This window comes from Crinia signifera, chromosome 9 (assembly GCF_055691185.1).
Source record: "Crinia signifera chromosome 9, ASM5569118v1, whole genome shotgun sequence".
Lineage (NCBI taxonomy): Eukaryota > Metazoa > Chordata > Amphibia > Anura > Myobatrachidae > Crinia > Crinia signifera.
In genome coordinates, this window is record NC_139225.1 from 22,984,288 (window position 1) to 23,056,376 (window position 72,089).

Genomic DNA, 72,089 nt, shown 5'->3' on the forward strand with positions numbered 1-72,089 from the left:
GTATTTTGGCCTATTCCATGTGGAAAATATGAAGTTTGGCTCATTCTGTGTGGTAAAATGTGAATTTGTGGCTCTAACTGTGTGGCATATTGTGTATTTTGGCTCATTCCATGTGGCCAAATATGAATTTTGGCTCATTCTGTGTTGTAAAATGTGAATTTGTGGCTCATATTGTGTGGCATATTGTGTATTTTGGCCCATTTCATGTAGCAAAATATGAATTTTGGCTCATTCCGTGTGGTAAAATGTGAATTTTTGGTTCATTCTGTGTGGTAAAATGTGAATTTGTGGCTCACTTAATGTGGTAAAATGTGAATTTGTGATTCATACTGTGTGGCGTATTGTGTATTTTGGACATTTGGTAAAATATGAATTTTTGGCTCATTCTGTGTGGTAAAATGTGAATTTTTGGCTCACTTCGTGTGGTAAAATGTGAATTTGTGATTCATACTGTATGGCATATTGTGTATTTTGGCCCATTCCATGTGGAAAATATGAATTTTGGCTCATTCTGTGTGGTAAAATGTGAATTTGTGGCTCTAACTGTGTGGCATATTGTGTATTTTGGCCCATTCCATGTGGTAAAATATGAATTTTTGGCTCATTCTGTTTGGTAAAATGGGAATTTTTGGCTCACTTCGTGTGGTAAAACGTGAATTTGTTATTCATACTGTCTGGCATATTGTGTATTTTGGCCCATTCCATCTGGAAAATATGAATATTGGCTCATTCCGTTTGGTAAAATGTGAATTTATGGCTCATTCTATGTGGCAAAATATGAATTTTCGGCACATTCCGTGTGGCATAATGCAAATTTTGGCTTATACTGTGTGGCATAATGTGAATTTTGTCTTATTCCGTGTGCCATAATGTGTAAGGGGCATATTGCACTGGTAGGGGAATATTTTGCACCGGGGGAGATGCCGGTAGACCACCGGTAAGTAAGTGTACAAAAAGTAGATCCCGAGTTACAAAAGTCCGGCCAACCCTGCTGTATTGGATGTATAGGGCCCATGCTGTATAGGATGTATAGGGCCCATGATGTATAGGATGTATAGGGCCCATGCTGAATAGGATGTATAGGGCACACAAACTGTATAGTATGTATAGGGCATATGCTGTATAGGATTTATAGGGCACATGCTGTATAGGAGTATAAGGCACATGCTTTATAGGAGGTATAGGGCCCATGCTGAATAGGATGTATAGGGCACATATAGGCTGTATACAATGTATAGGGCACATGCTGTATAGGATGTATAGGGCCCATGCTGAATAGGATGTATATGGCACATACTGTATAGGATGTATAGGGCACATACTGTATAGGTTGTATAAGGCACAAGCTGTAAGGGATGTAAACGGCAGGACAGGAAACCCAGCTGATGCACCAGTGTGGGACTGCTCTAAGCTTGTATGGAACTGTTGCATTTCAGTTCCTTAAGATCCGGTAATTCTTAGCCTCTGTCTTATTCAGGACTTTCTTTATGCACTTTAAACTGTGTTTTGTATATTGCATTGTGGATACCTTTTTATTGTCAATTTTATGAGATGTTTTATTTAATGAAAATATTGTGAAAAAAAATTACTAAATTAAAATGTATAGGATGTATAGGGTGCATGCTGTATAGGATGTATAGGGCACATGCTGTATAGGATGTATAGGGTGCATGCTGTATAGGATGTATAGGGCACATGCTGTATAGGATGTATATGGCACATATAGGATGTATAGGGCACATATAGGATGTACAGGGCACATGCTCTATAGGTTGTACAGGGCACATGCTGTATAGGATGTATAGGGCACATACTGTAGAGGTTGTATAGGGCCCATGCTGTATAGGAGGTAAGAGGTTGGTGACAATTAATAATTGACACCTAGAAAGCGCAGCTGTACTCCAACTATAATAATTCTGCAACACTTATTAGTGCGCTATATTTGCATATTTTATTTTAAAAATGAGCAATTTCATAATCATAACAATGCATAAAAATAGACAAACAAAACATACAACATATAACATAAAATAAAATTTGAGGCAATCATATGAGGCAATGTTATAGTGTCTCTAATGAGGCTTATATGGCTTAGATTCTGATTCTGAATGTCTCTTTGAAAATGAGGCAATATAGGTATAATTACCAGACCCCGTTTAAAAGTATATGGGTCTCCTCTGGATCTTTGTAACAACCCATTCCTTTTTCTGAGCCCGCTACCTCCCTCTGATGAGGGGGAGCGCTCCAGGTGCTGAGTGTCCAAATGCTTTTGAATGCTTGTTAGCACAGATTCAGGGACATCTCCTTGGTGTAGTAACTGGTGACCGGATTATATGGGGCTCCACATGTGGCAAAATATGATTTTTTTTTCTCATTCCGTGTGGTAAAATGTGAATTCTTGTCTTATTCTGCGTGGCTTATTGTGTATTTTGGCTCATTCCATGTGGTAAAGTCTGAATTTTGGCTCATTCGGTGTGGTAAAGTGTGAATTTTTGGCTCATACTGTGTGGCATATTGTGTATTTTGGCTCATTCCATGTGCCAAATATGAATTGTGGCTCATTCTGTGTGTTAAAATGTGAATTTGTGGCTCATACTGTGTGGCATATTGTGAATTTTGGCCTATTCCATGTGGTAAAATGTGAATTTTTGGCTCATTCCGAGTGTTAAAGTGTGAATTTGTGGTTCATATTGTGTGGCATATTGTGTATTTTGGCCCATTTCATGTGGCAAAATATGAATTTTGGCTCATTCAGTGTGGTAAAATGTGAATTTGTGGCTCATATTGGGCCTTATTCTGGTTGGAGCGGCCAAACGTGCGTACGCTCCAAAACAACGTACGCTATCCGTACGCGCCCGTTGGGGTTAAGTCCACCCACAACTCAGCCGCATACGTACGGCCAGAAATAACGGCAAAGGGGAGTGGCGTACAATTGAGCGTACGCCAACGTACACGGACGGGCCAGCCCTTACACTCCGACAACTGGCGTACAACTGAGCGTACGCCACCGTTTACGGACGTCTCTCGTCCGTCTTCCCGCCGACTTCTTGCGGAAATCTGAGCGTACGCCAGCTTGCATGGACGGGTCCCTATTGTTTTCAATAGAAAACTCCGCTTATGTCACCGCTCGTGAGAGTGAGCGTACGTCCGTGTACGCTGGCATACCCTTCACATATATGGACCTGCAAATCTTGCCTTTCAACTATAATTATGAAAATTAATTAATTGATTGAATTAATTAATGGGCAAAATAGTGCCCATGGGCTTAAAACATTGCTGAAACATCCTTTGTAGGTGTTAGATGTGGTTTATGTTACTGTATCATAAATACAAAACCTATGTTTGTATTAGAGTGAACACGTTGACACATGTCGACTTGTGTAGATTGAGTGTGCTACTGTGTAAAGTCTATGAAAGCACGTAGTAAATGTGTATAACTGTTTAACAAATACCTACCTTAGCATATATAAGCAGGTCTTAAAAAGATTCTTACCTTAAATTAAACAAACCTTTAAATGTAGAGAAGTATAGAAAGATAAGCTTCCAATGTGTTTGAGTGCTGTGTGTGGCTTGCAGGTAGTGAAATCATGGTTTGGACTTAATAGACTGCAGCATTGGTTATTACATTCAGGTGTATGTGTTTGGTAGTAAGCAGCGTAAATTAGCAAACCCAGGCGCACGCTGGCATGCGGTATCTGTAGGGGTGGTTTGAGATGGCGGTTGGCGGCCGCCTGTTTTGTGTCCGAAATGAACGGTGCTGTAGTCGATCGTGCGGTAGTAGCACCGCTCATTTTTGGTGCACACCCCCGTGTACGCCCATATTTACGCCCATTTTCCCTCATTATTTCGGCCGCTCCCCTCATCACGCCCCTATGCCGCCCCCAATGCCAGTACACTCGCGTATAGGTTTTTTCGCACGTAGAGACCCGTCCGTAAGCGTTGTGGAGTGTTCGCGCCTGCGCATTAGCGAATGTACGCATGCGCAGATCATTAAAAATCCCGGGACGTCCGCGTACGGCCCGGCCGCTCCAACCAGAATAAGGCCCATTGTGTGGCATATTGTGTATTTTGGCCCATTCCATGTAGTAAAATATGAATTTTTGACTTATTCTGTGTGGTAAAATGTGAATTTTTGGCTCACTTCGTGTGGTAAAATGTGAATTTGTGATTCATACTGTGTGCCATATTGTGTATTTTGGCCCATTCCATGTGGAAAATATGAATTTTGGCTCATTCTGTGTGGTAAAATGTAAATTTATGGCTCATTCTATGTGGCAAAATATGATTTTTCAGCACATTTCGTGTGGCATCATACTAATTTTGTCTTAAACTGTCTGGCATATTGTGTATTTTGGCCTATTCCATGTGGTAAAATGTGAATTTTTGGCTCATACCGAGTGTTAAAATGTGAATTTGTGGTTCATATTGTGTGGCATATTGTGTATTTCGGCCCATTTCATGTGGCAAAATATGAATATTGGCTCATTCAGTGTGATAAAATGTGAATTTTTGGCTCATTCTGTGTGGTAAAATGTGAATTTGTGGCTCTAACTGTGTGACATATTGTGTATTTTGGGCCATTCCACGTGGTAAAATATGAATTTTTGTCTTATTCTGTGTGGTAAAATGTGAATTTTTGGCTCACTTTGTGATTCATACTGTGTGGCATATTGTGTATTTGGGCCCATTCCATGTGGAAAATATGAATTTTGACTCATTCTGTGTGGTAAAATGTGAATTTGTGGCTTTAACTGTGTGGCATATTGTGTATTTTGGCCTATTCCATGTGGTAAAATATGAATTTTTGGCTCATTCTGTGTGGTAAAATGTGAATTTTTGGCTCACTTCGTGTGGTAAAATGTGAATTTGTTATTCATACTGTGTTGCATATTGTGTATTTTGGCCCATTCCATCTGGAAAATATGAATTTTGGCTCATTCTGTGTGGTAAAATGTGAATTTTTGGCTCATTCCGTTTGGTAAAATGTGAATTTATGGCTCATTCTATGTGGCAAAATATGAATTTTCGGCACATTCCGTGTGGCATAATGCAAATTTTGGCTTATACTGTGTGGCATAATGTGAATTTTGTCTTATTCAGTGTGCCATAATGTGTAAGGGGTATATTGCACCGGGAGGGGAATATTTTGCAACGGGGGAGATGCCGGTAGATCACCAGTAAGTAAGTGTACAAAAAGTAGATCCCGGGTTACAAAAGTCCGGGCAACCCTGCTGTATAGGATGTATAGGGCCCATGCTGTATAGGATGTATAGGGCCTATGCTGTATAGGATGTATAGGGCACATACTGTAGAGGTTGTATAGGGCCCATGCTGCATAGGAGGTAAGAGGTTGGTGACAATTTATAATTGACACCTAAAAAGCGCAGCTGTACTCCAACTATAATAATTCTGCAACACTTATTATAGTGTGTACACACGGTCCGATTTCCTTTCCGATGTTGACGATATAGTCAACATCGGATCAACATCGGATCGGAATCGGATGCAGATCGCAAGGGTTTTAACCCTTGCGGTCCCGATCCGATCCCGATGCGCGTTCACGTATCGGAAGCCAGAAAGTCTTGGCTGCCTTGTCTATATAGTGCAGATCTGCACTATATAGTCAAGATTGGATGCAAATCGGATGTGCCTTAAGATCCTATCCACGATCCTATCTGATCAGATCGTGGATAGGATCTTAAGGCACATCTGACCGTGTGTACACACCATTAGTGCGCTATATTTGCATATTTTATTTTAAAAATGAGCAATTTTATAATCATAACAATGCATAAAAATAGACAAACCAAACATACAACATATAACATCAAAAAAAATTTGAGGCAATCATATGAGGCAATGTTATAGTGTCTTTAATGAGGCTTATATGGCTTAGATTCTGATTCTGAATGTCTCTTTGAAAATGAGGCAATATAGGTATAATTACCAGACCCAGTTTAAAAGTATATGGGTCTCCTCTGGATCTTCGTAACAACACAGTTCATTTTTCTGAGCCCACTACCTCCCTCTACTGAGGGGGAGCGCTCCAGGTGCTGAGTGTCCAAATGCTTTTGAATGCTTGGTAGCACAGATTCAGGGACATCTCCTTGGTGTAATAACTGGTGACCGGATTATATGGGGCTCCACATGTGGCAAAATATGATTTTTATCCCATTCCGTGTGGTAAAATGTGAATTTTTGGCTTATTCTGCGTGGCTTATTGTATATTTTGGCTCATTCCATGTGGCAAAGTCTGAATTTTGGCTCATTCGGTGTTGTAAAATGTGAATTTTTGGCTCATACTGTGTGGCATATTGTGTATTTTGGCTCATTCTATGTGCCAAATATGAATTTTGGCTCATTCTGTGTGGTAAAATGTGAATTTGTGGCTCATATTGTGTGGCATATTGTGTATTTTGGCCCATTCCATGTGGTAAAATATGAATTTTTGGCTCATTCTGTATGGTAAAATGTGAATTTTTGGCTCACTTCGTGTGGTAAAATGTGAATTTGTGATTTATACTGTGTGGCATATTGTGTATTTTGGCCATTTCCATGTGGAAAATATGAATTTTGGCTCATTCTGTGTAGTAAAATGTGAATTTGTGGCTCATTCTGTGTGGTAAAATGTGAATTTGTGGCTCATATTGTTTGGCATATTGCGTATTTTGGCCCATTTCATGTAGCAAAATATGAATTTTGGCTCATTCCGTGTGGTAAAATGTGAATTTTTGGCTCATTCTGTGTGGTAAAATGTGAATTTGTGGCTCTAACTGTGTGGCATATTGTGTTTTTTGGCCCATTCCATGTGGTAAAATATGAATTTTTGGCTCATTCTGTGTGGTAAATGTGAATTTGTGATTCATACTGTGTGGCATATTGTGTATTTTGGCCCATTCCATGTGGAAAATATGAATTTTGGCTCATTCTGTGTGGTAAAATGTGAATTTGTGGCTCTACCTGTGTGGCATATTGTGTATTTTGGCACATTCCATGTGGTAAAATATGAATTTTTGGCTCATTCTGTGTGGTAAAATGTGAATTTTTGGCTCACTTCGTGCGGTAACATACCCTCCAACATATGAAGGGTAGAAATCGGTACAAATTCGGAAAGGGGGCGTGGCCACTGGAAAATGACGCCCCCTTTCCTATACATTGAGCAGACAAGCTCAATGTATCCCCTGTCACACACATTACCTGTAATTATAGGGTTATCCCTGCGTTCTAGAGTTGCCCCATGGCACAAGTGCGATAAATAAGACAGCAGGAATACTAGCAGCTGCGATATAACCACCGTCACCGTGCGCACAGCTCTCTCCTATCAGCGCGCACCGCCAGGCTCCAGCAGCAGAACAGCTCACAGCGGACTCACTCTGCTCCAACAGGCAAAATTGAGGACAGAATCCGCGCGCTCAGCTGTGATAAAATCACCGGAAGCTGGCCTCTGGCCTTGTGGGATATGTAGTCTTCGGCGCTAATGCACACCCTGTGTTAGAGTGCCGGAAGTGGCGGGCATTATGGGATATGTAGTTTCCGGTGCCCGCTTTCGGCATCTGGCAGTGGCAGTGCCAGCATCTCTCATGCCTGCCAGCTACCGCTAGTTGTTTCAGTAGCTGCAGCGTCTTCTCTTCTTTATTTAGCCGGTACAGACCGTGAAAAAACGGTACTGTACCGGCTAAATTGGTACAGTTGGAGGGTATGTGGTAAAATGTGAATTTGTGATTCATACTGTGTGGCATATTGTGTATTTTGGCCCATTCCATGTGGAAAATATGAATCCAGGCTTTCCGGCTTCTTAGCGGCTATCTATGTGACTCGAGATTCAGACGCAGTTGCGTCTGAATCTCGCGTACAGTTTAGAAGCCCCGGCATCGCTGTGCCGGGGTGTCCACTTTAACATACCCCCGTTGTCAGCGGTGCCCAGGCGCTGCCTATTTCACTGTGGAACTACAAGTGCCACAGTGACATTGACCTGTCAGCGCCTGGGCAGCGCTGCTGCTGCTGGCCGGCCGCTATGCTGTTTACGTACAGCTAGAGCGGCACAAGCTCAGTCACACAGAGCTAGCGCGCACAGTGAAACAGAGCCTCTGGCAGGCTGCCAAGTTTCTGTTACAGACTGTGCGCGCAGTGGCGCCGTGAAACTACAGAAGTACCCAAAATTTCCCCCTTTCAGTCTTAAAATTACAACACATAATGTCCCCCTGTCCGGCTCTCTGCGACCCCCCCAACTCACGTGCTCCCGGCTCCCTCCACCTGCAACTCCGCAGGTGGCACCTACCGGCTCACATGCGAAAATGCAGGATTGCAGCTTGTGCGACTGCCTCCTTGCCTTGCTTCTCTACTGGTGCCAGGCCGTTCTGTATCATCATGGCGCGCCACTTCTTCAACATCCTCTTGTGCTGCTGAAGTTGCTGCTGTGGGGGCAGTTAGTGGTACCCATAGGCGTGCGCACGGGGGGTGCCCCCCGCACGAACGCAGCACTGTCCTCCCCTGCCAGCAGCAGTGTGGAGCTGCCCGGCGGCTGCCTGTCGCCGGAAGCAGTTTCCGGCGCCAGGACCTGTATCTATGCGCTCCGGCCCCACAGCCAGCGGCTCCTTAAGCAGGGAGACGGGGTCACCTGCGGCAGCGCTCCTCACTACGAGTCCTCCTCCCCGCTTACTAACCAGGAGCACCATCTGACACAGGGGTCACCTGCAGGCTGCAGCAACGCTCCCTCCTCATCAGCCAAGTTCCTTCCCACGGCGCCCCCTCCCCTCATCTGCCTGGCAGCAGCAGCTTTGTCCCCAGCCCACACACTGCTGCAGTGGCAGCTAGCTCTCGCCTTCCTCCACAGGCTCCAGGCTGCTCTGTCATTTATACATGACACTGCATATATACTGTAGCACAATGGGGCATTAAATGTGTATGTAACTACAGGGGGCATTAAGTATGTGGCACTACAGGGCAGTATGATGTGTGGCACTATGGGGGCAGTATGTATGTGGCACTATTGGGGCATTGTGTGTGGCACTACAGGGGCATTATGCATGTGGCACTATGCGGGGCATAATGTATGTAGAACTAAGGGGGGCATTATAAGTGGGTAACGAGCATACGAGTGTGTGGCATACTGTGTAATGGGCATTGCTGTGTGTGGAATAATGTGTAATGAGCATTACAGCATATGGTATAATGTGTAATAGGCAATTCGGTGTGGGCGTAATATGTCATTGGCATTATGGTGTGGGATGTAATAGGTAATTGGCATAACAGTGTGTGGCTTAATATGTAATTGGTATTATGGTACCTTTATGTGGCCTAATATGTAATTGGCATTATGGTGTGAAGCAAAATTGGCATAACAGTGTGAGTCGTAACATGTAATGGACATCACAGTGTGGGGTGCAACGTGTAATGGGTATTACAATGTGTGGTATAATGTGTAAGGCATATGGTATACTATGTAATCGCTGTGTGATGTGCAATAGGTATTATGGTGTAAATTTTTGGCGCATGCCTTTGGCGCGCACTGTCGCTATTGTCAAGTCCTGGCATAATGTGTAATGGCATTATGGTGTGTGGCATTATATGTAATGGCCATTACAGTGTGCGGAATTATGTGTAATGGTCATTATACTTTACATTTTTGCAGCACTCCTTAGGTGCACACTGTCCCTGTTTATAGTATATGAGGGGGGGGGGGATGATTCACTCTTAAGTGCATATACATAAATAAGTCACCTATTTATTTTGCATTTATGCCCATTAGGTCGTGATGGACACGCCCAGTAGGCGGCGATGGACACGCCCCTCCAATGGTGCACCCCCTAAAAAAATGGGCTGCGCACGCCTATGGTGGTACCTGTGATTGTCCTGCAGTTTGCTCATCCATCCTCCTCCTCTGCAGTAACCTAGGTTACTGCCAGGACTATTTGTTCGCCCTCGGAGGATGAAGACATATGTGCATATTTTTACCCTGTGTGCAGGTGTATGCTTCCATAGCAAATGGATCTCGGCAAATGTTCACATTTTTAATTGGTAAAACGTTGAGCAACACAAACATGTGAAGTACATAAGCCAGCTGGGCACAAGTGGATGAGCACATTAAAATATATATTTAACAACCATATGCTTGCAAACGTACCTGAAGCATGTTTCAAAAAAACATTCTAAGATAGAAACAGATTGAAAATTTTTTAGTTAAGGGCCATTTTGTGATTTCAGACGGTGAAGTCGGCAAAATGTTTTTTTTTTGTATTTTTTGGGTGATTACTTTTTATTTAATGTACAGTATAGTCTTCTTTATGGAATGTGAAGGAATGGTAATATCCGAGTGTTTACATGCATACCAACTGAAGCTGTATCGGTCAGGATTACTTTGTTTCAGAAATTATAATTTGAGGATACATTTAAAGCAGCCATCAATATAACTTTCATTTCTCCACATCTGCAATGTGTGTGTAATCACACGTGGCGGCTATTGTGGATGTATTGAACATTAGCAAGGCAAGCTAATGGTCTCTCCCCCTCCAGCCGCTGCCTCCCATCGCCACCACCGCCGCTGCCGGTGCTGAGAGAGGGGAGTGAGAGGAAGGAGAGACGCAGAATGCGCTCCCCGCCCCTCCCCTCCATAGGGAATCTGCTGTAGCTGGGGGCGCGGACCTGTACAGACCACGCCCCCCACCACTTACATATGCGCGCATGCGCAGTTGGATTGGGGGGGGTAATTTGTTATGGCGGTATGGGGCACCGGCACACTATGGTTTAGTGGTACGCCATACTACCCTGTACCGCCTCACTTGCAGCACTGGCTGTAAGGGGGCAGACATTTTGTGAGGGAGATTTTTCATATTAGCAGCAGGACAGGAGCCGAGCCAGGAGGAGCGCCGTGACCACAGAGATCTGTGTGTCCCGTTTACAGAGTGGCAACAGGGGTAAGGCAGGGGGGGCGCACCAAAATTCCCGGCGGGGGGGGGGGGGGGGGGGCGCTATGTTTGAAATTACGCCACTGATTGTCACATGCCATGTAGTGATACATCTGAGAAAACAGGGAGCAGAAGATACACCCTGCCCAGGTTTAACCCGACACAGCTGCTGCATGGGTGCGTTGTCATTTATTTACATGTATGTAGCATGTTTGCAGCGCGTCAGTTGCAGACGTGTGTCTGCGTAAGGTGCACTGCCAGCCACAGGCGCCAATACGGTGGGTGCTCAATATTTGTACCCCTATTTATTTATTTACTAGGTGATTCATCGCGCCCTACGGGCGCTCTTCACACCGTCGTAAGGGTCTGTGCCCCCTTAATTTGTGAACATTTGTATATGAGAAATATGGTTAGAATTGTATGTAAGATGGCCTGTATTGCAACTTGAGTTATAGGTGAAATGTGTTAAATAGAGAGCATATGATGTGGAAGGGGGTGTGTATTGTTTTGTTTAATTAAAAAGCGGTTACAGATTAAGATGTACATTGATAGTGTGGATGGTACAGAGACATTTGTGGGTGTGGGGGGGGGGGCTGTGTGTGCATGTTGTTTAGGTGTGTGTGTGCAATAGTATAGTAGGGTGTTTCTGAGTCAGCGGCTCCCCACTGGCGGAGGTCACGACACAGGAAAACAGGAGGCTGGGTAGTGATAGGGGTGTGTGGGCATAAGGGTGACTAAAGAGGAGTGTGGGAGATACTGTGCAGCTTCTGCCAGTGGGTGAGGGTCCAGCGTGGCAGTACAGGAGTACAGGATGGTGGCCCTTAGTCAGTGTCTCCTCCTACTGGGTGGGAGTTCGGGTGCATGAGAGCAGGAGGCTGGGCTATGAGGCATGATAGGGGCATGTGGGCAAAACAGCGTCAGCGACTCCCCAGTGGTGGAAGTTACGGTTCAGGAGAGCAGGAAGCTGGGTAGTGATAGGGGTGTGTGAGTATACGGGGGACTAAAGAGGGGCTTAGGGGTGCCGTGAATTGCGGGAGGGGCGCGGGGGGTGCCGTGAATCAAGGGAGGGAGGGGGCGCAGGTGTCGGCGAATCGCGGGAGAGGGCGGGGGTCCGCAAAGCGTGGGAGGGGGCGTGAATTGCGCGATGGGGGGTTGCAAATCGCGGGAGGGGGGGTGCGCGGGGGGTCCGTGAATTGCGGGAGGGGGGGGGCACGGGGCGCGATGAATCACCTAGTTGGTTATATATTCTTGTAGAAGGATGGTAGGATGTTGCTGTCATTCAGAATGCATTTACATAAACAGTAATAGTAGCAGTAAAAGATCTGACTTAAAACACCTACAGTAAAACAGAACAGGTGTTATATATTATACAAAGAATTGGTTGATGATGTGTAGGTTGACGTGCACATAGTTCATAGTTGTCACTGGAAAAAAATTGCTACACGAAAAAATCAACACAGAAAGTTCAACACATGTAAATGTTGACATAAGTGTGGCACTTCATCGGTGTCCATGTCGACACATGAGAATGAATATGAAAACATTGAAAAAAAAGAAAAATAAATCTTCAAAAACTCATGTCAACCTTTTTCATTGTCGACCATAGCCGTGCATGTGCCATTTAATCACTGAAGGAGGGGTCGTGGGTGGATGCCGTGAATTGCGGGAGGGGAGGGTCGCGGGGGGTGTGGTTGCCGCGAATCGTGGGAGGGGGGGGCGCGGGGGGTTGCAGTGAATCGCAGGAGGGTGGGTCGTGGGGGCGGGGGGTTGCCGCAATGACAGGAGGGGGGTCAGGGGTGGGGAATCGCGGTTGGGGGGGGGCACCGTGAACCTCGCGAGGGGGGGCCCAGGGGGTTGGCACGAATCACGGGAGGGGGGGTCGCGGGTTGCCGCGAATCGCAGGAGGGGGGGTGTGTCACGGGGTGGGGCCGCGAATCGCGGGAGTCACGAATCGCGGGAGTCACCGTGGGTGCCGCGAATTGCGGGGGGTGTGCTGCAAATCGCGGGAGGGGGGTTGCGGGGGGTGCCACGAATCGCCACAAGAAAGGTCAACACATGTAATTGTTGACATAAGTGTCGACACATGAGAATGAATATGAAAACATTGAAAAAGTGAAAAATAAATCTTGTCAACCTTTTTCATTGTCGACCATAGCCATGTCAGTGTTTTGCATGTGCCATTTAATCGTGGGGATGCCGTGAATTGCGGGAGGGGGGGTCACAGGGGGGGTGTGGGTGCTGCGAATCATGGGAGGGGGGGCGCGGGGTGTTGCAGTGAATCGCGGGAGGGTGGGTCGCCGGGGTGGGTGGTTGCCGCAATGACAGGAGGGGGGTCAGGGGTGGGGAATCACGGTTGGGGGGGTCGTGGGGGGCACCGTGAACCTCGCGAGGGGGGGCCCATGGAGTTGGCGCGAATTGCGGGAGGGGGGGTCGCGGGGTGCCACGAATCGCAGGAGGGGGGGTGTGTCACGGGGTGGGGCCGCGAATTGCGTGAGTCACCGGGGGTGCCGCGAATTGCGGGGGGTGTGCTGCAAATCGCGGGAGGGGGGTTGCGTGGGGTGCCGCGAATCGCCACAAGAAAAAATCAACACAGAAAGGTCAACACATGTAAATGTTGACATAAGTGTGGCACTTCATTGGTGTCCATGTCGACACATGAGAATGATTATGAAAACATTGAAAAAGTGAAAAATAAATCTTGTCAACCATAGCCATGTCAGTGTTTTGCATGTGCCATTTAATCGTGGTGATGCCGTGAATGTGGGGGGGGGGGGGGGGGGGGAGGGAGGGACTTTCTTCTTAATTTATGGATTACCATCACCTGTGCTTAAACACCTTTCTTATCAATTACCCTGTTTAAAACAGGTGATGACAATCCTAAATTAAGATGGAAGTCCACAAACAGAGCATTCTGTCCCTCCTGGAGAGGGTCATGTTGGGAGGTATGTGGGGCGCTCACCTGGTGTGTCTGGTGAGTAGCTGTGTCTTTGCTGGGTAACATGGGGAGGCAGAGGGTGTATGGCACTGTGCATACCTTCCAACATGACCTATGCCAGGAGGGACACAATGCTCTGCCGTTGGACTTTCTTCCTAATGTATGATTACCTCCATCTGTGTTGAACAGGTTAATTGATAGGAAAGGTGCTTCAACACAGGTGATGGCAATCATACATTAAAAGGAAAGTGCAGGAGCAGAGCATTGTGTCCCTCCTATGACTGTGGGCTCACTGGGCTGGTTCTCTGTCATGTGAGTCAGAGGCTCCACCCAGCGTTACAGCTTCAGACACACTTTGAGTGACAGATGTAGCAAAATATAAAAGAGATGCCATTCATTAGTGATTGGGCCGATTCAGATCTGATCGCATGGCTGAATATTTGCACAGCGGGCATTTATTGATACACAGCAAGCATGCACTAATCCATCCTGCGATGGCCTCCTGAGCGGTGGCTTATAACTGTTCGCTGCCTACTGCAAATTCACAGCTGTCCGATCAGGATTGAATCTAGGGTTACCACCTAGTCCCTTTAATTCCGGACACATATTAATTACACAGGTTCTGTGGCTGGCTGACTTCAAGACTCCACTTCACCTGATTTTAAACTGCCACAGAACCTGTGTAATTAACATGTGTCCGGAATTAAAGGGACTAGGTGGTAACCCTAATTGAATCCCCATGTGCTTGTGAGATTACAGCTGAAGTCACCATCAAAGCCTGGAAGAAACATGGGTACTCTTTACCTAGAAGGGCGCCCATCGTGGTGATCGCGGGCATCGCGGGCAGTACATTAACGGCCGCGACGCGATGCCCGCGATCACCGCGATTTCCCATAGGGTTCAATGTTAAATTTTGTGCGCGATTTTCCATTCAATGCTTCAATGGCCGCGATTTGGCCATAGGAATCAATGTTAAATGGGCTACAGAGCCCAAATAGGCACAATTAACCCTTAAATGTCCCCCCAAATTTGTAACGCCACCCCACGATCCACGCCAACCCAAAGCGTGGCGAGCGCAGCGAGCCCGCGAGGGGCGGCGGTACGTGTCCTCCGACCTTTTCATGCCCTACTATCCACTAGGGCGTGGAGTGAGAATAGAATAGTGTGGCGAGCGCAGCGAGCCACCGAGCCCGAAGCGTGGCGAGCGGACGCGGATACCTTCACAGTTATACGCGTCCCCTCGCGGGCTTCACAGGTGTCCGTGGCCACGCGGACACCTGTGAAGTCCGCGAAGGGACGCGTTTACCTGTGAAGGTATCCGCGTCCCCTCGCGGGGCTCGCTGCGCTCACCACGCTACGGGCTCGGTGGCTCGCTGCGCTCGCCACACTATTTTATTCTCAACTCCACGCCGACGTGGATAGTAGGGCATGAAAAGGTCGGAGGACGCATACCGCCGCCCCTCGCAGGCTCGCTACGCTTCGGGTTGACGTGGATCGTGGGGTGGCGTTAAAAATTTGGGGGGATATTTAAGGGTTAATTGTGCCTATTTGGGCTCTGTAGCCCATTTAACATTGATTCCTATGGTAAAATCGCGGGCATTGAGGCATTTCACATTAAAATCGCGGTCAATCATCCTTTTTAACATTGTTCCCTATGGGAAAATCGCGGTCATCGCGGGCAGCCGATTTTTATGTACCCGCGATTTACCCGAGATTTTTTACCCCCGACGCCCGCGATTCCAATCGCTGGCGCCCTTCTAGGTAAAGAGTACCGAAACATGTCCTAAGGCGCCATCTGGTGGACATTGAGAAGTACTGTAGGAGTAAGATAGAAAAAAATGTTTGTAGAAATTAAACTGCTTTAAATAACAGAAAAACCTTATCTAATGATATATATTGGCATTCCACAGGTTCTATGTGCGCAAATGGGTTCAGTATGATTTACCTACAGTCAAAATACCAACACGACCGAAATGCCGACACGGCCAAAATGTGGACAGGTCCAAAAAAAACTTGACGTTATTTTATTTTAAATGTTGGTGTCTGTTGACATAGGTTGACATGGACACCGTATAAGTGTGCCGCTGCGCTCGCCATGCTGCGAGCACGGTGCCTCGCTGTGTTTGGCACACTATTACAGTCTAACTGCCCGTGAAGTAAGAACAACTGGGTTTCAAAGAAAAGAACATGGAAACCTCATGTCAACATTTTGACCTGTTGACATTTTATAAGCTGCCATTTTGACCATGTCGGGTTTTTTGTCCGTCGCTCTTTTAAATGGGTACACCGACTGCATCCCGTAAAAATACGGTTTTAAAGGAACTTTTTACAAAGAGAAAAACAATCAAAGCAAGATGATTTGGGGTATATTACAGCATTATATTAATGTTTTTGTAACATTTCTATTACAGGAGCTAGCCACTAAAAAGACCTCGGGATAGATTTAAAAAAAGCTTCAAATTTTTTTTAGACCCTTTAATAAATCAACCCAACGTTCGGTATAAAAGTTCTATCTGGTACTCAATCTCACAAAGCCCTTCTGCTCCGGATTGCTTTATGATTTTTGGGAACCGCAACAAACCTTCTTCTCTTGAGGAAGCCTGGGACGCCGTAGTCATTGTCCCACAAATATTCCGGAGAAAGAATTTTCGTCGGCTTGTGATAAAGAAAATATTTGTTCAAATAGCTCTCGTCGTGCCAAACGGCTTCGATCCCATTGTTCTTGTCCACCATCATGGCTTGATGGCAGAAGTTGCTTAACTTGTAGATCTCTTCTACAATACCCCCGAAAACCCCCCCTGCATAATAAAAGTCTCCCTCATTGCCCGAAATGTAGGCCGCCGACGCTGGTCTGCGCTCATAGGTGAAGCTCCGACGGGATTTGTGGAACAGACCAGGATGCAACGTCCCAAACAGGTCACTTAAGATCTCCACCCCAACGTCATCGCTGAACCTCATGTCCACGTCCACACACACCAAATAGTCCACCTCATTGACGAATCGTTGACGGGAATAATTGCGGATCATCTCCATTCGCCTCATGGAGACCTCCTGCCACCGTCGGTAGCTGGGAACTTCCAGGACGACCATCTGTCTCCCCTCGCTGATGGTGATGTTGGGAATGTCCCCGATGCGGTCAGTAAACACGTAATAGTTAACTCTGTGTCCCTTCATGAAAAACTTTTCTGCAGTTTCGATGAAAGTTGGGATGAAGACAGTATACCTGAAAAACACATCATTATCGGTTTAAAATACTTTAGATCAGTATAAAAACTGTAGCACATGCCCAGTGGTAGCGGCTTCTTCTACCAACTGTGTGTGGAGTCCTCAATCAGTGCACTGGACTAGAGAGCAACTACCAGGAAGAAGAGACCGGAGCCTTACAATGAGGTGGGAGAACATGTGCTTAGAAAGTGCAGTACTGGTTCTATTATGTTATATTATATTATGGTATCTTTTTCCTGGACACTTATTTATATTATGTAAATGTTTGTTACAGCCTATACTATGGTAGTACGGATGGTGTAATGGTAAGCATTACTGCCTCACAGCACTGAGGTCATAGGTTCAATATATATGTATTATCACGGCGCCCGATTTTACTACGTACGCAAATGTAGTGAAATCGCATTGCATCGCATGCCATTATTGTATGGCATGCGATGCGATTTTACCCGTTATATAATGGCATTTAATGTACTATACCATTAAATGACATATAGGGGGAAATTTACTAATATGAAAAACCTAGTTTTTTGTATTAGTATTTTCCCTACGACTGCATAAGACTGTTTCAGTCGTATGCAAAGTCGTGTTCCGGAGGGGAATGTACAAAGCAGTCAGATACGACTGCTTTGTAACCCTCTGATGGTGTAACCATTCGTATTAGCTGGCCATATATACGGCCGCTAATACGAATTAGTAGAGGCAGTCTGCACGGATCAGTCAGATCCGTGCCGGCTGCAAGGTGTAAAAAAAATAGAAAATTAAATAAATAATAAAAAAAAAAACCAGCGTGGGGTCCCCTCCACAGCTGTAACCAGCACCAGGCTGAAAGAGCCGAGGCCGGTAATTAAAAATCAAGGAACCCGACAAATAAGGGTTCCCCGATTTTTAACAACCAGCCCCAGGCTCCAGGTCCGGGGCTTGTTCCCAAAATACGGGGACAAAATGACTAGGGGTCCCCCGTATTTTAAGAACCAGCCCCAGGCCAAACCAGCCAGCAGGGTAATGCCACAGCCGGGGGGAGACTTTTTATATAAGTCCCCCCGGCCAAAGCATTAACCCTCTAACCAGTCAGCCTGGCCAGGGGCCCTGGGGGAGTGGGGACCCCCCCAATAAAGGGGTCCCCCCTCCAGGACTTACCTAACCAGGCTGAAGCCTGGTGCTGTCCTCGATGCCCCTTGTCCTGGTTCCGGATCATGTCATTCTTCACCATGTCGATCTTCATGTCGGCGTCAGGTCCGGGTCCGAAGAAATCCATGGTGGACCTGTGGAAGGAAATCCAACTCACCCAGGTCCTCCATGGAAGTTGCCGGCAGCTTAAAAAAGAAGCAAGAAGATGGAAGAAGAAGGAAGAAGCCCTGGACTACGTCGGACCAAGCCAGAAGAACTTCCATGGAGGACCTGGGTGAGTTGCATTTCCTTCCACAGGTCCACCATGGATTTCTTCGGACCCGGACCTGACGCCGACATGAAGATTGACATGGTGAAGAATGACAACATGATCTGGAACCAGGACAAGGCACGGATCAAGACTCTGGGACCTACCTACAGGATCAAGATAGGTAAGTATCAGTGTGTGTGTATAATCTATGTATTAAACTTTTATTTTTCAGGTGTCAGTGTGTATTTATTTAACTATTTTTTTTACTGTGGAACTACAAGACCCAGCGGGCCCTTTAATGCCCAGCAGGCTGGGACTTGTGGTTCTCCAAGTCCCAGCTTGCAGGGGAGGCTTGCTGGGACTCATAGTTCCACAGTTTAAAAAAATAGTTTATTCATCTTTTTTTTTACACCAAGATCAGATCGATGCCCACCGCCCAGGGGCATCGAGGACAGCACCAGGCTTCAGCCTGGTCAGGTAAGTCCTGGAGGGGGGGGACCCCTTTATTGGGGGGTCCCCACTCCCCCAGGGTCCCTGGCCAGGCTGACTGGTCAGAGGGTTAATGCTTTGGCCGGGGGGACTTGTATAAAAAGTCTCCCCCCGGCTGTGGCATTACCCTGCTGGCTGGTTTGGCCTGGGGCTGGTTCTTAAAATACGGGGGACCCCTAGTCATTTTGTCCCCTGTATTTTGGGAACCAGCCCCAGACCTGGAGCCTGGGGCTGGTTGTTAAAAATCGGGGAACCCCTATTTGTTGGGTTCCCTGATTTTTAATTACCGGCCCCGGGTCTTTCAGCCTGGTGCTGGTTACAGCTGTGGGGGGGACCCCACGCCGCTTTTTTAATTTATTTAATTTTCTTTTTACACTAAAGCCTCCACGGATCTGACTGATCCGTGCAGGCTTAAGCCAAATACGACAGGACAATCAAGGTGTATTATGTTACATGTATTACGCGTCCGCTCGCCGCGCTTCAGGCTTGCTGCGCTCGCCACACTATATAAAATCAACTCCATGCCGACGTGGATAGTGGGGGTATGAAAAGGTCGGGCGGACGCGTTCCGCCGCCCCTCGTGGGGCTCGCTGTGCTCGCCACGCTTCGGGATCACGTGGATAGTGGGGACTAAATAAATGACAGTATTATAGTTCCAATCAGAACCGATATCGCATCGCATGCCATACAATAATGGTAATGCGATGCGATTTTTTTTTCGCACCCTATTTCTTTAATGTATTCGCTGACACAGAGCAGTAAATACATTACATAGGAAAATCGCTTTGCATCGCATGACATACAATGATGGAATACAATGCGATTTCACTACCCTGAATAGCCCACTACGCAAATGTCATAGTGGGCGCCGTGATAATACACAAGTACCAGAGTTTGTATATTCTCCCCGTACTTGCGTGGGTTTCCTCTGGGTACTCCAGTTTCCTCCCACAATCCAAAAATATACTGGTAGGTTAATTGGCTCCCAACACATTAACCCTAGAATGTCTGTGTGTGCGTGTACATGTGGTAGGGACAGTGGCGTAGCCACCGTGTGGCAGCCCCCGCCACTGCTTGGAGGAGCAAGCACTGCGGGGGGCGCCGGGTTCGATGTAGTACAGGTGCTGTCAGTGTGAGAAGTGTAGAGGTGGCCGGCGGCAAGATCAGCAAGGTGCAGAGAGGGACCTTGTTGATCTTGCTGCCGGCCGCCTCTGCACTTCTCACACTGACAGGCAGCAGCACCAGCAGCAGGAAGCAGGGGCGAAACCCTTCCCTCCCGGAGGACCTCACTGTCGCGTAGAGAAGACGCCGGAACCGTTGCCAGGGATACGCAACGGGCTGGACATGGAGCCGCTGGTCCAGGCTTGGAGCTACTTTCGCCGCAGGAAGTCGCTGGATCTTGGAGAAGGAGCCCTGTGACCAGGTACTATGGCAGCTGTGTGCCATGGCCAGGGGGTGTGATGGGGTGGAGGGCTGTGTGCCGTGGCCGGGGGTGTGATGGGGTGGAGGGGGGGCGCCACAGATTTTTTGGCTTGGGGGCACAAAATTTGAAGTTACGCCCCTGGGTAGGGAATATAGATTGTAAGCTCCACTGGGGCAGGGACTGATGCGAATGGTCAAATATTCTCTGTAAAGCGCTGCGGAATATGTATGCGCAATATAAGAAACTGTTAATAAATAAATAAATATACTATAAGCCATCTATAGCGTTAGATATTCCATACAGTATCCAGTGTATAGAAAGATCAATGGGCCTTATTCTGGTTGGTGCGGCCGGGCCAGATTAATGATCTGCGCATGCGTACCATCTCCAATGCGCAGCCGCGAACACTCCACAACGCTTACGGACGGGTCTCTACGTGCGAAAAAACCTGTACGCGAGAGTACGGGCATTGGGGGCGGCATAGGGGCGTGATGAGGGGAGCGGCCGAAATAATGAGGGAAAATGGGCGTAAATATGGGCATACACGGGGGTGTGCACCAAAAATGAACGGTGCTACTACCGCACGATCGGCTAAAGCACCGTTCATTTCGGACACAAAACAGGCGGCCGCCAACCGCCACCTCAGACCACCCCTACAGATACCGCATGCCAGCGTGCGCCTGGGTTTGCTAATTAACGCTGATTACTACTCAAACACATACACCTGAATGTAATAAGCAATGCTGCAGTCTATTAAGTCCAAACCATGATTTCACTACCTGCAAGCCACACACAGCACTCAAACACATTGGAAGCTTATCTTTCTATACTTCTCGACATTTAAAGGTTTGTTTAATTTAAGGTAAGAATCTTTTTAAGACCTGCTTATATATGCTAAGGTAGGTATTTGTTAAACAGTTATACACATTCACTACGTGCTTTCATAGACTTTACACAGTAGCACACTCAATCTACACAAGTCGACATGTGTCAACGTGTTCACTCTAATACAAACATAGGTTTTGTATTTATGATACAATAACATAAACCACATCTAACACCTACAAAGGATGTTTCAGCAATGTTTTAAGCCCATGCCCACTATTTTTCACATTAATTAATTCAATCAATTAATTAATTTTCTTAATTATAGTTGAAAGGCAAGATTTGCAGGTCCATACATGTGAAGGGTATGCCAGCGTACACGGACGTACGCTCACTCTCACGAGCGGTGACATAAGCTGAGTTTTCCATTGAAAACAATAGCGACCCGTCCGTGCAAGCTGGCGTACGCTCAGATAGCCGCAAGAAGTCGGTGGGAAGACGGACGAGAGACGTCCGTAAACTGGGGCGTACGCTCTGTTGTACGCCAGTTGTCGGAGTCTAAGGGCTGATCCGTCCATGTACGTTGGCGTACGCTCAATTGTACGGCACTCCCCAACGTTGTTTCTGGCCGTACGTATGCGGCTGATTTGTGGGTGGACTTAACCTCAACGGCCGTGTACGGAGAGCGTACGCTAATATGGAACGTACGCACGTTTGGCCGCACCGATCAGAATAACCTCCAATGTCCAGGATTGTTATTGGGTTCGTCTACCACTCCCCCAGACTCTCGCACTTGCTCCAATGTCCTGTAGAGTGGGAGATTGTGGATCACATTTGGAAACCCCCCTTTTAGAAATCCTACATTTGCCTTCACACCCATAATCCACCACCTGCGACACAGGGGTAGCTGTATGCTCCCTCACCCAACGCAATTTGCACGGGCAAACCTTTTAGTGGCAAAGGCAGTAAGGCCAATGCGGACGTCTCGCTGGTGGAACTGCGCGTTCAGTATCTCCAGGTTATAGGTGCCGTTCCACACAATCGGCGCAAACCAAGGAGTCAGCATCAAGACGTCAAGTCTCCTGGAAGGAAGAGAGACAGATATTGGTCAGCTTCTTAATGCATATGGACAGAAGTGTGATACTATACTGGGTGAATCCACACTTACGGAGGATGGAGCGCATCCGGCTTCTCATACAACATACTGCGGAGGGGGAATAACAAATATTAGGCAATAATATTAAAAAGGTTCTTCAATAAACCTAAAGCAGGAACTACATGCAGAGAGCAGACAGGCCCGGAAACAGGCATACATTTACCAAAGCTTCTAAAAATTAAAAGAAGTGTTGTTGCCCATAGCAACCAAATGCGATTTTGTCTATCATTTTCTAGGACGCAATAGAGAAATGACAGACTCTGGGGACGTGGTGCACTTATACGGTGTCTATATCAATATTTGTCGACATAGACACTAAAAACCATGAAAAACTCATGTCAACATTTTGCATGTCGACCTTTCCCACAACGACATATTGCTTGTATCAACCTTTCAACCCTGTCGACCTAAGCCATATTAACCTTTTCCATGTGTTGATCTATGGCCTGTCGACCAAAAGTGGTTAACTAATTGACTGTTGACCGTATGACCCATACTCCCACCAGATACACATGAGGCTTTAGCTGGAGGTCGGCAAAGTCTCCTGAGAGGCAATATGTCAGTAAATTACCTCAGAAATATTACTCGCTAGCCATGTCTGACCAGCCTCCATGGATTAAAGAACGTCAGATGATACCAGCATGCACCAATTGCACAGACATTGATGTCTAGGTTGACATGCATAAAGTCGTCATTGACAATAAGTCGACACAAGTAAAACGTTGACGCATGAAAAAAAATTTGGTGTCACTGTCAACACCTGAGCACAAGGACTCCTATTTAGTGTACCGCTTCACTCGCCAGGCACCCCAAGGTGCCTCTTTCCGCTATCTCTGTACTAAGCAAACTTTACTGTTCCCTAGCAGAGTCCATGAAAAAGAAAAAAAAAAAGAAAAAAACTTGTGTCGCCATTTTCATGTGTAGACATTTTACATGTTGACCATTTTCTTGTGTTGACCTATTGGCTGTGTTTGGGTTGCCCTGCGAAAGGGGGCCATTATTTTAAGGTAAAGCGAAGAGAAAAGGGGATGTTTTTTTGGGCACCGAAGTACAGACAGCAAGTTAAAATGCTAAATATCCCAAAGTGATGATCTACAGCCCCCTCTGGTGGGAAGTTTTACCTTTGCAAGGCGACGTCTTTAACTAAGTCCAGCCTCGAGGAGTTAATGGTGACTTGATGTATGCTGCCCCTGTGTGGAGAGAGCAGGCATTACTCGTCACTGTTTTCAGTAGGACTCTCTATTTTCACTATGATTCTAGATCAGTGGTTCTCAAACTTGGTCCTCAGGACCCCACACAGTTCATGTTTTCCAGGTCACGTGACAGGTGCACTCATTGCTGACTGACACATTTTAAAAAATACACAGGTGGAGCTAATTAGGTCACTTGAATCTGTGAGGAGACCTGCAAAACATGCACTTTTGACCGACTTTGAGAACCTGTGTTCTAGATTCATGAAGGTCTCTGTCTCCTCCCCCGCCCCCCCCCCGCAGGTGCGCACACAAAACCCCGGATTGTATAACCTGTACTGACTGCAGCCCATAGAAGCCGGCTAGGGCTGTGCGATAAGGCAGGGAGTGGCTTCCTACAGGTAGCCGGCCCTCTTCTTATTGTAGCCCAGCCTGTCAGTCTCAGATGGTGTGAACACCTCCAGATGGGACTGCCTTGTGTGTCTGTGACCGACAGGTAGGACTTCCAATAGGAAGTCACTGACAGACACAATGTAGCTGGTGTAGTCACGGAGGAGTTCAAGAGCGACACAATAGTGTGCAAATTAGTGACATGACTTCAATACACATAGGGGGTTATTCTGATTCACTCGGAAAGGCATAATCGCTCTCTAATGGACAAAATCATATGCACTGCAGGTGGGGCTGATGTAACATGTATAGATTGAGTTAGATTTGGGTGGGGGTGTACTTCAAACTGATATCTATATTGCAGTGTAAAAATAAAGCAGGCAGTATTTACCTTGCACAGAAACACCGAAATCTAACTCTCTGCACATGTTACATCTGCCCCCCTGCAGTGCATATATGGTTTTTGTCCATTAGAGAGTGATTGTGAATCAGAATAACCCCCATAGTGCTCATTCTAGCCCCCTGCATCTTTCAAAACCCTTGCAGTTTCTCCTCCCTGCCTGGGATGTTGCTCTCTGCTGTGTGGCTTCTAGCACAGTGTGGTCTGTATTTCAGCACTGATCTACAGACCAGACCTGTGATACAAGCACCATTGCAGAGAGCGACACCCCAGGCAGGGAAGGGGACCTGCACAGGTTATGGGATAGGTAGGGTGTTCGAATGAACACTAGTAATCAGCCTTACATACATACATACATACATAGAACATGTAGAAGGATACTACTCACTGTGGTTCACAGGCCAGCGTCATCTGGGAATGCCATACGCCACTTCTCATACTGTACCTGAAATGGCCAATCACGCAAGTCAGTCCTTTTCCTATTAATTATCTATAACTTCACAGTTACTGTTTACATAATTACAAAGGCTATGGGCAGGGCCGATGCAAGGCACTGGAGTGCCAGGCGAGTCGGGGGTGGGGGAGGGGGGTACCTGTTGCGCCGTCTTCAGAGCGGGCAGGGGGGTCCATGCTGGAGTCTGACAGGAGCCTGCAGTGGTGTCCTTGCCGCGCGGGTACCTGCGACGCTGTGTATAAAGCCCGGCGGATAGCGCTAGTTATTTCTCATTCACTGCAGGGACCCCCCACCACCGCCAGCTTTATACACAGCACCGCAGGTACCCGAGCGGCAAGGACACCACTGCAGGCTCCTGTCAGAAGCCGGCATGGAACCCCCGGCCCGCTCCCCAGACGGTGCAGCAGGTACCCCCTTTGCACGGGGGGCGAGGGGCGAACTGCCTCCCTCCAGTGGTCGGCAAATGCCTAGACCTGCCTAGTGGTGGCGCCGGCCCTGGCTATGGGTCATAGGGTCGACACTATGAAGGCTGAGGTCGACACAGGAAATAGGTCGACAGGCCTAAGGATAACAGGGTCAGAAGGTCAAAACAAACATTAGGTCGACAGTCAAAAGGTCGACATGAGGTTTTTCATGGTTTTTTTGTCCCAAATTCATCGTAAGTCAATGTACGGCGTATCAATGTACCGCTGCGCTCGCCATGCTTCGGAACACTATTATATTCTCCCTCCATGTTCTAATGGATGGTAGGGTATGAAATACCGCCTGTTTTGGAAAAAAAGACGGGAAAAACTCATGTCGACCTTTTCACTGTTGACATTCCCATTGTCGACCTAAAGCTTGTGTCAGAATTCCAACCCTGTTGATCTTAGCCGTGTCGACCTATTTCATGTGACAACCTAAGCCCTGTTGACCTTTAGTGGTCAACCTAATGTATGTCGACATAGTGACCGTATCCCACTACAAAGGCCTTTATCCACCTGCCTGGCATTACCGTATGTGATGCAACCGCAGCCGGCAGTCCGTTACCTGGCATGGTCGCATCGCATACGGCCAGCAATTCCCTCTGTATGGAGTGCAGAACGGACCTCCTCCTGCTGTAGGGATCGCCTGGCGGTAAGGCGTCAGTCTCCCACTGCCGACATCACACCTGAATTCCAACCCCAGAATGTCTTGAGAGCAGAGGTTAAAGTGTGGGGGGGGGATGGGGTGGAACCAGGGGAGGAACTAGAACTTTGTGGGCCCCATAGCAAAATCTCGAAAGGGGCCCCCATTGTCGCTACAATGCCACTTTAAATATGGTATTGCCTACCGCATCCAAGCCCCGGAATGTAGTGCATTCCGGACTCGGCTGCATTTTAACTTTCGAGCATCTTGCTCGTTAGGAGAGAAATAGCAATAAAAATGTTAGGTAGAGAGAGGGTGACACTGTCAGAGGGAGAGAGGAAAGAAAGAGGCGAAGCATAGGGAAAAAGGGGGAGGGAGAGATATAGGGGATAAAGAGATAGACAAGGGGCAGAGAGATAAAGGGGATCATTTAAGAAGGATCGCGTATACAATGCAATCTGGGCAAAATATTACCGTCCCTGTTATGCGCTCAGCCAGGTGATATGTGCAGCGCTGTCAGTGTTGATACCCTGCTCACCACACTCCACACACCACACCCAGCGGCAGTGCGGTAAGTAGCCCATAGGCTACAATGGTCTGCCACATCTCAAAATTGCGGATGTGCAGGACCCGATGTGATGCTGCTGGATATTGATACATCACCCCCCCCCCCTAGAAACTTATGGGGAATGTGGGTGCCGGCAGGGCAGGAGGGATCGCAGCAGGGATTGGAGATTCCTGCTGCGGTCCCTCCATGATACCTTTGGGCATACCTCCCAACAGTCCCTATTTTAGCGGGACAGTCCCGATTATTAGGGCCTGTCCCGCTGTCCCGCTGTTGGGAGTCCCCCCTGTCGGCTGCTAAGCAGCGGGGAATAAACGCTGTGCGCATTCGCACAGCGTCTATTCCCGCAGCCAGGGGGCTGGGGGCATGGCTAGAGGCTCACAGAGCCTCTGGGTCATGCCCCCATAGCGGCAAAACGGGGCGTGGCCTCGTGTGAGAGCCGCGAGTATAGGCCACGCCCCTAAATTGGGAGGTATGCCTTTGGGGGTACTTAATATTTGGGGCTAACCAGCAATGTAGCTGCAAATATTAATTGATAAACAGGCCCCAAAGAGATCTGACTGAGATAGATGGGAGGTGAGAGTTTTGAGAGAAAGAGATGGGGCAGGGGAAAGCTAGTGGGATGGCACAGGGTGACACTGGAGAGGTTGCACCTCTGTGAGCAATACATAGAGAATTAGGGTAGGGTTTAATATTTACAGGGGCTTCTGAGAACATTTAAAGGTGTGACGGCCAGTGTGTGTGTGTGTGTGTGTCCCCGGTGCTGTGTATTGGGTGAACTCTCCATGGTCTGCAAGCCCTCCTCCTCACCAGCTGCTGGGTCTCCTCTGTAGCGAGCCGCCGGGTCACCGCTGGAGCGGCTGTGGGATCCCCACTGGAAAGGCTGCCGTGTCACCGCTGGAGCGGCTGTGGGATCCCCACTGTAAAGGCTGCCGTGTCACTGCTGGAGCGGCCGTGGGATCCCCACTGGAGCAGACGCTGGGTCACTGCTGGATCGGCCGAGGGATCCCTGCTGGAGCGGATGCTGGGTCTCCCCTTCGCTGGATGCAGGGTTTCTTTTGGAGCAGCCCCCGGGACTCCCCTTCGCTGGACACAGGGTCTTATCTGGAGCTGTCACTGGGTCTCCTCCTAGCCGGACGCAGGGTCTCCTGTTACCCGGCTCTGGCAGTGGCTGGGCTCCTCATTTTGGCGCTGTTAGCGCTGGTAGCTCCCACCACTGCTGAAGGGGCACAACAAGAGAGTGCAGGGGATTGCTTTGGGACCCCCAATCCTCCGGGCCCCATAGAAGCTGCACCTCCTGCACCCTCTATAGCAGGGGTGTCAAACTCAAATTCAACGGGGGCCGCATCAGCAGTTTGGTCACCCTCAAAGGTCCGGTTGTATCTGTAGGTCCCCCTGTATAATTATAATGCCATGACACCACAGGCTGCTCCCCCTGTATAATATAAAATGAATGCCATGTCACCACAGGCTGCTCCCCCTGTATAATAATAATGCCATGACACCACAGACTGCTCTCCCTGTATAATATAATAAAAGTAATGCCATGACACATAAATGATTATACAGGAGGAGCAGCCTGTGGTGTCATGGCATTATTATTATTATTATTATTATTATTATTATTATTATACACGGGGGCACCTCAGGAAGCAGCAGATATATATATTTTTTTTATTGTGAGTGTGATCCTCATCCTCACTTACTGTTTCTCCGTCTGTCCTGCAGCTGCTGCGGCTTCCTGTTTTTCTTCACTGCTTGCTGCGGCCACACTGTCCCCGACTCCCGGTCCAGCTTCCCTGCCTGCTCCTACTTCTCTACAGACGCATGGGCGGGCGGCGTCATCGTCAGGACGTCCCCACCCAGTGTCTGTCACTGCCGGGCATCAGAGGGAACAGGCGGCCGGGCCCTCCTCCACGTAGCCGTGGAGGCCGGCGGCCATGTTTCTGTAGCCGCATACATATGTTCATACAGGAACATGGCCGCCGACAGTGGAGGAACAGGTAAGGCGGCCGCGGTGAGGTGGGTGAGAGGAGGTGGCCTAGGCAGGAGCTGGGACACACTGCCCTGCGTGCTATCTCCTCGCGTGGTCCACATGACGAGGTCTGGCGGGCCGGATTTGGCCCGCGGGCCTTGTGTTTGACACCCGTGCTCTATAGTTACACCACTGGGTGGAACTGAGTTTCCCTACCTTTTATGGCTAAGTGGAACTAGTTCAACCTCCACCTTTGCCTTGCACAGTAATTCTAACATAGAAGCATTATAGTTTGCAGGTGGATGCCAAAAACCCAAACACTTGCCCTGGATCTGCAAAATAGGAGGACGGGAAGGGGAGGAATTTGGTGGTCGAGGAAAATGGGTTCCACCGCCTCTCCAGGACCACTTTAAGCCCTGCTTGCGAGCAGCAATTTTGGGCACATGCGCCGGAATTAATATGCTGATAAGTGTACAGAGATCCTCTGCAGCAGGAAGGCTGACTATTGATCACCCTAAAATCGAGTCTGCCTCCCGGGCCCCAGGGAAGGTGGGCAATTCTCCCACTTGCTGCCCAGAGCCCCCACACCCCCCTTCCCCGCTGAGGATTCAATTACCGGAATTCATGGGTCCGGAGAGGGGGTTGGGCTAAAATTATGTGCATAGCACCATGTAAGCCCTGCCCCTCTCCACGGGCTCACGTATCACAATGTTTTGTGGTATGAGGTGGGGCCTAGTGATGTCAGCCTAGTCCCCGCCCCCGACGTGTTGCTTCTCCGTGCTTCTCCCGGAGAGGCGACCATAAAAGCAGGCAAGTATGACTAAACAGTAGGTGCAGAGAGAGTTCTGTGCAGGGTAAATACTAACTGCTTCTTACACTGCAATTTAGATTTCAGTTTGAAGTGAACCCACCCTAGGGATGGCCATCGGTGCAGTCGCCATCGAGGGTTGTCATCAATGGTGATTCTGCACCCAGCCATCGATAGTCATAAACTATGTGATGGATAACCATCGATCGTTTTAGCTATTGATGATTATCCATTATTGTTGACTGAATGGCCTGAGGACCAATCAAAATGTTGGGGCTTCCAGGTGTTGGGGGGCGGAGCTATGCCACATTGTAAAAAAGAAACAGGAAACATCGGTCCTCCTTTGCCATCGATGTAGGGAAAAAATCTGGTTCTTCCACATCGATGGCAAAGTATTCAACATCGACCATAAACCATCTATCAGTTCAAATCATCGATGGTCGATGGCCATCCTTACACCCCACCCAAATCGAACCCTTCTGCACATGTTACATCTGCCCCACCTGTAGTGCAGCATGGTTTTGTCCATTTGCCAAAAATGCAGCCTTGCAAACAGGCCCTGAGTTCTTACCATAGTGCTGTGGTCTTGGCTAACTATAAATATATATATATATAGACACACAGTATATATAACTGCGGTGTAATCACCCACCATTACTCACCCCAAGAAGGAGATCAGTATTAGTATCGCAGCATAGTTCAGGAGACAACAATACTTCTTCCCGCAGCCCTTATCATCTGGAAGAACAAAATATTAGCACAATTGGCTCCAGCAAGTTACTAAGGGGTCTATTTATCATGACATATTTGTGGGATTCTCACAGAAAACTGCCTCTTATGGTGGGGGTGGAGGGGGGGGGGTGTAGTGGTGCTGTAGCTCGATACATTAAATCCCACCCCACCCCCCATGTTCTATGGAGGGATCGCCAGGTGACGTAAAAGGGGAAAAACTTATTCATGAATAATTATATTTGGGAGCATGGCAAGTTGTGATTGTGTCATTGTGGCCATGCCCCCCCCCCCCCCCCCCCCACCGCACAGTGGCGGTACTACAGGCATTGCACAGTGGGGGCGGGTCTACCATGACACATTTTGGACCGGATTTTCGGGAGATCTCCAGCCATTCCGGGAGGGTAAGCAAGTATGGGTAATGCCATCTCCAAACACGTTGAGACAGAGAGCGTACCATATTGGCCATGTTGACGCTCAGTGCCGGTGCAGAAAGCTTTGATAAGGCTGCGATTGGATTGCACCAGCAGCCGGGGACGCATTGGGGTTATTGCTCAATAGAGAACTAATCCAACTATAAGCATACCAAGGTGAATATATTTGATTAAGTATTCTCTTGCTTGTCAGCACTTTGAATGCGATACATGCAGTGACTTGTTTTTAGTTAACATGGGCGGTACTTGTGTACTAGCACGGCGCCCATCGCATCGCAGACCATAAGGCATACAATGGTATGCGATGCAATGCGATGTTATGCGATGGCAGGCGATGTTATACAATTTTAAATTGTATACCATCGCATTGTATGGCATATACAATGGTATGCGATTTAAAATTGTATAAGCACCCTAATGGGTTTTTCAATGTTAAAAGTGCCCCCTATAAGATAATTAACCGTGATGGGTGCTTACTATGTTAAAAGCACCCCCAACGGCACCCCCACTATCAACGGCAACCCGAAGCGTGGCGAGTGCAACGGTACGCGTCCTCCGACCTTTTCATACCCCCGCCACACTATATAAAATCAACTCCACACCGACGTGGATAGTGAGGGTATGAAAAGGTCGGAGGACGCGTACCGCTGCGCTCGCCACGCTTCGGGTTGGCGTTCATAGTGGGGGTGGCACGGGGGTGCATTTAACATTGTAAGCCCCCATTAGGGTGCTTATACAATTAAAAATCGTATAGGGGGCTTATACAATTTAAAATCGCATCGGTGTGCATCGGGTGTATGGCATGCGATGTGATGCGATTATATGTCGTACGACTTAATATCGTGGGCGCCGTGATAATACACAAGTACCACATGGGCACGCATACAAATGCCCATACACACCAGGAGATATTGGTCCCAATATCACTCAGAAAGGGTTTTCTGAGCGATATTGTGGTGTGTACACTCCCTGTTGATAACAATGCGCACTCCTGAACGTCTTTAATGCCCCCTCCCTCCCCCAAGCATGTCCAGACGAGGAACGTCCATGTTAACGACAGCCATGCTGCAGCGCCAAGTCTGTGCACTTGCCAATGCCTTCTCCCCACGCCAGGTCCACGCCGCCGCCAATATCAGCCGCATGGGACATCGACAAGTGTGTCTGGTCCTCAACAACTATCATCCCAATTAACACAGCTACAGATGTTTTTCAAAACAATCGAATAAATTATTAATTGCATGAATTGAAACACTAACAACTGACATTTCCATCAAATGTATAATTAAACCAAGGACGATATTAATAGAGAAATGTATTTGCATAGACAAATCTATTTAGAATTATATAAGATATTTTATAATAGGATGTTTTAAATGTAATGTATGTTTTCTAATTATTATTGGCCAATATTGTGTTCATTTTGGATCATTCCAATATTATTCCAAACAGCGCTGCTGCATTGTGTGTATACTGTATTGTCTGGTTTAGTGTAAAGGGTCTGGTATCCCCTTTTGGATTCAGCTGCCGTTTGGAATAATTAGACTGATCAGCCGTATATATTGTTTGAAACCATTTTAGATGAAGAAGACCAGGCATGTCCAAACTGTGGCAATGCAGCTGTTGTGAAACTACACATCCCAGCATGCCTTGCCATAGTTTTAACATTCCCCAATACCAAAACTGTGGCAAGGCATGATGGGACTTCACAACAGCTAATGGGTCACAGTTTGGACATGCCTGAAGTAGACAAAGCAAAATCTGCATTACTTATCCAAGAGTCAACAATCAAAATGTCGACATAAGCAAAATGTCGGCAAGTTTTTCATGATTTTTTGTTTTTAACTGACTTGTTCATACTTTACCATCCCTGTGGGCATAAAGGGACAATATAAGTGTGCGAAGCGAGGCACTAATGTGTGTCCATGTCGAGATAGACACCAAGAGTAGAAAAACTAACGTTGACCTTTTTCCAAGTCGACATTTTGACTGTCACCCTAATGTGCCACACCCACCATGCATGTATCATCCTAAACAGATCTCCACTGCGGATTAATCTGCAGCATACTTCTACAATATATGATGTACATGAATTATTGTCAGAAGATACCACAAATGACAGATTACTTCTCCCACCGTTACAGGATACTACACACGTGACCCAGCTTCGTCTATACCTGCCTATTACTGGCCACCCGGTACCCAGCGTACTTACATATTTCCAGGAACATATTACCAGGAATGGAAGAGTGCTGTGGTCCTGCTGCTGACAGAGTTCCAGGTGTGGTACAGGCTGGCTCCTCCCCCCTGCTCACCTGGGACTGGGAGCAGGTGGCGGCTAATCTGCGGAGAGCAGCTTCAGCCTCAGGAAAGGTGCATCAACAATACAGGGCGAAATCTATAGAATATTCCTATTGTTCGGATAATTCTAGAACCAGTGGATCCTATTCTTAAATTACTGTTGTTTCAGGGGATTTCCTGAACATAATGGATGGCAGATACTTCGTAACATTACTGGACATTATTCACAATTTCTTAAATATATATATTCTTGTAGGTAGATTTTCAATTGATTGTAATTGGGAGAAACACCCTCATAATATAACCAATATACAGCTCTGGGGAAGGGTCTGAAATTACGTGAAAACCGTATTTTTTTTTTTTTTTTGCATTGTCCTTATGTTACACTTGTATAGCACCAACATATATCTCAGCCTAGTACAGCGGTTCCCAACCCTGGTCCTCAAGTACCCCCCAACAGTGCACATTTTCCAGGTCTCCACACAGACTCACAAGGGAAGTAATTAGCTCCACCTGTGGGTCTTTAAAATTGTGTCTGAGTAATGAGTGCATCTGCCGGGGGGACCTGGGAAACCTGCACTGTTGGGGGGGGGGGGGGGGGGGGGTACTTGAGGACCAGGGTTGGGAACCACAGGCCTAGTACATTGAGACATGAAACATAAGGACCACCCTGCCCCAGAGTAGTAAGGTGGGGTGCAGGACCTGAGAGCAAAGATGAGGGGTTTACACAGCTGCTGCCCCAGTGGCTTCCTTCTCCAGTTTGTGGGGTGCCTGGAGAAATCAGGGTGTTCCTTAGGACGTGTAGTAGTGCCTATCTGTCTGCTCCCCTCATCATGACATCACAGGGAGCAGAAGTGCCCCCCACAGGGCAAGTAACCTTCAAATCTAGAACTCTTGATACATAGGAGAGATCAATAAAGATAGGAAAATGCATTCATAGATACAGGCTTTGTACTAACTCTTGGACCCCTATGGGCGCAGGGCTAGTTTCTGGCCCTGGACAGTGGGCGATCATGAGCACTGGGCTAATTCCGGACTCTGGGCAGTGTGTGATCATGGGAAATGGGCTAGTTTCTGGCTCTGGGCCGCAGATGATAATGGGCACTGGGATAGTTATTGGCTCTGGGTAGCAGGTGATCATATGCACTGGGCTAGTTATTGGCTCTGGGCAGCAGGTGATCATGGGCACTTTGCTAGGTGCCAGATGGGAGTACAGTTCTAATTTTTGGATCAGTACAGTTGACTTATGGCCAGCTAGGTAGCAAGTCATCAATGTGATGCGGGGTATACCCGCCAGGTGCAGGCTTGATAAAGCTGGGGATTGTTTTCCAATTGTGGGGGCACTAACATTTAAGGTCACACTTTTGCAAAAATGTGGAAGATTCTACTCAGTTCCTAGAACCTCGGTATAATATAGAAATGGTGACAGGATATAAGGTTTGGTGCTTCCACTAGGCACCTCAACACGGTTCCACCTGGAAATAACCCAGGTTTGAGATGCAGTGTGAAAGGGGTATGAATGTTAAAGTTCTCTCCTGCAGTTCCCAACTTGTAGCATGATTGACATACTGGAGGCGGAGTCGGAGTACGTTTTGGCTGATGGACACAATGGTGATTTGATGCTGGGGTTCTTTGTGGGTCTGCGTTACTTTCAGACGGCATCTATTCTCCCTGGATGCTTTGTGAAGCATTAGTGTATTCACTACGGTATTGCACAAACCCTTCTCTGCGGCTGTGTAGTACCATACAACTATGAATCGGAACCATCATACACTAGACAGTAGCCGACTCTCGTGTAAACTGCACTTTCTGAATGATTCCACAACATTGTCAATGATAGTGTAAGCAGCAGTGTTACATCCGCCCCCTCTGCGGCACAGCATGGTTTTACCAAGGCGTAAAGTTACTTACTTTGTTTTGCGCGTACATTAATGCTGTGAATGACTGTTAGGAAGTTAACCACACATTACAAAAGGAAACAACAGCACCAACGTGCTGTAATTAACAGCGCTATTATTGGAAATGTTGGGCAATCGATCCAGACGATGGTTTAAAAAAAAATATAAAAAAAAGTGAGCACAGTTAATGAGAGCTGATACCGGATTGGGTGATGTTGCATAGACTTGCGGTATTTGTATGAAGTGTAGAGAGACTGCTGTATACCTACTTTATCAATTTGTCTGACTGTATTACATATACAGAGACGGAGATTTCAGAATATTAGTGTCTGCTAAGTCTACTCAACATTTCTCTAACATATACGGTTGTCAACAGAGGAGTCTATATTATATCATATCTATATATAACAGTTACAGATCTTGGTCACAGTCTTTCATATAAATACTAAATGTCCACCATAAAGTTATCTCCTGGAACATCCCCTCTTCTACATCCATGAACTTGGTGCTCGCCGTGTATATATGGTACAGTTGGTACAGTTCATTTCATATTGGCTTTGGCCAGGTCCTCCGGCATGACTCGACCTCTCTTCCGCGCCCGGTTCTTCTTCTTCTCCAGCTTGTTCACTTTCTTCTTTTTGATGTTACGATCATTAGTAATGACTGCACCTGTGCGCCAGCTGGGTGGTCTGGATAATGTCACCATTAGTAATGGCTTCACCTGTGCGCCAGCTAGGTGGTCTGGATAATGTCACCATTAGTAATGGCTTCACCTGTGCGCCAGCTAGGTGGTCTGGGAAATGTGATAGTAAGTAATGACTGCACCTGTGCACCAGCTTTGTGGTCTGGGGAATGTGACTGTTCGCAATAACTGCACCTGTGCTCCAGCTAAGTGGTCTGGGGAATGTGACCGTTCGCAATGACTGCACCTGTGCACCAGCTAAGTGGTCTGGGGAATGTGACCGTTAGTAATGACTGAACCTGTGAGTTAATAATGACTGCACCTGTGCACCAGCTAGGTAGTCTGGGGAATGTGACCGTTAGCAAGGACTGCACCTGTGCACCAGCTAGGTTGTCTGTGAAATATGATAGTAATGACTGCACCTGTGCACCAGCTAGGTTGTCTGGGGAACATGATAGTAATGACTGCACCTGTGCACCAGCTAGGTTGTCTGGGAAATGTGACCATTAGTAATACCTGCACTTGTGCACCAGCTAGGTTGTCTGGGAAATGTGACCGCTAATAATGACTGCACCTGTGCACAAGCTAGGTGGTCTGGGAAATGTTACCATTAGCAATGACTGCACCTGTGCACAAGCTAGGTGGTCTGGAAAATGTGACCATTAGTAATGACTGCACCTGTGCACCAGGTAGCTCTGGAAAATTTGACCATTAGTAATGACTGCACCTGTGCACCAGGTAGGTGGTCTGGGAAATGTGACCATTAGTAAGGACTGCACCTGTGCACCAGGTAGGTGGTCTGGGAAATGTGACCATTAGTAATGACTGCACCTGTGTGCCAGCTAGTTGGTCTGGATAATGTCACCATTAGTAATGGCTTCACATGTGCACCAGCTAGGTGGTCTGGTCAATTTGACCATTAGTAATGACTGCACCTGTGCACAAGCTAGGTTGTCTGGGGAATGTGACCGTTAGCAATGACTGCAACTGTGCACCAGTTAGGTGGTCTGGGGAATGTGACCGCCAATAATGACTGCACCTGTGCTCCAGCTAGGTGATCTGGGAAATGTGAGTTAGTAATGACTGCACCTGTGCACCAGCTAGGTGGTCTGGGGAATGCGACCGTTAGCAATGACTGCACCTGTGCTAGGTGGTCTGTGGAATTTGACTGTTAGCAATGACTGCACCTGTGCACCAGCTAGGTGGTCTTGTGAATGTGACCGCAAATAATGACTGCACCTGTGCACAAGCTAGGTGATCTGGGATATGTGACCATTAGCAATGACTGCACCAGCTAGGTGGTCTGGAAAATGTGACCATTAGTAATGACTGAACCTGTGCACCAGGTAGCTCTGGAAAATGTGACCATTAGTAATGACTGCACCTGTGCGCCAGCTAGGTGGTCTGGGAAATGTCACCATTAGTAATGACTGCACCTGTGCAAAAGCTAGATTGTCTGGGGAATGTGACCATTAGCAATGACTGCACCTTTGAGTAAGTATTGACTGCACCTGTGCACCAGCTAGGTGGTCTGGGGAATGAGACCATTAGCAAGGAGTGCACCTGTGCACCAGCTAGGTGTTCTGGGGAATATAATAGTAATGACTGCACCTGTGCACCAGCTAGGTGTTCTTGGGAATATGATAGTAATGACTGCACCTGTGCACCAGCTAGGTTGTCTGGGAAATGTGACCATTAGTAATGCCGGTTCTTATGTATTATCTGGGCTCCCATGTTAAATGCACCCCATTTTTTCATACCCCTACTATCCAATTACGCATGGAGTTGATATTATATAGTGTGGCGAGCGCAGCGAGGCGAGCGGACGTGGTCTCATAAGAAAAACGGGAGCCCAGATATTACATAAGTACCGTAATGCCTGCACCTGTGCACCAGTTAGGTTGTCTGGGGAATGTGACCGGTAATAATGACTGCACCTGTGCACAAGCTAGGTGGTCTGGGAAATGTTACCATTAGCAATGACTGCACCTGTGCACCAGCTAGGTGGTCTGGAAAATGTGACCATTAGTAATGACTGCACCTGTGCGCCAGCTAGGTGGTCTGGATAATGTCACCATTAGTAATGGCTACACCTGTGCACCAGCTAGGTGGTCTGGGAAATGTGATAGGACACTGGGTTTTTATTTGTCAGGAAAAGGGATCCGACAAAAAAAGAAAGAAAAACGCTTTTTGGGCGCACTCTTTTATAATGATTATATTAGATAATTAATACATAACTTTTATTTTAGACTTACTTTAAAATAGGGTGGCACGGGGGATTAATTGGAAATATAGAAGGTATTAAAATGTAGTGTGATCCTTGTACTGGTGTAGTTCAAGGAAAATTCGCAGATTGGTCACACCTTTAGTATGTCATTTAAGCACTGTTTTTATCAGAGGTACAGTTACCAATGATAGTAGGCAGTGAAATGATTAGGTTCTCATCTCATATGTAATAATTAATGCTTAATAGCATAAGATAGTATACCTAAATGATAGTATGAGGAGAGAAAGAGTTACACAGCCTCAAAACAAAGTAATTCTATTTATAATAAACACTCACTCCGGCAGTCATTGTTGCAGGTATTTTATTTGATATTTGATACGGCGGCCCTTACCCCTAATCTCGATGTTGCCACACCGGGGCTTCCCCGGGAGTCTCCCACCTGGGTACTGACCTGGCCCTCCACTGCTTGGCTTCCAAGTTCGGAGAGGGTTTGGGCAGACCAGTGGGGTATGGTGGCAGATCTTTAGGGTTCAGTATCCAATCAAATGTAGCCTGTAGGGCTGCAAGAGGGGATCACTTCACCATGCGCAACAAGTGATTCTTGGCAAGATAGATGTTTATATATGGGTAATTATCGGTTTGGGGGATTGAAGATCCCTAGGTAGTCAGGCTATCAGCCACTATGGATATTGGATTTTCTCCTAAATAAATTAATTAGGTGGAGAAGGTGGGGCAAAAAAAGTGGGAGGAGAAAATTGTTTTTTGGGCACAGAAATAGATGGTCACAAACGTTAGTTGTCTGCTAGTAGCAAAATTTTTTTTGAAATTCCTTGCAGTCAATTTTTAGATATACGATTTTATGCAGTAGTTGCTCCACTTAGGGATTTATTCTTTGCCACACACCATGCGATTTAAGAAACGATAATTGCACTGATTTGGGTGAAATTCCTACACTATACAGTAACAGGTTAAAACGTCAGATTGCCAAAAATGATCAAATACTTAGTTGCAGAGTTGTAAGTAAAGCCTAGATATTTTGTTGCATTTGAGTAACAAATGGGGCATGCACACAATGCTTGATCAATGAGTGAGACGTAAACCCTGTTGCTATAGGCAGTGGGGGAGCGTCTCTCCAATCTGTTACCTGCCACACACCATGCGATTTGAGAAAAAATATATTGCACTGTTTTAAGGTGAAATTGATACACAATACAATAGTAGGTTAAAGAGTCAGATTGCCCAAAGTGATAAACCACCTAGTTGCACTGTTGTAGCTAAAGCCTGGATATCTTGTTGCATTTATGTAGCAGATAGGGCATGTACGCAGTGACTTGATCAACGAGTGAGACGTGTACCCCGTTGCCGTTGGCAGTGGGGGAGCGTCTCTCTAACCTGTTGCCGCTGCCTGGGTTAGCGGCTGGTGTGGAGGGAGTTCCGTAATGATGTTGGAGCGCAGAGATGTGACCCGCTGACCGCTGGGTGACGGAGCCGGGGATGGACGTCAGGCTGGCTGCGTTGCTGTGCCGGGTCTCGCTGGTGAGGGTACGGCAGCGTGTGGTAACCGGAGGCTGCCGCTGGTAAACTTGCGTGGTGGCCGGAGGAGTTTGGAGGCTGGAACTGACAGTTGGACACGTGTTTCGCCTAACGGGCTTCTTCCTGCAGTGCCATTTTGGATAAGGGCAGATGCCCTTGCTTTTATTCTCTCTTAGGTTGATGGACAGCCATTTGGACCTATCAGGTACTAGTATGGCTATTGGAATCAATTGAAGCTGTTTGTATCCCTTCTTTAGGGTTAGACATCATTGGTATTGGAAAGATTTGAACAGAGTTCATTGGAAATGGGGATATTTTTTCGGACATTATAATTGGAAACAGAGAACTATGTTTACCTAAATAGGTACAATTTATATAGATGTGGAAAGCAAAGGAAAAACGTGTTCATGCATTTTAGTATACGTTGCGGTTGCCGCAGGCATAGCGGGTCGGTTCGGAGGTAAAGATTGTTGCGCTGGCACGCTAATAGCGTTGAATAGTGGGTGGGTCAGAGCATGAGGATTGTAGCACTGAGGTTGATACCTTAGAAGGGGGGGTGTATAAAATTGTGATGTGTCGGCTGTTTTATGTGCCCGGGGGGGTTTTTAATTTTGTTGTGCCGGTGATGTGGGAGTTAATTCCCTCAGGTTTGTTATGAGGGGAGAGGAAAAGAAAAAATTGAGGGGTCAGGTTTAGGTGAGTGAAAATGATACGTGAAAGTGACTGCAATTATCACACTGTGCAACGGTGTTGGTGGCATAGGAAAATAGGGACCCCTGAATGTGCAGGATACAACAGTGATTAATTGAATGTGGTGGTTAGCAAAAATAAATATTGCTACAAAAATGGTGGTGAGTGGTAGCGCATATTGCTTGATATTAATGTATTTAGGGCTGGTGAGGATGAATCGAGGAGAGTGGGGTGTCTAAGTGATAGTAAGTAATGACTGTATCTGTGCACCAGCTAGGTTGTCTGGAAAATGTGACCATTAGTAATGACTGCACCTGTGCACCAGCTAGGTTGTCTGGGTAATGTGACCGTTAGCAATGACTGCACCTGTGAGTTAGTAATGACTGCACCTGTGCACCAGCTGGGTAGTCTGGGGAATGTGACTGCTAATAATGACTGCACCTATGCACAAGCTAGGTGATCTGGGAAATGTGAGTTAGTAATGACTGCACCTGTGCACCAGCTAGGTGGTCTGGGGAATGTGACCGTTCACAATGACTGCACCTGTGCAGCAGCTAAGTGGTCTGGGGAATGTGACCGTTAGCAATGACTGAACCTGTGAGTTAATAATGACTGCACCTGTGCACCAGAGAGGTAGTCTGGGGAATGTGACTGTTAGCAAGGACTGCACCTGTGCACCAGCTAGGTTGTCTGTGATATATGATAGTAATGACTGCACCTGTGCACCAGCTAGGTTGTCTGGGGAACATGATAGTAATGACTGCACCTGTGCACCAGCTAGGTTCTCTGGGAAATGTGACCATTAGTAATGCCTGCACCTGTGCACCAGCTAGGTTGTCTGGGGAATGTGACAGCTAATAATGACTGCACCTGTGCACAAGCTAGGTGGTCTGGGAAATGTTACCATTAGCAATGACTGCACCTGTGCACCAGCTAGGTGGTCTGGAAAATGTGACCATTAGTAATAACTGCACCTGTGCACCAGGTAGCTCTGGAAAATTTAACCATCAGTAATGACTGCACCTGTGCACCAGGTAGGTGGTCTGGGAAATGTGACCATTAGTAATGACTGCACCTGTGCGCCAGCTTGGTGGTCTGGATAATGTCACCATTAGTAATGGCTTCACATGTGCGCCAGCTAGGTGGTCTGGGAAATTTGACCATTAGTAAGGACTGCACCTGTGCACCAGCTAGGTTGTCTGGGGAATGTGACCGTTAGCAATGACTGCAACTGTGCACCAGTTAGGTGGTCTTGGGAATGTGACCGCAAATAATGACTGCACCTGTGCACAAGCTAGGTGGTCTGGAAAATGTCACCATTAGCAATGACTGCACCTGTGCACCAGCTAGGTGGTCTGGAAAATGTGACCATTAGTAATGACTGCACCTGTGCGCCAGCTAGGTGGTCTGGGAAATGTCACCATTAGTAATAGCTGCACCTGTGCACCAGCTAGGTTGTCTGGGGAATATGATAGTAATGACTGCACCTGTGCACTAGCTAGGTTGTCTGGGGAATGTGACCGTTAGCAAGGAGTGCACCTGTGCATCAGCTAGGTTGTCTGTGAAATATGATAGTAATGACTGCACCTGTGCACCAGCTAGGTTGTCTGGGGAATATGATAGTAATGGCTTCACCTGTGCGCCAGCTAGGTGGTCTGGGAAATGTGATAGTAAGTAATGACTGCATCTGTGCACCAGCTAGGTTGTCTGGGTTATGTGACCGTTAGCAATGACTGCACCTGCGAGTTAGTAATGACTGCACCTGTGCACCAGCTGGGTGGTCTGGGGAATGTGACCGTTAGCAATGACTGCAACTGTGCACCAGCTAGGTGGTCTGGGGAATGTGACCGCTAATAATGACTTCACCTGTGCACAAGCTAGGTGATCTGGGAAATGTGAGTTAGTAATGACTGCACCTGTGCACCAGCTAGGTGGTCTGGGGAATGTGACCGTTCGCAATGACTGCACTTGTGCACCAGCTAAGTGGTCTGGGGAATGTGACCGTTAGCAATGACTGAACCTGTGCGTTAATAATGACTGCACCTGTGCACCAGCTAGGTGGTCTGGGGAATGTGACCGTTCGCAATGACTGCACTTGTGCACCAGCTAAGTGGTCTGGGGAATGTGACCGTTAGCAATGACTGAACCTGTGCGTTAATAATGACTGCACCTGTGCACCAGCTAGGTTCTCTGGGAAATGTGACCATTAGTAATGCCTGCACCTGTGCACCAGCTAGGTTGTCTGGGGAATGTGACAGCTAATAATGACTGCACCTGTGCACAAGCTAGGTGGTCTGGGAAATGTTACCATTAGCAATGACTGCACCTGTGCACCAGCTAGGTGGTCTGGAAAATGTGACCATTAGTAATAACTGCACCTGTGCACCAGGTAGCTCTGGAAAATGTGACCATTAGTAAGGACTGCACCTGTGCACCAGGTAGGTGGTCTGGGAAATGTGACCATTAGTAAGGACTGCACCTGTGCGCCAGCTAGGTGGTCTGGATAATGTCACCATTAGTAATGGCTTCACATGTGCGCCAGCTAGGTGGTCTGGTCAATTTGACCATTAGTAATGACTGCAACTGTGCACCAGCTAGGTTGTCTGGGGAATGTGACCGTTAGCAATGACTGCAACTGTGCACCAGTTAGGTGGTCTTGGGAATGTGACCGCAAATAATGACTGCACCTGTGCACAAGCTAGGTGGTCTGGAAAATGTCACCATTAGCAATGACTGCACCTGTGCACCAGCTAGGTGGTCTGGAAAATGTGACCATTAGTAATGACTGCACCTGTGCGCCAGCTAGGTGGTCTGGGAAATGTCACCATTAGTAATGGCTGCACCTGTGCACCAGCTAGGTTGTCTGGGGAATATGATAGTAATGACTGCACCTGTGCACTAGCTAGGTTGTCTGGGGAATGTGACCGTTAGCAAGGAGTGCACCTGTGCATCAGCTAGGTTGTCTGTGAAATATGATAGTAATGACTGCACCTGTGCACCAGCTAGGTTGTCTGGGGAATATGATAGTAATGGCTTCACCTGTGCGCCAGCTAGGTGGTCTGGGAAATGTGATAGTAAGTAATGACTGCATCTGTGCACCAGCTAGGTTGTCTGGGTTATGTGACCGTTAGCAATGACTGCACCTGCGAGTTAGTAATGACTGCACCTGTGCACCAGCTGGGTGGTCTGGGGAATGTGACCGTTAGCAATGACTGCAACTGTGCACCAGCTAGATGGTCTGTGGAATGTTACCGCTAATAATGACTTCACCTGTGCACAAGCAAGGTGATCTGGGAAATGTGAGTTAGTAATGACTGCACCTGTGCACCAGCTAGGTGGTCTGGGGAATGTGACCGTTCGCAATGACTGCACTTGTGCACCAGCTAAGTGGTCTGGGGAATGTGACCGTTAGCAATGACTGAACCTGTGCGTTAATAATGACTGCACCTGTGCACCAGCTAGGTAGTCTGGGGAATGTGACTGTTAGCAAGGACTGCACCTGTGCACCAGCTAGGTTGTCTGGGGAACATGATAGTAATGACTGCACCTGTGCACCAGCTAGGTTGTCTGGGAAATGTGACCATTAGTAATACCTGCACTTGTGCACCAGCTAGGTTGTCTGGGAAATGTGACCGCTAATAATGACTGCACCTGTGCACAAGCTAGGTGGTCTGGGAAATGTTACCATTAGCAATGACTGCACCTGTGCACCAGCTAGGTGGTCTGAAAAATGTGACCATTAGTAATGACTGACCTGTGCGCCAGCTGGGTGGTCTGGATAATGTCACCATAAGTAATGGCTTTACCTGTGTTGCCAGCTAGGTGGACTGGGAAATGTGATAGTAAGTAATGACTGCATCTGTGCACCAGCTAGGTTGTCTGGAAAATGTGACCATTAGTAATGACTGCACCTATGCACCAGCTAGGTTGTCTGGGTAATGTGACCGTTAGCAATGACTGCACCTGTGAGTTAGTAATGACTGCACCTGTGCACCAGCTGGGTGGTCTGGGGAATGTGACCGTTAGCAATGACTGCAACTGTGCACCAGCTAGTTGGTCTGGGGAATGTGACCGCTAATAATGACTGCACCTGTGCACAAGCTAGGTGATCTGGGAAATGTGAGTTAGTAATGACTGCACCTGTGCACCAGCTAGGTGGTCTGGGGAATGTGACCGTTCGCAATGGCTGCACCTGTGCACCAGCTAAGTGGTCTGGGGAATGTGACCGTTAGCAATGACTGAACCTGTGAGTTAATAATGACTGCACCTGTGCACCAGCTAGGTAGTCTGGGGAATGTGACTGTTAGCAAGGACTGCAACTGTGCACCATTTAGGTGGTCTGTGGAATGTGACCGCCAATAATGACTGCACCTGTGCACAAGCTAGGTAATCTGGGAAATGTGAGTTATTAATGACTGCACCTGTGCACCAGCTAGGTGGTCTGGGGAATGTGACCGTAAGCAATGACTGCACCTGTGCACCAGCTAGGTGGTCTGGGGAATGTGACCGTTAGCAATGACTGCACCTGTGCACCAGCTAGGTTGTCTGGGGAATTTGACCGTTAGCAATGACTGCAACTGTGCACCAGTTAGGTGGTCTGGGGAATGTGACCGCCAATAATCACTGCACCTGTGCACAAGCTAGGTAATCTGGGAAATGTGAGTTAGTAATGACTGCACCTGTGCACCAGCTAGGTGGTCTGGGGAATGTGACCGTTACAATGTCTGCACCCGTGCACCAGCTAGGTGGTCTGGGGAATGTGACCATTAGTAATAACTGCACCTGTGCACCAGGTACCTCTGGAAAATGTGACCATTAGTAATGACTGCACCTGTGCACCAGGTAGGTGGTCTGGGAAATGTGACCATTAGTAATGACTGCACCTGTGCGCCAGCTAGGAGTTCTGGATAATGTCACCATTAGTAATGGCTTCACATGTGCGCCAGCTAGGTGGTCTGGTCAATTTGACCATTAGTAATGACTGCAACTGTGCACCAGCTAGGTTGTCTGGGGAATGTGACCATTAGCAATGACTGCAACTGTGCACCAGTTAGATGGTCTGGGGAATGTGATCACCAATAATGACTGCACCTGTGCACAAGCTAGGTAATCTGGGAAATGTGAGTTAGTAATGACTGCACCTGTGCACCAGCTAGGTGGTCTGGGGAATGTGACCGTTAGCAATGACTGCACCTGTGCACCAGCTAGGTGGTCTGGGGAATGTGACCGTTAGCAATGACTGCACCTGTGCACCAGCTAGGTGGTCTGGGGAATGTGACCGTTAGCAATGACTGCACCTGTGCACCAGCTAGGTGGTCTTGGGAATGTGACCGCAAATAATGACTGCAGCTGTGCACAAGCTAGGTGGTCTGGGATATGTGACCATTAGCAATGACTGCACCTGTGCACCAGCTAGGTGGTCTGGAAAATGTGACCATTAGTAATGACTGCACCTGTGCGCCAGCTAGGTGGTCTGGGAAATGTCACCATTAGTAATGGCTGCACCTGTGCGCCAGCTAGGTGGTCTGGGAAATGTCACCATTAGTAATGGCTGCACCTGTGCACCAGCTAGGTTGTCTGTTGAATATGATAGTAATGACTGCACCTGTGCACTAGCTAGGTTGTCTGGGAAATGTAACCATTAGTAATGACTGCACCTGTGCACAAGCTAGGTTGTCTGGGGAATATGAACATTAGTAATGACTGCACCTTTGAGTAAGTAATGACTGCAACTGTGCACCAGCTAGGTGGTCTGGGGAATGTGACCGTTAGCAAGGTGTGCACCTGTGCACCAGCTAGGTTGTCTGTGAAATATGATAGTAATGACTGCACCTGTGCACCAGCTAGGTTGTCTGGGGAATATGATAGTAATGACTGCACCTGTGCACCAGCTAGGTTGTCTGGGAAATGTGACTATTAGTAATGCCTGCACCTGTGCACCAGTTAGGTTGTCTGGGGAATGTGACCGCTAATAATGACTGCACCTGTGCACAAGCTAGGTGGTCTGGGAAATGTTACCATCAGCAATGACTGCACCTGTGCACCAGCTAGGTGGTCTGGAAAATGTGACCATTAAGGTGCATACACACGGGGGAATATATATTGTTCAGCCATATATTGCTTGCAAATTATGGCTAAACAATATATTGCTCAGTGTCTCCTTTTCATCAGCGACCAGAGATGGTCACTGATGAAAAGGAACCTCTGCTGGGGGAGCCGCAGAGGTAATTAGCTGGTCGCAGGAGCAAGCTCCTGCGACCAGCGATTACAGTGGGGCAGAAAACGGGAGCGCGCACCCGGCGATTTATCGCTGGGGCACACTTCCATCACTGGCAATATGGTCGCCTGCGACCATATTCCCAGCGATTATAGCCCATATCGCCCCCGTGTGTACACAGCACTAGTAATGACTGCACCTGTGCGCCAGCTGGGTGGTCTGGATAATGTCACCATTAGTGATGGCTTCACCTGTGCGCCAGCTAGGTTATCTGGGATATGTGATAGTAAGTAATGACTGCATCTGTGCACCAGCTAGGTTGTCTGGAAAATGTGCCCATTAGTAAGGACTGCACCTGTGCACCAGCTAGGTTGTATAGGTAATGTGACCGTTAGCAATGACTGCACCTGTGAGTTAGTAATGACTGCACCTGTGCACCAGCTGGGTGGTCTGGGGAATGTGACCGTTAGCAATGACTGCAACTGTGCACCAGCTAGGTGTTCTGGGGAATGTGACCGCTAATAATGACTGCACCTGTGCACAAGCTAGGTGATCTGGGAAATGTGAGTTAGTAATGACTGCACCTGTGCACCAGCTAGGTGGTCTGGGGAATGTGACCGTTAGCAATGACTGAACCTGTGAGTTAATAATGACTGCACCTGTGCACCAGCTGGGTAGTCAGGGGAATGTGACCGTTAGCAAGGACTGCACCTGTGCACCAGCTAGGTCTTCTGTGAAATATGATAGTAATGACTGCACCTGTGCACCAGTTAGGTTGTCTGGGGAATATGATAGTATGACTGCACCTGTGCACTAGCTAGGTTGTCAGGGAAATGTGACCATTAATAATGACTGCACCTGTGCACCAGCTAGGTTGTCTGGGGAATGTGACCGTTAGCAATGACTGCACCTTTGAGTTAGTAATGACTGCACCTGTGCACCAGCTAGGTGGTCTGGGGAATGTGACCGTTAGCAAGGACTGCACCTGTGCAATAGCTAGGTTGTCTGTGAAATATGGTAGTAATGACTGCACCTGTGCACCAGCTAGGTTATCTTGGGAATATGATAGTAATGACTGCACCTGTGCACTAGCTAGGTTGTCTGGGAAATGTGACCATTAGTAATGACTGCACCTTTGAGTAAGTAATGACTGCAACTGTGCACCAGCTAGGTGGTCTGGGGAATGTGACCGTTAGCAAGGAGTGCACCTGTGCACCAGCTAGGTTGTCTGTGAAATATGATAGTAATGACTACACCTGTGCACAAGCTAGGTGTTCTGGGGAATATGATAGTAATGACTGCACCTGTGCACCAGCTAGGTTGTCTGGAAAATGTGACCATTAGTAATGCCTGCACCTGTGCACCAGTTAGGTTGTCTGGGGAATGTGACCGCTAATAATGACTGCACCTGTGCACAAGCTAGGTGGTCTGAGAAATGTTACCATTAGCAATGACTGCACCTGTGCACCAGCTAGGTGGTCTGGAAAATGTGACCATTAGTAATGACTGCACCTGTGCGCCAGCTAGGAGGTCTGGATAATGTCACCATTAGTAATGGCTTCACCTGTGCGCCAGCTAGGTGGTCTGGGAAATGTGATAGTAAGTAATGACAGCATCTGTGCACCAGCTAGGTTGTCTGGAAAATGTGACCATTAGTAATGACTGCACCTGTGCACCATCTAGGTTGTCTGGGTAATGTGACCGTTAGCAATGACTGTACCTGTGAGTTAGTAATGACTGCACCTATGCACCAGCTAGGTGGTCTGGGGAATGTGACTGCTAATAATGACTGCACCTGTGCACAAGCTAGGTGATCTGGGAAATGTGAGTTAGTAATGACTGCACCTGTGCACGAGCTTTGTGGTCTGGGGAATGTGAACGTTCGCAATGACTGCACCTGTGCACCAGCTAAGTGGTCTGGGGAATGTGACCGTTAGCAATGACTGAACCTGTGAGTTAATAATGACTGCACCTGTGCACCAGCTAGGTAGTCTGGGGAATGTGACCCTTAGCAAGGAGTGCAAATGTGCACCAGTTAGGTGGTCTGGGGAATGTGACCGCCAATAATGACTGCACCTGTGCACAAGCTAGGTAATCTGGGAATTGTGAGTTATTAATGACTGCACCTGTGCACCAGCTAGGTGGTCTGGGGAATGTGACCGTTAGCAATGACTGCACCTGTGCACCAGCTAGGTGGTCTGGGGAATTTGACCGTTAGCAATGACTGCAACTGTGCACCAGTTAGGTGGTCTGGGGAATGTGACCGCCAATAATCACTGCACCTGTGCACAAGCTAGGTATTCTGGGAAATGTGAGTTAGTAATGACTGCACCTGTGCACCAGCTAGGTGGTCTGGGGAATGTGACCGTTACAATGACTGCACCCGTGCACCAGCTAGGTGGTCTGGGGAATGTGACCATTAGCAATGACTGCACCTGTGCACCAGCTAGGTGGTCTGGGGAATGTGACCGTTAGCAATGACTGCACCTGTGCACCAGCTAGGTGGTCTTGGGAATGTGACCGCAAATAATGAAAGCACCTGTGCACAAGCTAGGTTGTCTGGGGAATATGATAGTAATGACTGCACCTGTGCACTAGCTAGGTTGTCTGGGAAATGTGACCATTAGTAATGACTGCACCTGTGCACAAGCAAGGTTGTCTGGGGAATGTGACCATTAGCAATGACTGCACCTTTGAGTAAGTAATGACTGCACCTGTGCACCAGCTAGGTGGTCTGGGGAATGTGACAGTTAGCAAGGAGTGCACCTGTGCACCAGCTAGGTTGTCTGTGAAATATGATAGTAATGACTGCACCTGTGCACCAGCTAGGTTGTCTGGGGAATATGATAGTAATGACTGCACCTGTGCACCAGCTAGGTTGTTTGGGAAATGTGACCATTAGTAATGCTTGCACCTGTGCACCAGTTAGGTTGTCTGGGTAATGTGACCGTTAGCAATGACTGAACCTGTGAGTTAAAAATGACTGCACCTGTGCACTAGCTAGGTGGTCTGGGGAATGTGACAGTTAGCAAGGAGTGCACCTGTGCACCAGCTAGGTTGTCTGTGAAATATGATAGTAATGACTGCACCTGTGCACCAGCTAGGTTGTCTGGGGAATATGATAGTAATGACTGCACCTGTGCACCAGCTAGGTTGTCTGGGAAATGTGACCATTAGTAATGCTTGCACCTGTGCACCAGTTAGGTTGTCTAGGGAATGTGACCTCTAATAATGACTGCACCTGTGCACAAGCTAGGTGGTCTGGGAAATGTTACCATTAGCAATGACTGCACCTGTGCACCAGCTAGGTGGTCTGGAAAATGTGACCATTAGTAATGACTGCACCTGTGCGCCAGCTGGGTGGTCTGGATAATGTCACCATTAGTAATGGCTTCACCAGTGCGCCAGCTAGGTGGTCTGGGAAATGTGATAGTAAGTAATGACTGCATCTGTGCACCAGTTAGGTTGTCTGGAAAATGTGACTGTGGCCGGAGAGCCCGGCACACGGGGTTAATGGCGGCTACAGCACTGAAGGGGTTAACTCTCTGTGCTTTGCCGTTATTCAGAACAAGGGCACTTGACATGTTTTTAAACTGTATGAGTAGCACTGAGCTGGGACAGGACCCCTTCTGCAGTGCTGATGTAAGTTGTAGCCTGCTGTGGGCACCAGGCACAGATTATATGTACTTATGAAATATATGTTTGGCACTGAGCTAGGACTGCATCATATATTGTGTATATTGTATTGAATATTGAGGAATGCATTCTGGACTTACAATGCACTTAGTACATTTCTGGGGGGAAGGAATTTAGCAAATCTTGGTGATAAGGAAATTAGATGCTAAACTGTCAGAAGGTCTGTGAGTGTCCAATACACAGCAGGGAGTAGGCTCTGTGTCTGAAGCCCTGTGTAAAAGGTGATAAGGAAACAAATTTATGTACTGTATATGATGGGTCACTGAACCCAGGCCATCCTGTGTGAGGTGTTGGTAATGCAGACATTTGTGTTTCTTTATGTAAACATGTCCAGGAGATAAATATCTCCCCTGTTCCTGGAAGTTATATATCCTAAGGAAATTGGACTCATCCTTTGTAGTATGTAATCTTGGTTCGTTATGCACTGGAAGTAACATGTCAGATTGAGATGCAAATTGTAAATGTATGTGGGAGGATCTGACAATGTCAGTGTGTTTTCTGTCTTTATAAGCAGGGCCTGTGAGCCCAAGTTGTTGTACTTCTGCCTGTATCTGAATGCTGTAACATCACTTGTATGCTGTACCTCCTAGGGACCTAGGAGAGGGCTCTCTTCAGAGCTTCTACTTGAGCAAATAAACCATCTTTTGCCCAAGAAGTCTGCTTCATCTGCGACCAACAGAATTAATTGCAATAATTCCGTTCTCCGGCTGTTCTGGGCATAGCATCCAGCGTCTCCGAGTCTCCGCTCTGCCAGCTACCAAAGCAGAGGTCTGGTCCGTGACCAGTGGGGGACCAGTCGACACCAGCAGCGTGTCGACGCAGGTAGTACTCAGGTGCCAGCGATTGGACCTGAGGAGGTATCCGTGGTTCCAGACGCCACGTAGGAGGAGTCTGGTGGTGGCAGCGATAACCCCGCCCACTGCGTAGTGGGTGGAGTCAGTAACAGGCGGTTACTGACGGTAACAGGGAATCCCCTATTGGCCAGGTCCCGTGAGACCAGGAACCGCTATCTGTGGACCCAAAGGGCGTAGCCAGAGCTAAGGGCAGGCGTCCGGTCACAGAAATTGGTGGCAAGCCGGTGGGATAACCCAGGCGGCTCTTCAGTCACCCGATTGGAGAAGCCGCGTTACTCAGGGAAGAGTAACGGCAGCCAGGAGAACGCGCAAGATGGCGGACTTCAATGGAATGTCGAAGGATGACCTCGAGATCGTGTGTCGGGAGAAGGGTGTGGATATCCCTTCCAAAGCAACTGTAAACGAAATGAGGGCGGCGCTCAAACGCTTGGAGGAGTCGAGTCGGGAGGAGGTGCAGTACGCTGATGGTGACCGTGTCCAGGAGGACAGCCACACAGAGGACCTTCATCTGGACCCGGTGAGACTCACAAGCCCCGCCCCCTCTAGCAGCAGCCACGTTTCCCAACATTCCCTAGCAGGGCCAGGATCCCCGCGTCCCAGGGTGGACGGCGCGGATAGCCTAGCGGATCGGCTAGCGGAATTAGGGGAGAGGGCAACGGAACAAGAACGCATGCTCATCATTCGGATGTGGCATGCGGAGCGGGCACCACAGGCTGTGGTACCCCGGGCGCCGTTGTCCGCTGCTACCCCCCGAGCGGTACGGATTCAGTTTGCCAAGTTTGCCGACAGCGATGGGGACATTGATGGACATTTGCAAGTTTTTGAGAGGACTTGTAAACTACATGATTTGCCCAAACAGGAGTGGGTAAGACACCTTGTGCCCACCCTGCATGGAGAGGCCTTGGAGGCCTATCGAGGAGTGGCCAATGAGGACTGCGGGGACTATGATGTTGTCGCCAAGGCCCTCCTCCAACGATTTTTTGTAACTCCTGAGTCCTACAGGAAAAAGTTTCGGGACTTGCCAAAGAATCCGGGCAGCACCCACGAGCAGTTTGCCACCCAGCTGCGGCAGTACTTGGTGAAGTGGGTGCAGGAATCAAAGGCCACAACCTGGGACACCCTGATTGATGTGATCTGCAGGGAGCAGTTCTACCGCAGGTGTGCCCAGGAAGTGAAGGAGTGGGTGCTAGATCGGGAGCCACCGAGCGTAAAGATGGCTGCCCAGCTAGCGGACAAGTATGTGGCAATTCGGTCACAGGGGCTGAAACGCCCAAGTAGCAGCCCACTACAAAGGACTGTACCACCAGGGGGACACCCCTCTTCAGCTCATCGCCCCCCAAAGCAAGCATCTTCCAACCCGGGTGCTCTTGGCCAGCAATCGCCCCGCAGCGTCCCTGCGAGTAATCAGGGATCATCGGAGCCCCGACTGGTCAAGAAGTGCTACAGCTGTGGGAAAATCGGACATCTGAGGATGAACTGTCCCACACTGCTGGCACCCCAGATTCGCGCTACAATTCCGAGTGCTGGAGCCCAGCTTGCTTGCTTAACCCGTGGAGATGAGTCCACAGAGACTGTACCCCCTCCAGTCAGTCCGATGGAGTGTGGCGGGAAACAGGTGAACTCAGAGGAGAGGGTCACCTGCATGGCCACGCGGCCTCTACAGAATATGTGGCGGCACCTGCAGGTGGTCCAAGTGGGGCCCCTGCAGGGGGAAGGCCTGAGAGACTCTGGGGCCTCAATCACTGTGGTGAGCCCCAGACTGATTGATCCTGCTGCAATCTTGCAGGGTCGCACTGCCAAAGTTACAATGGCAGATGGAGGGGAGCGAGAGGTACCCATGGCCAGAGTCTACCTGGATTGGGGGGCTGGACCAGAGTTGCGAGATGTTGCCGTCATGGATGGCCTCCCAACAGATGTAGTCCTGGGGAATGATCTTGGGGGTGGAATCGTTACTACATTTGCTAACGCCATCGCCTGGAGTCAAGCTGCCAGATTACAGTCCTTACCATCGACACCAGCACAGCCCAGCCCAGAGGAAAAGACCACAGCGGCCAGACAACTGCCAGCACAGCCAACCACAGCATCAACTAGCCCAGAGGAAAAGACTACAGCGGCTAGATCAGCGCATCTCCCCAGCATGCCTTTTGCCTCTGGTGTGCCTACGTCCCCTAGAAACGCAGAGGATGTGTGTGCCAGCTTGTTGTATCCTGTGGGGGTACCCAGCGATGCTCCTGTTCCTAGTGGTTTGCCAACTCCGGCGGTGAGTATGAGTGACCACACTGACCTTGACATGACTGACCCAAACCAGAATGACCCTAGACATCCCAACCTAGATGCCCCTGTAGAGTATCCCCCTTTAGGAGAAAGTGAGGGGCACTGGCAGGGGGTTCAGGAGGCTCCGCTCTCTGACCCATCCCTGACAGGCATATGGTGCCAAGCTCGCAGCGGCCTTGATGGGGTGGGGGTGGGGAGTGTGCCCGGGCAGGAAGGGTTCAGGCCCAGGGTAGTCAGGAAGGTAGGAGGGGATACACCAGAGAGGGTGGGTTCCCCAAGACGTAGGTCCTTTGAGGAGGACAGGAGGGCAGGTCTGACAATTGTTGCAGACGGGTGCCTGGGAGAAGTGACAGGGGTACAGTGCCTGGAGGATAGTGTGGGAGGAGACAGGGGTAGGCCCAGACCAGTGAAGGTAGAGGCAACCAGAGGCTGTCCCCAGCCCATAACCCCCAGACAGGTACTGACCTTAGAAACTGTAAGGCCCTACAGATCAGTTGTCCCTGACTCTAGTTTGGTAGCAACGTCCCTTACAGTAGTGACTAGGAAGGGTCTTCCCAAGACAGTGGACTCTACACCTGCTTGTGAGTTGGCATTCCAGTCGCTGAAGGAGGCTCTGGTACCAGCTCCAGTGCTGATGAAGCATATTTATTACCAGGACATTGGGGTACGGACTATTGCGTCACTGCACGGACTGGGAGCAGTACTGAGCCAAGAGGAGCCATATGGGCAGGAGCACCCTGTGGCTTGTGTGAGCAGAATACTGCTGCTATGGTGGGAGGTGGGGTATGCCACAATTTGGACACACTGGGTGGCAATTGTGTATGCAGCAGACCAGCTTTGGCACAGATGGTGCCACTGGCACCCCACCGGGGTGAAGGAACACCCACCGGATGAAGGTTTGCCCCCTACCTTGGGGGAAACAGACAGACTGTTGTTGTGGGGCCTTGGACACTGTGGTGACTGTGTGGACTTTCAGCACCAACCGGATATGGCCCACTGCAGTCTGGAGGAACTGTCTAGGCTGGGGGCCAACACCCCCAGGCACTCCCAGTAACCCCCAAATGGGCTGCGGGACCAGGAGCCAAGTCGTTGGGACATGGCCCTCTGGTTTCCCGCTTGAAGGGGGGGGAAGAAGTGTGGCCGGAGAGCCCGGCACACGGGGTTAATGGCGGCTACAGCACTGAAGGGGTTAACTCTCTGTGCTTTGCCGTTATTCAGAACAAGGGCACTTGACATGTTTTTAAACTGTATGAGTAGCACTGAGCTGGGACAGGACCCCTTCTGCAGTGCTGATGTAAGTTGTAGCCTGCTGTGGGCACCAGGCACAGATTATATGTACTTATGAAATATATGTTTGGCACTGAGCTAGGACTGCATCATATATTGTGTATATTGTATTGAATATTGAGGAATGCATTCTGGACTTACAATGCACTTAGTACATTTCTGGGGGGAAGGAATTTAGCAAATCTTGGTGATAAGGAAATTAGATGCTAAACTGTCAGAAGGTCTGTGAGTGTCCAATACACAGCAGGGAGTAGGCTCTGTGTCTGAAGCCCTGTGTAAAAGGTGATAAGGAAACAAATTTATGTACTGTATATGATGGGTCACTGAACCCAGGCCATCCTGTGTGAGGTGTTGGTAATGCAGACATTTGTGTTTCTTTATGTAAACATGTCCAGGAGATAAATATCTCCCCTGTTCCTGGAAGTTATATATCCTAAGGAAATTGGACTCATCCTTTGTAGTATGTAATCTTGGTTCGTTATGCACTGGAAGTAACATGTCAGATTGAGATGCAAATTGTAAATGTATGTGGGAGGATCTGACAATGTCAGTGTGTTTTCTGTCTTTATAAGCAGGGCCTGTGAGCCCAAGTTGTTGTACTTCTGCCTGTATCTGAATGCTGTAACATCACTTGTATGCTGTACCTCCTAGGGACCTAGGAGAGGGCTCTCTTCAGAGCTTCTACTTGAGCAAATAAACCATCTTTTGCCCAAGAAGTCTGCTTCATCTGCGACCAACAGAATTAATTGCAATAATTCCGTTCTCCGGCTGTTCTGGGCATAGCATCCAGCGTCTCCGAGTCTCCGCTCTGCCAGCTACCAAAGCAGAGGTCTGGTCCGTGACCAGTGGGGGACCAGTCGACACCAGCAGCGTGTCGACGCAGGTAGTACTCAGGTGCCAGCGATTGGACCTGAGGAGGTATCCGTGGTTCCAGACGCCACGTAGGAGGAGTCTGGTGGTGGCAGCGATAACCCCGCCCACTGCGTAGTGGGTGGAGTCAGTAACAGGCGGTTACTGACGGTAACAGGGAATCCCCTATTGGCCAGGTCCCGTGAGACCAGGAACCGCTATCTGTGGACCCAAAGGGCGTAGCCAGAGCTAAGGGCAGGCGTCCGGTCACAGTGACCATTAGTAATGACTGCACCTGTGCACCAGCTAGGTTGTCTGGGTAATGTGACCGTTAGCAATGACTGCACCTGTGAGTTAGTAATGACTGTACCTGTGCCCCAGCTGGGTGGTCTGGGGAATGTGACCGTTAGCAATGACTGCACCTGTGCACAAGCTAGGTGGTCTGGGGAAAGTGACTGTTCGCAATGACTGCAACTGTGCACCAGCTAAGTGGTCTGGGGAATGTGACCGTTAGCAATGACTGAACCTGTGAGTTAATAATGACTGCACCTGTGCACCAGCTAGGTAGTCTGGGGAATGTGACTGTTAGCAAGGACTGCAACTGTGCACCAGTTAGGTGGTCTGTGGAATGTGACCACCAATAATGACTCCACCTGTGCACAAGCTAGGTAATCTGGGAAATGTGAGTTATTAATGACTGCACCTGTGCACCAGCTAGGTGGTCTGGGGAATGTGACCGTAAGCAATGACTGCACCTGTGCACCAGCTAGGTGGTCTGGGGAATGTGACCGTTAGCAATGACTGCACCTGTGCACCAGCTAGGTTGTCTGGGGAATTTGACCGTTAGCAATGACTGCAACTGTGCACCAGTTAGGTGGTCTGGGGAATGTGACCGCCAATAATCACTGCACCTGTGCACAAGCTAGGTAATCTGGGAAATGTGAGTTAGTAATGACTGCACCTGTGCACCAGCTAGGTGGTCTGGGGAATGTGACCTTTACAATGTCTGCACCCGTGCACCAGCTAGGTGGTCTGGGGAATGTGACCATTAGTAATAACTGCACCTGTGCACCAGGTACCTCTGGAAAATGTGACCATTAGTAATGACTGCACCTGTGCACCAGGTAGTTGGTCTGGATAATGTCACCATTAGTAATGACTGCACCTGTGCGCCAGCTAGGTGGTCTGGTCAATTTGACCATTAGTAATGACTGCAACTGTGCACCAGCTAGGTTGTCTGGGGAATGTGACCGTTAGCAATGACTGCAACTGTGCACCAGTTAGGTGGTCTGGGGAATGTGACCGCCAATAATGACTGCACCTGTGCACAAGCTAGGTAATCTGGGAAATGTGAGTTAGTTATGACTGCACCTGTGCACCAGCTAGGTGGTCTGGGGAATGTGACCGTTAGCAATGACTGCACCTGTGCACCAGCTAGGTGGTCTGGGGAATGTGACCGTTAGCAATGACTGCACCTGTGCACCAGCTAGGTGGTCTTGGGAATGTGACCGCAAATAATGACTGCAGCTGTGCACAAGCTAGGTGGTCTGGGATATGTGACCATTAGCAATGACTGCACCTGTGCACCAGCTAGGTGGTCTGGAAAATGTGACCATTAGTAATGACTGCACCTGTGCGCCAGCTAGGTGGTCTGGGAAATGTCACCATTAGTAATGGCTGCACCTGTGCGCCAGCTAGGTGGTCTGGGAAATGTCACCATTAGTAATGGCTGCACCTGTGCACCAGCTAGGTTGTCTGTTGAATATGATAGTAATGACTGCACCTGTGCACTAGCTAGGTTGTCTGGGAAATGTGACCATTAGTAATGACTGCACCTGTGCACAAGCTAGGTTGTCTGGGGAATATGAAAATTAGTAATGACTGCACCTTTGAGTAAGTAATGACTGCAACTGTGCACCAGCTAGGTGGTCTGGGGAATGTGACCGTTAGCAAGGTGTGCACCTGTGCACCAGCTAGGTTGTCTGTGAAATATGATAGTAATGACTGCACCTGTGCACCAGCTAGGTTGTCTGGGGAATATGATAGTAATGACTGCACCTGTGCACCAGCTAGGTTGTTTGGGAAATGTGACCATTAGTAATGCTTGCACCTGTGCACCAGTTAGGTTGTCTAGGGAATGATACCTCTAATAATGACTGCACCTGTGCACAAGCTAGGTTGTCTGGGGAATGTGACCATTAGCAATGACTGCAACTGTGCACCAGCTAGGTGGTCTGGGAAATGTTATCATTAGCAATGACTGCACCTGTGCACCAGCTAGGTGGTCTGGAAAATGTGACCAATAAGGTGCATACACACGGGGGGAGATATATTGCTCAGCCATATATTGCTTGCCATTTATGGCTAAACAATATATTGCTCAGTGTCTCCTTTTCATCAGCGACCAGAGATGGTCGCTGATGAAAAGGAACCTCTGCTGGGGGAGCCGCAGAGGTAATTAGCTGGTCGCAGGAGCAAGCTCCTGCGACCAGCGATTACAGTGGGGCAGAAAACGGGAACGCGCACTCAGCGATTTATCGCTGGGGCACACTTCCATCACTGGCAATATGGTCGCCTGCGACCATATTCCCAGCGATTATAGCCCATATCGCCCCCGTGTGTACACAGCACTAGTAATGACTGCACCTGTGCGCCAGCTGGGTGGTCTGGATAATGTCACCATTAGTGATGGCTTCACCTGTGCGCCAGCTAGGTGGTCTGGGAAATGTGAGTTAGTAATGACTGCACCTGTGCACCAGCTAGGTGGTCTGGGGAATGTGACCGTTCGCAAAGACTGCACCTGTGCACCAGCTAAGTGGTCTGGGGAATGTGACCGTTATCAATGACTGAACCTGTGAGTTAATAATGACTGTACCTGTGCACCAGCTAGGTAGTCTGGGGAATGTGACTGTTAGCAAGGACTGCACCTGTGCACCAGCTAGGTTGTCTGGGTAACCTGATAGTAATGTCTGCACCTGTGCACCAGCTAGGTTGTCTGGGAAATGTGACCATTAGTAATGCCTGCACCTGTGCACCAGCTAGGTTGTCTGTGGTATGTGACAGCTAATAATGACTGCACCTGTGCACAAGCTAGGTGGTCTGGGAAATGTTACCATTAGCAATGACTGCACCTGTGCCCCAGCTAGGTGGTCTGGAAAATGTGACCATTAGTAATAACTGCACCTGTGCACCAGGTAGCTCTGGAAAATTTGACCATTAGTAATGACTGCACCTGCGCACCAGGTAGGTGGTCTAGGAAATGTGACCATTAGTAATGACTGCACCTGTGCGCCAGCTAGGTGGTCTGGTCAATTTGACCAATAGTAATGACTGCAACTGTGCACCAGGTAGGTTGTCTGGGGAATGTGACAGTTAGCAATGACTGCAACTGTGCACCAGTTAGGTGGTCTGGGGAATGTGACCGCCAATAATGACTGCACCTGTGCACAAGCTAGGTAATCTGGGAAATGTGAGTTAGTAATGACTGCACCTGTGCACCAGCTAGGTGGTCTGGGGAATGTGACCGTTAGCAATGACTGCACCTGTGCAGCAGCTAGGTAGTCTTGGGAATGTGACCGCAAATAATGACTGCACTTGTGCACAAGCTAGGTGGTCTGGGATATGTGACCATTAGTAATAACTGCACCTGTGCGCCAGCTAGGTGGTCTGGGAAATGTCACCATTAGTAATGACTGCACCTGTGCGCCAGCTAGGTTGTCTGGGGAATATGATAGTAATGACTGCACCTGTGCACTAGCTAGGTTGTCTGGGAAATGTAACCATTAGTAATGACTGCACCTGTGCACAAGCTAGGTTGTCTGGGGAATGTGACCATTAGTAATGACTGCACCTTTGAGTAAGTAATGACTGCAACTGTGCACCAGCTAGGTGGTCTAGGGAATGTGACCGTTAGCAAGGAGTGCACCTGTGCACCAGCTAGGTTGTCTGTGAAATATGATAGTAATGACTGCACCTGTGCACCAGCTAGGTTGTCTGGGGAATATGATAGTAATGACTGCACCTGTGCACCAGCTAGGTTGTCTGGGAAATGTGACCATTAGTAATGCCTGAACCTGTGCACCAGTTAGGTTGTCTGGGGAATGTGACCGCTAATAATGACTGCACCTGTGCACAAGCTAGGTGGTCTGGGAAATGTTACCATTAGCAATGACTGCACCTGTGCACCAGCTAGGTGGTCTGGAAAATGTGACCATTAGTAATGACTGCACCTGTGCGCCAGCTGGGTGGTCTGGATAATGTCACCATTAGTAATGGCTTCACCTGTGCGCCAGCTAGGTGGTCTGGGAAATGTGATAGTAAGTAATGACTGCATCTGTGCACCAGCTAGGTTGTCTGGAAAATGTGACCATTAGTAATGACTGCACCTGTGCACCAGCTAGGTTGTCTGGGTAATGTGACCGTTAGCAATGACTGCACCTGTGAGTTAGTAATGACTGCACCTGTGCACCAGCTGGGTGGTCTGGGGAAAGTTACCGTTAGCAATGACTGCAACTGTGCACCAGCTAGGTGGTCTGGGGAATGTGACCGCTAATAATGACTGCACCTGTGCACAAGCTAGGTGATCTATGAAATGTGAGTTAGTAATGACTGCACCTGTGCACCAGCTAGGTGGTCTGGGGAATGTGACCGTTCGCAATGACTGCACCTGTGCACCAGCTAAGTGGTCCATGGAATGTGACCGTTAGCAATGACTGAACCTGTGAGTTAATAATGACTGCACCTGTGCACCAGCTAGGTAGTCTGGGGAATGTGACCGTTAGCAAGGACTGCACCTGTGCACCAGCTAGGTTGTCTGTGAAATATGATAGTAATGACTGCACCTGTACACCAGCTAGGTTGTCTGGGGAATATGATAGTAATGACTGCACCTGTGCACTAGCTAGGTTGTCTGGGAAATGTGACCGCAAATAATGACTGCACCTGTGCACAAGCTAGGTTGTCTGGGGAATGTGACCATTAGCAATGCCTGCACCTTTGAGTTAGTAAAGACTGCACCTGTGCACCAGCTAGGTGGTCTGGGGAATGTGACCGTTAGCAAGGACTGCACCTGTGCACCAGCCAGGTTGTCTGTGAAATATGATAGTAATGACTGCACCTGTGCACCAGCTAGGTTGTCTGGGGAATATGATAGTAATGACTGCACCTGTGCACCAGCTAGGTTGTCTGGGAAATTATTATTATTATTATTTTATTTATAAGGCGCCACAAGTGTTTCGTAGCGCCGTACAAAGGAACAATACAGGGAGACAAAACTTGGCATAACATTGAATAAATAACAAAAATACAGTACAAATAAAGAGCACCACAGTTCAATACACATTACAGCTTAAATGTAAGTAGTGAGGACCCAATCAACATACAACTAGAGGCTTGAGGCCAATGATGGAGATGAGTATGAAGATGGTCACTGAGTGTTGGAGTAAAGGAGAGCTGTGAGTGAAATGTGAAGAGAAGTGGGCTTTGACAACAGGAGGGAAGAGGGCCCTACTCGGAGGAGCTGTGACCGCTAATAATGACTACACCTGTGCACAAGCTAGGTGGTCTGGGAAATGTTACCATTAGCAATAACTGCACCTGTGCACCAGCTAGGTGGTCTGGAAAATGTGACCAATAGTAATGGCTTCACCTGTGCGCCAGCTAGGTGGTCTGGGAAATGTGATAATAAGTAATGACTGCATCTGTGCACCAGCTAAATTGTCTGGAAAATGTGACCATTAGTAATGACTGCACCTGTGCACCAGCTGGGTGGTCTGGGGAATGTGACCGCTAATAATGACTGCACCTGTGCACAAGCTAGGTGATCTGGGAAATGTGAGTTAGTAATGACTGCACCTGTGCACCAGGTAGGTGGTCTGGGGAATGTGACCGTTAGCAATGACTGCACCTGTGAGTTAGTAATGACTGTACCTGTGCCCCAGCTGGGTGGTTTGGGGAATGTGACCGTTAGCAATGACTGCAACTGTGCACCAGCTAGGTGGTCTGGGGAATGTGACCGCTAATAATGACTGCACCTGTGCACAAGCTAGGTGGTCTTGGGAAAGTGACTGTTCGCAATGACTGCACCTGTGCACAAGCTAGGTGGTCTTGGGAAAGTGACTGTTCGCAATGACTGCACCTGTGCACCAGCTAAGTGGTCTGGGGAATGTGACCGTTAGCAATGACTGAACCTGTGAGTTAATAATGACTGCACCTGTGCACCAGCTAGGTAGTCTGGGGAATGTGACCGTTAGCAAGGACTGCACCTGTGCACCAGCTAGGTTGTCTGTGAAATATGATAGTAATGACAGCACCTGTGCACCAGCTAGGTTGTCTAGGGAACATGATAGTAATGACTGCACCTGTGCACCAGCTAGGTTGTCTGGGAAATGTAACCATTAGTAATGCCTGCACCTGTGCACCAGCTAGGTTGTCTGGGGAATGTAGCCGCTAATAACGACTGCACCTGTGCACCAGGTAGCTCTGGAAAATTTGACCATTAGTAATGACTGCACCTGTGCACCAGGTAGGTGGTCTGGGAAATGTGACCATTAGTAATGACTGCACCTGTGCGCCAGCTAGGTGATCTGGATAATGTCACCATTAGTAATGGCTTCACATGTGCGCCAGCTAGGTGGTCTGGGAAATTTGACCATTAGTAATGACTGCACCTGTGCACCAGCTAGGTTGTCTGGGGAATGTGACCGTTAGCAATGACTGCAACTGTGCACCAGTTAGGTGGTCTGGGGAATGTGACCGCCAATAATGACTGCACCTGTACACAAGCTAGGTGATCTGGGAAATGTGAGTTCGCAATGACGCACCTGTGCACCAGCTAGGTGGTCTGGGGAATGTGACCGTTAGCAATGACTGCACCTGTGCACTAGCTAGGTGGTCTGGGGAATGTGACCGTTAGCAATGACTGCACCTGTGCACCAGCTAGGTGGTCTTGGGAATATAACCACAAATAATGACTGCACCTGTGCACAAGCTAGGTGGTCTGAGATATGTGACCATTAGCAATGACTGCACCTGTGCACCAGCTAGGTGGTCTGGAAAATGTGACCATTAGTAATGACTGAACCTGTGCACCAGGTAGCTCTGGAAAATGTGACCATTAGTAATGAATGCACCTGTGCGCCAGCTAGGTGGTCTGGGATATGTCACCATTAGTAATGGCTGCACCTCTGCACCAGCTAGGTGGTCTGGGAAATGTGATCGTTAGTAATGACTGCACCTGAGCACCAGCTAGGTGGTCTGGGAAATGTGATAGTTAGCACCAGATGGTAGATACGGCAGTATTAGGCAGTGGGCACCAGACCAGACAGGTAGATGAGGCAGTAGTAGGCCCCAGATGGTAGATACGGCAGTACTAGGCACAAGACAGGTAGATAAGGCAGTGCTAGGCACCAGACGGTAGATACGGCAGTATTAGGCAGTGGGCACCAGACCAGACAGGTAGATGAGGCAGTACTAGGCATCAGACAGGTAGGTAAGGCAGTACTAGGCACCTAAGATAGTACTAGGCACCAGACGGTAGATACGGCAGTACTAGGCACAAGACAGGTAGAAAGGCAGTGCTAGGCACCAGACGGTAGATACGGCAGAACTAGGCACCAGATGGTAGTTATGGCAGTATTAGGCAGTGGGCACCAGACCAGACAGGTAGATTCGGCAGTACTAGGCACCAGACGGTAGATTCGGCAGTACTAGGCACAAGACAGGTAGATGAGGCAGTACTAGGCACCAGACGGTAGATTCGGCAGTACTAGGCACCAGACGGTAGCTAAAGCAGTATTAGGCAGTGGTCACCAGACCAGACAGGTAGATGAGGCAGTACTAGGCACCAGACGGTAGATACGGCAGTACTAGGCACCAGACGGTAGCTATGGCAGTATTAGGCACCAGACGGTAGCTAGGGCAGTATTAGGCAGTGGGCACCAGACCAGACAGGTAGATTCGGCAGTACTAGGCACAAGACAGGTAGATAAAGCAGTACTAGGCACCAGACGGTAGATACAACAGTACTAGGCACCAGACGGTAGATATGGCAGTATTAGGCAGTGGGCACCAGACAGGTAGATGAGGCAGTACTAGGCACCAGACAGGTAGTAAGGCAGTACTAGGCACCAGACGGTAGATACAGCAGTATTAGGCAGTGGGCACCAGACCAGACAGGTAGATAAGGCAGTACTAGGCACCAGACGGTAGATACAACAGTACTAGGCACCAGACGGTAGCTATGGCAGTATTAGGCAGTGGGCACTAGACAGGTAGATGAGGCAGTACTAGGCACGAGACAGGTAGATTCAGCAGTACTAGGCACCAGACGGTAGATACGGCAGTACTAGGCACCAGACGGTAGCTATGGCAGTATTAGGCACCAGACGGTAGCTAGGGCAGTATTAGGCAGTGGGCACCAGACCAGACAGGTAGATTCGGCAGTACTAGGCACAAGACAGGTAGATAAAGCAGTACTAGGCACCAGACGGTAGATACAACAGTACTAGGCTCCAGACGGTAGCTATGGCAGTATTAGGCACCAGACGGTAGTTAGGGCAGTATTAGGCAGTGGGCACCAGACCAGACAGGTAGATTCGGCAGTACTAGGCACAAGACAGGTAGATAAAGCAGTACTAGGCACCAGACGGTAGATATGGCAGTATTAGGCAGTGGGCACCAGACAGGTAGATGAGGCAGTACTAGGCACCAGACAGGTAGTAAGGCAGTACTAGGCACCAGACGGTAGATACGGCAGTATTAGGCAGTGGGCACCAGACCAGACAGGTAGATAAGGCAGTACTAGGCACCAGACGGTAGATACAACAGTACTAGGCACCAGACGGTAGATATGGCAGTATTAGGCAGTGGGCACCAGACAGGTAGATTCGGCAGTACTAGGCACGAGACAGGTAGATTCGGCAGTACTAGGCACCAGACGGTAGATACGGCAGTATTAGGCAGTGGGCACCAGACCAGACAGGTAGATGAGCCAGTACTAGGCACAAGACAGGTAGATACGGCAGTACTAGGCACAAGACAGGTAGATAAGGCAGTACTGCACCAGAGAGGTAGATTAGGCAGTACTAGGCACAAGACAGGTATATACGTCAGCAATACTAGTATATGTGCACCAGCAGAATTTATAATAATTCATTTTATTAGGTACTGGTTGGCAGTGGCACATGTCAGTGCACCAGCAGCATGGAATTATTTTTTAAAGTTCCACGCAGCACTGCAGGACAGGTATTATTTTTAAATTAAATTATATATAGCAGCCTAGTATGTATGTACTAGGTAGGTACACTTAGGCAGTAGCATTGCCAGTGGCAACAGTGGACTGAGTGAATAATAATGGCAGCCTCTATTCAGTGCAGGCAGCACCAGTGGAATAATTATTAATATAATATATAATATTAGGTACAGCACAGCAGGTAGGCCCAAGCACAGAGGAGACAGTAGTACTACAAGTACACAGTTAGACTGCACTGCCAGTGGCCTGAGTAAATAATACTGGCAGCCTATATTCAGTGCAGGCAGCAACAGTGGACTATATAATTAATTATTAATATAATATATATAATATATTAAGTACAGCACAGCAGCACCAGAGGTAGGCCCCAGCACAGAGGAGACAGTAGTACTACAAGTACACAGTTAGACTGTCCTCCTTGCTAGGGAGAGCCCACCCTAAGCAGAGAGGAGCACAGAGTACACAGCAGCACTGAGGGAGACAGCCCCAGCGAATAAAATAAATACAGCACAGCACACCATAGGTAGACTGCACAGAGGAGACAGTAGTACTACAAGTACACCGTTAGACTGTCCTCCTTGCTAGGGTGATCTCACAGCAGCACTGAGAGACAGCCCCAGCGAATAAAATATTGCGTTCAAGGTCAGGGTCAAGCTCAAGTTTAAAACCCCAGCAGCAGCACCAACACACCCTCTCCCAACCCGCTCCTAGACTCGAGTGAAGATGGCGGGCGTGGGAGCCGCTATTTAAAGCCTCGCTAAATCCGGCGCCGGGCGATGACGTTTTGCGCGTGCGGCCGGACCCGAGTCAGGCGGGAATCTCCGAGCTGCTCGGAACTGTGCACGGATTGATGACGTCCATAGGGGCTCGGATCTCCGGAATCCGAGTACGCACATCCCTAGACTAAAGTCTACAGGGTCGAAGGTCAACACAATCAAGGGATGGAGCATATAATAGTGTGCATGGCGAGTGCAACAGTACACAACTATGGTGTCCATGTCTACTTACGGCGAAATTTGGGGAAAAACGTGAAGAACTCATGTCGACCTTTTGACTGTCAACCTTCCTATTGTTGCACCTATTGCTTGCCGACCTTAGCCATGTCGACCTTTTTTATGTGTTGACCTAATGTATGTCGACCTTTAGTGGTCGACCTAAAGTATGTCGACCTTCATAGTGTTGACTCTAACACACATACCCCTTCAGATTAGTACCAGTACCGGGGGCTATATGGTGTGATTTGAATGTGGCATGTGCTGACATCTGTATTTTCCATGTAACCTGTTGTCCCGAACCCGTCAGAAGTGTCTATATGGGAACAGAGTTGGAGTAAGTCAGAAGATGTCCTTTATTTTCCTTCCATTAGTGTTTTTTTATTTAATTGTTATTTGCTTGTAATGCTCCGTTTTTGCTGACAGAGAACCCAGAAGAAGCACAGTTCTCCACGGAACTTATTGTAGAGGCAGCGGTGAGATATCTGCGTGTGATAAAACCTTCCGCAGGCTCCAGCCTGAGTCATGTCCTGCCCCCAAGGATCTGTACTTCTAGCCTGAGTCATGTCCTGCCCCCAAGGATCTGTACTTCTAGCCTGAGTCATGTCCTGCCCCCAAGGATCTGTACTTCTAGCCTGAGTCATGTCCTGCCCCCAAGGATCTGTGCTTCTAGCCTGAGTCATGTCCTGCCCCCAAGGATCTGTACATGTAGCCTGAGTCATGTCCTGCCCCCAAGGATCTGTGCTTCTAGCCTGAGTCATGTCCTGCCCCCAAGGATCTGTACTTCTAGCCTGAGACATGTCCTGCCCCCAAGGATCTGTACTTCTAGCCTGAGTCATGTCCTGCCCCCAAGGATCTGTACTTCTAGCCTGAGTCATGTCCTGCCCCCAAGAATCTGTACTTCTAGCCTGAGTCATGTCCTGCGCCCAATAATCTGTACTTCTACCCTGAGTCATGTCCTGCCCCCAAGGATCTGTACTTCTAGCCTGAGTCATGTCCTGCCCCCAAGGATCTGTACTTCTATCCTGAGTCATGTCCTGCCCCCAAGGATCTGTACTTCTAGCCTGAGTCATGTCCTGCCCCCAAGGATCTGTACTTCTAGCCTGAGTCATGTCCTGCACCCAAGGATGTCTGCTCGCTTCTGTACAGTTACCAACCTGGCACTGGCTTGTCAAACAAGCCAGGTGGTAGAGGGTTGGCACAAAAAACGCTGCAGGAATCGTTTGTGATTAAGGCTCTGCTGGGTACTTGTTTAATAGCACGGCGTCCAGTACGCAAATTGCGTACTGGGCTATTCTCCGTAGTGAAATCGCATCGCGTAGCAATTATAGTGCGATGCGATGCAATGTCCATGTTAAATGCACAGGAGTGCTTATACAATGAAATATCGCATAGGATCGCATGGCACCAAATGTGATGCGATGCGATATTTCATTGATCAAGCACCCATGCAATGAGATGTGTTTGGCATTGTTTTGTGTCACCCCCAGTATCCACGCCACCCCAAAGCGTGGCGAGGGGCGGCGGAATGCGTCCTCCAACCTTTTCATACCCCCACTATCCACGTCGGCGTGGAGTTGATTTTTATATAGTGTGGCGAGCACAGCGAGCCACTGAGCCCGAAGCGTGGCAAGCGGACGCGGAATACATGTAAAGTAATCATTAAGAATAATTATCAGCTTAGCAGCTCTTCCAACACACCCGTGGGGTGGCTGCCCAGTGTCGTTTTTTTTAGGGGTATCGCCAGTAGCCCTAATCCCCACTTTTCTTTTCTATTCAGTAATTTTTTTTTTACTTTTTATTAGGTCAAAGCATCAAACCAGTAATTATTCTTAATGATGACAGTGACATCCAACTCATTGGTAACTTATTAACTTGTAGATTTAAACCTGGGCAATGCCGGGTACTTCGGCTGGTCAACAAATCAGCCTAAACTAATACACAATGGGATTCTGTTTTGGGGCACTCGTGTATATGTGCACGAGTGCCTGGACTAGTGACCTGGTTACTGCATCCTCATCTGTATTGGCTGAGCACACAAGATGGCTGCCTCAGCTCTGTGTAGGTGTTATATTCACTGTCATTTACTGGAGGGAGCGGAGAAGAATAAACCGATATGGCTAATATTGAACAGATCAAATAACAGGTAATTGCAGGTTCTAACAGGGGAATCTCCTACTACAGGTAGTGACAGTCACTTTTATACTTATAACACTATAACAATATTTTTTGTTGCATAAACATGTATATATATATACAAACACAAAGGATGATTCCCGCACCAGTCTTTAATTTTAGTAAGACTGTCCTATCTCCTCCAATAATAGTATTCTTGGGGAAGTTCCCCTATATTTTTGAAAAGGAGGTGCCACCTACTACTTAAGCAAAGACACACATTTTTACAAGAAAAGTAAGTATTTTGTAAGTGCACTAACAGTCACAATATTTATATTTAAGATTTAATTTTTATTTGATTCATTAAAAGGTGAAATATTTAAAATATGAAAAAGATAAAGAAAGAAATATAGTTTCAAATATATCAATGTCCCCTGCTGCCAAAACAAAATTATTGTAGGGTTCTCTTATCCCAATATGCCTCTTGTATGCTTTATATTAGCACTTCTCTCCCTGTTCAATTTAAGGAAGAAGTATTTTGTGCCACAATGTTGCAAGTTTTACTTGTAATGTATCCTTATGTATCGGATCCTATCTTTCCTGATTCTCTCAGATTGATGTGTGTGTTTAGAGTTGAGTTTCGTCACATTAGATTAATAAAACAGAACTGTCATCTCATCTTTCCTGCAGACAGATTTTGTCAAATATTTTGCAGGGAGAAATACAGTTTTTTGTTATTATATATATCTCTAGATGCAGCTGTACTCAAATTTATCAGTCACAGTAGATTCTATCTTGCGGGCTGACAGGAGGTGTGGGTTGGCTGTCAGAAATTGTATTGGTATTATTTATTCTTTACCAACAGCATTTCACATAAACGCAAATTATATCCCCTGTGCTATATATTGTAGCACTTAGAAGTTTACATTTAAATATTGCTAATTGCACAAAGGTAATAGGTTAGTAACCTTTTTAATCCGTGCTCCTGTATCGGATAGGCACTTATTTGTATAATAATTTGCTGTCGTTATATTTGTCTCTAAAGCCAGGTATCGTTCTGCTTATTATTTATGTTGCAGTTTTAGGATGTACACACTGAGCTATATCTGGTATTGTTGCTTATTAGTAAGCGATTATATGACCCAGCTCATGAAAAACGTGTCTGACAGATGTCCTGTGCTTTTTAGAGTGTTGTATTACTGACAGCTATTTAAATAGACAATATTTGTGCTTGTTGCACTAAATCTTATAGTGCCAAATGCATGACTTCTCTTTTCACGGATGGTGCAATTGTAATATTCAATGAATAACCATTTAGCACTATTTATTAGTTTGCAGGTATATTGGTATATATTCACCGAGCTATATCTGGTATATATGCTGTATAATTAGTGATCATATAACCCAGCTCATTTGATGGAAATAAATGGTTATAATTGCTTTTGGTATATTGCGATAAATGTGACAATGCTGCTGTTGATAATTGTTTCACAAATGTTATTGCTGTTTGCAGTATTTATTTATTATTATTGTGGGCTTGTCAGACGGCTGTCGCTGTCAGTTATGTCACAAATGCTTATAAATGACTACAGCGTTTATTAGTCGTTTTGCGGGCTTATTAAACAGCTATCCAGTGGCTATGAGTTGGCTGTAGCAAGAAAGAGAATATACTCACACCACCGCTGTTTATTATAAATACCCTGACAGTTGCCACTTATCTTTATTTTACAGGCATTTAATATTGACCACAGCGTTTATAAATAGTATTGTGAATTTATTTAAACAGCTCTCCGATGGTTATGAGTTGGCTATAGCAAGCCAGAGAATGTGCTCATACCACCGCTGTTTGCTATAGAGACTCGGGCAGTTACCGCTGATAGTTTTTTCTTCACAGGCGCTTACCGCTAACCACAGCGTGTATTAGCCGTGTTGCGGGTTTGTTAAGCTGTTCCCTGGCGGCTATGAGTCGGCTGTAATGAGCCAGGAAATGTTCTCATACCGCCGCTGTCAATTGGGAATCTCCGTGCAGCTCAGTGTTTAACGTGCTGCACGGAGTCTGTGAGCCGGCTCCTGTCAGTCAGGTATGCATTAGCGCTACTCCTGTCACTGTGTCCCCGCTCCTATTACAGACTGCCTAACACTACTATTCACATCACATATATTATTTCATTATTACAACAAAAAGTGCATATTTAAAGAGGCATAAGTTTGGGAGCTGAGGTCATTGTTGCCAACGACCGTTTCACCAAGCTTCCTCAGGGCATATCCTATATATATATATATTTATTTTTAACTTGCTCTTTTTTTTTATTATTATTTAACTTTTTTTTTTTTTATCATTTTTGTTGTATAAACATGTATATATATTTATTTTTAACTTGCACTTTTTTTTAAAAATGTTTACTTTTTTTAAACTTTTTTATATTTTTTATAATTTTTGGTGGAGTGCAAACAGCAGTCACTGTACCGTTAACAGTACACTCAAATCGGGGTACATTGGCAGCGTCCGAGCTCTCTATTAGGGCATGTGACATCACCGTGCATTTCTCGCAATTTGTCCTGCTGTGGAAATGCTCTGACCTCATCTGCATCGGCAGGCACCTCAGTTGTACTTTCGTCTATTAAAAAGCTGCTCACCCACTGGATGTTGTGGCAAAATTTGGGCCGAAAAGAACCAATGGCTGTCCAAATAAGAATTTTGCCAATATCTATAATAAGAACTGTTTGAAAAAATGATGTCGCGCAGGACAGAAGCCACATCATTGACAACGTGTACCCATAAGATAACCCATATAGGATGATAACAACTGCGGAACCACTTGAGAATATGAAAACAAAGATAAAATTGACATAAATGCACCACCAAGGTAGAACACAAGTGCAATTAAATAATTTTCTACCAATGCTTTCTGAATTTTGGCTTTGTATTTCAGCAGCCTTTTCATCTAGTGTATCGATTTTATTGGCAGAATCTTCAGAGCCAATTGGGCTAGAAGTGCTATACTCCTCCAAGGTGATCATCTGAGAATGTTCTTTATCTTTTGTATGCCTCATGCAAAAATCCACTATAAAATTTAAGGGTGCTGTAATTACAGTGCTTTGAGTTCCGATGATAACTTGTCTCAGTAAATTGGACAATGTTTCATCATCTTTGGGTGTTTCCGCATTAAAAAAAATTATGTTCACCATGAAACCGGTCAAAAGGGTCACCAAACAACATGAAAGTCTCCGAAATCTATTGAAGACTCCCGGGACAGCGGTTAAGAAAACAGAAAACCATAAGTGATCCTCACAGAGTTTGGAAGCGAGTTGTATATTAAAATAATGCATTTTCTTTAACGGTACATCTGATTTTAAAAGAAAAAAGTTTTGATGTATTAAGCCGCTGCCTTTGCCAAGATCGAGCCACTTTTGACACACAAAATACCACACTTGCTTGGTCCGCATGTTCTCAATCTTAACTCGGCTCAAGAACCAGCCTGGAGAGTCGCCCACATTATTTTTCCATATCCTAATGAGTCTCTTGTAGTCATAAAAAATGTATCTATCCCTCTTTGTCCGAATACTTGGTGCCCAGGGCCTGTAAGAAGACTTCGGCAACTCATACTCTCTGTGCCCACCATCTTTAAAAAAACGCCTGCTGTCATTCTAGACCCAAAACGACTTCCGGTATAAAGAGTGACAAAGTAAATTTCTGTTTCTCAAGGCTTATTATCTGGCAATGGAATGACAGTATGCTTGCTGGTCAACTCACATTTGTCTTTCTTCTTTGCCCACAAAGCCAAGACAAAATAAATAATAAATATGACAATAACAGTTACAAGCGTCACAAAGTTTCACTGCAAGGTTTGTAAATTAATTTTGGTTAAATCTATTGGATTAGGCATGACAATTACCGCGGCTGCTATGAATGTGTGTCTTTTCTTTAGGAAATTAATGCTTCTTCTTTGAGCCTGTGGCAAATCCTCACAGATACAATGAATTACGTTATTGTTTGATAATGGGCCTGCTCTGCAGTTCCCTTTGTTCCACTCAGTCCCTTCCACTTCGTAATCTAAGCAAGCAATGTTATAAATAGACGCACCCAACAGTTTTGTTTTCTCCGGGACGAGATAATTAGTGGTCAGCTCAATTGTAAGATTTTGTACAGGTGTGGACATAGGTAAAGATTCCACGGGAAGACGAATCATTTTTGAATTCCAATCATTCGCGTCTGGTACATTGCGCAATTTCGTCTGTACTACTTCTCCTTTAGGGATCTGGAAAACTGCAATGGGATTACCTGTAATGTTATCCCCAACGTGAAGGGAAATGTTAAACGTTATCTGCTTTGTGTAAAAAAAACTGCACAAACCACTCCGTTTTCTGTGCTAGGTCAACTTCAAAGCAAAAAAGGCCACTTGTAATTTTTTTAGCATCTTGCGAAACCCAAACGTCAAAAATAGGGATAACGTTTTTCCTTTCCATAATTATATCAAAACTTCTGGGACTTAAATTTTCCCACCTCTTGTTACCAGTGGCGGCCACACTATAGAATCCGGTTACCACTGTGTCAATATGGTTGCCATTTTGCAGCCATGGCAATGGATCCTCTTTGAAGACATAAAAAGCTGCAGTCACAACAGCATCCACAGGTAAACCAGAATGATCCTTCTGATATGTTGGATAGAAGCAGGTGAGGCAGTCAGTTTTCTTTCGGAAAGAGGCATCAAGATCCCATTTTTCTTCTTTTGTTAAGCTGATGCTAAAACTGTCTGTAACCATAAAAGTCTCTGCTTCTCCGGGAACTTTCCCTTGGGATACAATGTCTGTCACAGTCTCCATTACGGAGAGGGTG

General features: G+C 47.6%; 1 protein-coding gene across 1 annotated transcript; it reads right to left on the bottom strand.

Annotated features, from left to right (window-relative positions):
* Positions 1 to 16,189: 16,189 nt before the first annotated feature.
* Positions 16,190 to 33,238, bottom strand: LOC146035225 (histo-blood group ABO system transferase-like). The gene is made up of 7 exons (XM_083158553.1): positions 32,603 to 33,238; positions 29,890 to 29,965; positions 24,707 to 24,763; positions 23,460 to 23,528; positions 22,351 to 22,386; positions 22,130 to 22,264; positions 16,190 to 17,062 (listed from the first exon to the last, which is right to left on the bottom strand). The coding sequence occupies exons 1-7, from the start codon at positions 32,616 to 32,618 to the stop codon at positions 16,366 to 16,368; spliced, it is 1,086 nt and encodes a 361-aa protein (XP_083014679.1). The 5' UTR covers positions 32,619 to 33,238; the 3' UTR covers positions 16,190 to 16,365.
* Between the last annotated feature and the right edge of the window lie 38,851 nt (positions 33,239 to 72,089).

Bases quoted from the DNA above. Each gene is read 5' to 3' on its own strand.
- LOC146035225 (XM_083158553.1), bottom strand. The intron at 24,764-29,889 runs GTGAGTAATGGT...TGGCCATTTCAG, and splicing joins ATACTGATCTCCTTCTTGGG to GTACAGTATGAGAAGTGGCG. The intron at 22,387-23,459 runs GTAAAACTTCCC...CCCCCTCCGCAG, and splicing joins AAAGACGTCGCCTTGCAAAG to TATGTTGTATGAGAAGCCGG.